At 57.4% G+C, this 67,941-nt stretch overlaps 3 protein-coding genes and 1 long non-coding RNA gene across 15 annotated transcripts; 2 read left to right on the forward strand and 2 right to left on the reverse strand.

Annotated features, from left to right (window-relative positions):
• The first annotated feature begins 4,724 nt into the window (after positions 1-4,724).
• Positions 4,725-8,194, forward strand: LOC138847380 (galactosylceramide sulfotransferase). The gene is made up of 3 exons (XM_089323381.1): positions 4,725-5,142; positions 5,390-5,529; positions 6,690-8,194. Exons 1-3 carry the CDS (start codon positions 5,131-5,133, stop codon positions 7,846-7,848), a joined length of 1,311 nt encoding a protein of 436 aa, XP_089179507.1. The 5' UTR covers positions 4,725-5,130; the 3' UTR covers positions 7,849-8,194.
• Positions 8,195-17,387: 9,193 nt separating this feature from the next.
• On the reverse strand, positions 17,388-32,258 carry LOC103351708 (galactosylceramide sulfotransferase). 11 transcript variants are annotated; one of them, XM_089323382.1, is made up of 4 exons: positions 32,068-32,258; positions 24,594-24,752; positions 20,049-20,191; positions 17,388-18,895 (listed from the first exon to the last, which is right to left on the reverse strand). In XM_089323382.1, exons 3-4 carry the CDS (start codon positions 20,180-20,182, stop codon positions 17,734-17,736), a joined length of 1,296 nt encoding a protein of 431 aa, XP_089179508.1. In that variant the 5' UTR covers positions 20,183-20,191; positions 24,594-24,752; positions 32,068-32,258; the 3' UTR covers positions 17,388-17,733. The 11 variants fall into 11 exon arrangements, with proteins under 11 accessions (XP_089179508.1, XP_089179511.1, XP_051682471.3 ...); XM_089323385.1 differs by having other exon boundaries at positions 17,388-18,854; positions 32,068-32,257; XM_051826511.3 differs by lacking the exon at positions 32,068-32,258 and adding an exon at positions 30,438-30,552 and having other exon boundaries at positions 17,388-18,854.
• LOC149119874 (uncharacterized) lies at positions 22,989-30,431 on the forward strand. Of its 2 annotated transcripts, none has more exons than XR_016227333.1 (3): positions 22,989-23,351; positions 25,058-25,302; positions 26,822-27,739. It is a non-coding gene; the product is annotated as an uncharacterized LOC149119874 (long non-coding RNA). The 2 variants fall into 2 exon arrangements; XR_016227334.1 differs by lacking the exon at positions 22,989-23,351 and adding an exon at positions 24,840-24,942 and having other exon boundaries at positions 26,822-30,431.
• Positions 32,259-33,839: 1,581 nt separating the features above from the next.
• PES1 (pescadillo ribosomal biogenesis factor 1) lies at positions 33,840-47,006 on the reverse strand. Its single transcript, XM_008272136.5, has 15 exons — positions 46,702-47,006; positions 43,976-44,055; positions 43,177-43,330; positions 42,252-42,361; positions 39,274-39,445; positions 39,093-39,182; positions 37,256-37,372; positions 37,105-37,179; positions 36,927-37,016; positions 36,671-36,801; positions 36,353-36,478; positions 36,064-36,248; positions 35,579-35,766; positions 35,317-35,478; positions 33,840-34,261 (listed from the first exon to the last, which is right to left on the reverse strand). Exons 1-15 carry the CDS (start codon positions 46,723-46,725, stop codon positions 34,178-34,180), a joined length of 1,788 nt encoding a protein of 595 aa, XP_008270358.3. The 5' UTR covers positions 46,726-47,006; the 3' UTR covers positions 33,840-34,177.
• Positions 47,007-67,941: the final 20,935 nt, after the last annotated feature.

Here is a 67,941-nt window from a genome sequence, read left to right on the forward strand (position 1 = left end):
AGTCCTTGGGCCCCTGTACTCGCATGGGAGACCCGGAAGAAACTCCCAACTCCTGGCTTCGGATCAGCACAGCTCCAGCTGTTGCAGCCATTTGGGGAGAGAACCAGTGGATGGAAGACCTCTCTCTGTCTCTCCCCCTCTCTGTAACTCTCTCTCAAATAAATAAATAAAATCTTTTTTAAAAAGATTTATTTTATTCACTTGAAAGGCAGAGTTACAGAAAGAGAGGGAGATGGAGAGAGACAGAGATCTTCTACCTGCTGGTTCCCCAAATGGCCTCAACAGCCAGGGCTGAGCCAGACTGAAGCCAGTACCCAGGAGCTTCCTCCGGGTCTCCCATGTGCACGCAGGGGCCCGAGCACTTAAGTCAGCTTCCACTGCTTTCCCAGGTGCGTTAGCAAGGAGTTCTATCTACCGCCCAAGTGTCCGGAGCAACTGCCCACGATTTGTCACAGCTGTTAGGAGAGTGGTTTCAGGTTGAGAAAGAGACGTCCCAGGTCCAGACCCAAGCAATAGCCCCAAGATGAATACGCGACCCTCAGCTGGACCACAGAAAGCCAGAGCGCATGACGGGGGCGTCCAAGGTCACTCTGTGAGCGTGGGGATGGGTACACCGTGGGTGCTTGGCAGGTGTTCAGACAAGTGGGCCAGGGCAAGGAGTTTGTTTTGGGAGGTGACTCTAGGAAATGCTAGCGGGAGAGTAGGGAGTGAGAGAGGATGGCGGGCATTGTATAAAGGAAGTACAGAGCCGCGTGTGCCCAGGGGACTTCTGGGAGCCAGTGCAGCTGCTCCCAGCTGAAGGGGAGGGAGCTGGGGGATTTATGCATCCGAGCCTTGAGGGCTGCCCCGACACTGACAGTCTGCCTGTGCTGCGGGCCTGCTGTGCACGTGACCGTGGAGGCGGGACAGAGAAACGGTGCGGGAGATCCAAGGAGGGCAGCTTTGGCACCAGTCGGTGACCATTGGTTGGCCTCCATGTCAGGTTCAAGGCCAAAGCCTTCACGGGCTCTGTTGGGCCCCACACTGTTCTTCCTCATCAGAAAGAGCCTGTGAGAAGGAAGAAGCGTGCCCGAGGCCAGGGAGCAGCCGAGGGCCAATCAGGACGGGTCCGGACCTGGTGCTTACTCACGACACCGGATCACATGCCCCTGGCACCAGCAGGGCCGGCGTGTGGGTGACCTTGCTAAGCCCTGGACGGTCTCCCCTTAGCCTTGTGCAAGAGGAACTAGAACACATCGGCTCCTCCTCCGGGGAGGGGGCGCTCCGCAGCACCCCACAGAGCCACAGGCCGCAGGGGCCAGGCCAGGGGCTCCAGCTCTTGGGCCAGTGCCCTCCCCGCCCTCCTCCTCCTCCCCCTCTCCCTTCCTCCTCTTCCTTAGTTTCCTTCTTTCTTTTTTCAATTTGCACTTATTTTATGCCAAAGTTATTCGCACGCCGTAAGTTGTTTCTCCTCTCTGCAGCCTCCTCTTCTGGATCAGGAACAGTTTGCTCCTTGCTAGTGAGAAGCCTCTCCCTCTCTCCCCGAGCCAGGGCACTCCCCTGTGGGATAATCTGCCCGCAGGCTCCGCAGCTCAGCAAGGCATCGCCACCAACTCCGTGCCGACCCCACCGAAGGGCCCGGGGTGCACCTGCCACCTCCACCGTGGGAGTGACCGAGTGGTGGCCCTCCCTTTCCTTCTCCAGACCCTGCCGGGGCTCCCTGCTCCTCTCAAGAGAAACCGCTTCAAAAAGATGGGGTGGGGACAGTGTTGCGGCATAGAGGGTAAACTGCTGCCTGCTGTGCTGGCAACCCATAGAGGCACCCGTCAAGTCCTGGCTGCTCCACTTCCAATCCAGCTCTCTGCCATGGCCTGGGAAAGCAGCAGCAGATGGCCCAAGCACTGGGCCCCTGCACCCATGTGGGAGACCCGGAAGAAGCTCCTGGCTCTTGGCTTTGGATGGCACAGCTCCAGCCGTTGTGGTCATTTGGGGAGTGAACCAGCAGATGGAAGACCCCTCTCTCTCTCTCTCTCTCTCTCTCTCGGCAAAAAGAAAGAATAAGAAAGGATCTTGCAGAAAAGGAGGCATTTTTAAAACTGCTTACCTGGTTTTTTTTTTAATAATTTATTTATTTACTTGAAAGTCAGAGTTACAGTGAGAGAGGGTGACAGATCCTGCAACCACTCAGTCACTTCCCAGATGGCCACAATGGCCAGGACTGGGACAGGCTGAAACCAAAACCCAGGAGCTTCTTCCAGGTCTCCTACGTGGGTACAGGGGCCCAAGCCCTTGGGCCATCCTCCAGTGCAGGTTCATTAGCAGGGAGCTGGCTTGGAGCAGAGAGGTGAGGCCTTGACCAGCCTTCCAATACAGGATACAGCATCCCGAACAGCAGGCTGACCTGCTGTGCCAAGTGCCCGAGGATGTCTTTTTTTCTTTTATTTGTTTATTTGAGGGGCAGAGTTACAGAGAGGCAGACAGAGAGCGAGAGCAAGAGAGAGAGGGAGAGAGAGAGGTCTTCCATCTGTGCTTCACTCCCCAAATTACCACAACAGCTGGAGTTGTGCCGATCCAAAGCCAGGAACCAGGAGCTTCTTCCAGGTCTCCCATGCGGGTGCAAGGGCCCAGGCACTTGGGCCATCTTCTACTGCTTTCCCAGGCCACAGCAGAGAGCTGGATCAGCGAGGACTAGAACTGGCGCCCATATGGGATGCCAGCACTGCAGGCAGTGGCTTCACCCACTACGCCACAGCGCTGGCCCCCAGTAGTTTCCTTTTTTTAACACTGAATTGTCAACTTTATTTTTATTTGAAAGGCAGAGAGAGCCAAAGGCAAGGATCTCCTGTCCTGAGGCTCACTCCTCCAATGCCTTTGATAGCCAGGGCTGGACCAGGCCAAAACCAGAAGCCTGGAAGTCAATGTGGATCTCCCGCTTAGGTGGCAGGAGCCCCAGCACTCAGGCCACCACCTGCTGCCTCCCCTCACGGGAAGCTGGCGCTGGGAGTAGAGCTAGGACTGGCACCCAGGAGCTCCAAGAGGGGCTGCCGAATAAGCATGTCTTCATTGCTGCCCCCAACGCCCGCCCTAAGAGGAGACATTTGAAACAGGCCATGGAGAGGCAGGGATGGGACACAGAAGGGCCTTCCAGGAACCAGAACAGAAATGAGGACGAGACAGGAGGCCTGGGCTGTGAAGGGAGAGGGGCAGGAGACGTCAGCTCAGGGAGAACCCAGGCTAAGGGGGAGCTGCGGTTTCTCTCTCTCTCTCTCTTTCCTTTTTAAAGATTTATTTATTTATTTGAAAGTCAGAGTTACACAGAGAGAGGAGAGGCAGAGAGAGAGAGAAAGAGAGAGAGAGAGAGAGAGAGAGAGGTCTTCCATCCAATGGTTCACTCCCCATTTGGCCACAACAGCGGAGCTGCGCTGAACCCAAGCCAGGAGCCAGGAGCTTCTTACAGGTCTCCCATGTGGGTGCAGGGGCCCAAAGACTTGGGCCATCTTCTACTGCTTTCCCAGGCCATAGCAGAGAGCTGGATCGGAAGTGGAGCAGCCGGGTCTCGAACGGGCACCCATAAGGGATGCCGGTGCTTCAGGCCAGGGCGTTAACACACTGAGCCACTTTGCCAGCCCCTGCAGTTTGTCTCTTAAAAAAAAAAAAAGATTTATTTATTTATTTGAAAGTCAGAGTTACACACACAGAGAGATGGAGAGGCAGAGAGAGAGAGAGAAAGAGAGAGTCTTCCATCTATTGGTTCACTCCCCAATTTGCCACAAGGCTGCAGCTACGCTGATCTGAAGCCAGGAGCCAGGATCTTCTTCCAGGTCTCCCACACGGGTGCAGGGGCCCAAGGACTTGGGCCATCTTCCACTGCTTTTCCAGCCATAGCAGAGATCTGGATCTCAAGTGGAGCAGCCAGGACTTGAACTGGCACCCATATGGGATGCCGGCACTGGAGGCAGCGGCTTTACCTGCTACACCAGAGTGCCCCCCCCCCTTTTAAAGCGGTTTCTCTTGAGAGGAGCAGGGAGCCCCGGCAGGGTCTGGAGAAGGGAAGGGAGGGCCACCACTCGGTCACTCCCACGGTGGAGGTAGAAGATGCACTGGGGGGCCCATCAGTGGGGAAAAAGAAGGAAACTAAGGAAGAGGAGGAAGGGAGAGGGGGAGGAGGAGGAGGGCGGGGAGGGCACTGGCCGAAGAGCTGGAGCCCCTGGCCTGGCCCCCTGTGGCCTGTGGCTCTGTGGGGTGCTGCGGAGCGCCCCCTCCCCGGAGGAGGAGCCGATGTGTTCTAGTTCCTCTTGCACAAGGCTAAGGGGAGACCGTCCAGGGCTTAGCAAGGTCACCCACACGCCGGCCCTGCTGGTGCCAGGGGCATGTGATCCGGTGTCGTGAGTAAGCACCAGGTCCGGACCCGTCCTGATTGGCCCTCGGCTGCTCCCTGGCCTCGGGCACGCTTCTTCCTTCTCGCAGGCTCTTTCTGATGAGGAAGAACAGTGTGGGGCCCAACAGAGCCCGTGAAGGCTTTGGCCTTGAACCTGACATGGAGGCCAACCAATGGTCACCGACTGGTGCCAAAGCCGCCCTCCTTGGATCTCCCGCACCATTTCTCTGTCCCGCCTCTACGGTCACGTGCACAGCAGGCCTGCAGCACAGGCAGACTGTCAGTGTCTGGGCAGCTCTCAAGGCTCGGATGCATAAATCCCCCAGCTCCCTCCCCTTCAGCTGGGAGCAGCCGCACTGGCTCCCAGAAGTCCCCTGGGATTGACTTTTCTTTAGTATAAGTATATCCATTATTATATTATATGGGATATACTTATATTATATGGGATAAACTTATACTCCAAAAAAGTTTTTTTTTTTTTTTAAATCTATTGCCTATCAGAAATTCAAATTGAACTAGGCAGCCTAAGCTGCCGGCAATGTGTGTGCGTGGGCAGAGGCCTGGCCTGCTCTGTGGCCGGAACCCACACTGCTTATTATACTGAGCCTCAGTTTCCCCAACTGCTGCTGCTAGAGCCCCCAACGGCTCAGGGGCCCCTGCAGAGAGAGGAGACGCCCCGGCCTCTCCCTTGGACAGGAGACAAAGGAGGAGGCTGGGCGTTCCGGAGAAGAGGATCTGGCTTTAACCTGTTTCATTAGGGAACCCTAAAGGGCATGAACAATAAGGTAAGGTCTCCCGGCTGCTCCCACCCGGCTCAGAAATGAAAACTGCGCTTGGTCCGCGCCCCTTCCCCAGCCTCTGCCTGCAGCCCCGTGGCCGTCTCTCCCGCACGTGGTTCTCTGCCTGGCTGGCCAGGGCATCTCTGGCCCTGATGGAGCAGACACAGGCAGAGCCCTGCTGCGCCCCCTGCCGGCGGGAGCTCCCAAAGCCCCGGATCCTGACGCTTGTGCCGCCCCGTGCCGCCCCCTACAGGTGCCTGAGATGCCGCCGCCGCCAAAGAAGCGCTGGGAATCCATGGCCAAGGGGCTGGTGCTGGGCGCGCTGTTCACCAGCTTCCTGCTGCTGCTCTACTCCTACGCCGTACCCCCGCTGCACGCCGGCCTAGCCTCCGCGTGAGTGGCCCGGCGGGGGACCGAGGGTGGGCGGATGGGCGTGGGCGGGGCCCCGAGTCCACTCACCCCCTCAGTTCCCCTCTTCCCGCGCCCTGTACCACGCTGTGCCCGACAGGAGTACCAGCAAGGGCACGACCCAGACGTATACTCATTGTACCCATCTGTGAAATGGGCACAGTGACAGCGCCTTGTCTTGTGCAGCAGAAGCATGCCCACTGCCCGCAGACAGGGGCACGGGACTCTGAGGCTGCACTGGGACCACCGCGGGGGTGACTTGGGCCCAAGAGCACTCAGCTGGCACAGGGCCCTGGATTCGGTGACCCGGGACCCAGGTCCTAGCCACCAGGCTGTGCCCCCTCCTCACAGGGCTGCCCAGTGTAGACCAGTAAGAGCCGGGGCCCTTGGGTTGCTGATGTTAAATTGAACGAGGGGAAGGGGCTGGTGTCTGAGTACCGTCAGCCTACAAGAGGGCATTTCCCATGGTGCAACCTGATATAGGACAGTGCTGTGGCTTTGAATGAGACAAGAGCCCCCGTGCCTCGCCTTACGTGGCTCTCACAGCCACAGTCCAGACAGGGCCCGCGTCTGCCCCCATTTCTCAGATGATGAAACTGAGACCAGCGAGGAGAAACCACTGGCTTGGGCACCCAGGCTGGGTCCAGGCTCATGCCGTGCGCCCATCCCAGCTCTTTTTAAGATTTTTTTTTGTTTGAAAGAGTACAGAGAGAGAGAGAGAGAGACACACACCGCTCTTCCATCTGCTGGTTCAGTCTCCAAATGTCCACAGCGCCTCGGGCTGGGCCAGGCGGCTGCCAGGAGCCAGGACTTCCACCCTGGTCTCCCATGTGGGTGGAGGGGCCCAAGGATTGGGTCATCTTCCACTGCTTTCCCAGGCACATTAGCAGGGAGCTGCTGGATCGGAAGTGGAGCAGCCGGGACTCGAACCGGCGCTCCTGTGGGATGCTGGTGTCCCGGGTGGTGCCTTAACCCTCTGCACCACAACGTCCCCCCACCCCCGCCCTCTTGCCAGCTCCCTCGCCACCACTGTCCCTCCCCAGCAGCCTCACTGGCAGAGCCCAGCCCCCCACCCCAACCTACCCCCCCCCGCACCCCGCAGCCTCTGAGGCGCTCTCCCTCCCCCACCGCCCTGTCCCCAGCAGGACCCCGGAGGCCTCAGCACCCTGCTCCCCGCCCCCAGGTGAGCCAGAGCCGCCCACCGCGCCGCCGCCCGCGGGGAGCGCCTCCAACGGCTCGGGCGGCTGCCGGCCGCGCCGGGACATCGTGTTCATGAAGACGCACAAGACAGCCAGCAGCACGCTGCTCAACATCTTGTTCCGCTTCGGCCAGAAACACGGGCTGCGCTTCGCCTTCCCCAACGGCCGCAACGACTTCGACTACCCGGCCTTCTTCGCGCGCAGCCTGGTGCAGGACTACCGGCCCGGCGCCTGCTTCAACATCATCTGCAACCACATGCGCTTCCACTACGACGAGGTGCGCGGCCTGGTGCCGCCCAACGCCACCTTCATCACGGTGCTGCGCGACCCCGCGCGCCTCTTCGAGTCCTCCTTCCACTACTTCGGGCCCGTGGTGCCGCTCACCTGGAAGCTGTCGGGCGGCGACAAGCTGGCCGAGTTCCTGCGGGACCCCGAGCGCTACTACGACCCCGGCGGCTACAACGCGCACTACCTGCGCAACCTGCTCTTCTTCGACCTGGGCTACGACAGCAGCCTGGACCCGCGCAGCCCGCAGGTGCAGGAGCACATCCTGGAGGTGGAGCGCCGCTTCCACCTGGTGCTGCTGCAGGAGTACTTCGACGAGTCGCTCGTGCTGCTCAAGGAGCTGCTGTGCTGGGAGCTGGAGGACGTGCTGTACTTCAAGCTCAACGCGCGCCGCGACTCGCCCGTGCCGCGCCTCTCGGGCGAGCTCTACCGCCGCGCCACCGCCTGGAACATGCTGGACGCGCGCCTCTACCGCCACTTCAACGCCAGCTTCTGGCGCAAGGTGGAGGCCTTCGGACGCGAGCGCATGGCGCGCGAGGTGGCCGCGCTGCGCTGCGCCAACGAGCGCATGCGGCGCATCTGCATCGACGGCGGCCAGCCCGTGGACGCCGCCGCCATCCAGGACGAGGCCATGCAGCCCTGGCAGCCCCTGGGCGCCAAGTCCATCCTGGGCTACAACCTCAAGAAGAGCATCGGGCCGCGGCACGCGCAGCTCTGCCGGCGCATGCTCACGCCCGAGATCCAGTACCTGATGGACCTCGGGGTCAACCTGTGGGTCACCAAGCTCTGGAAGCTCATCCGGGACTTCCTGCGGTGGTGACCGTCACCACCACTGCCTGCGCGCTGGGTCGCCCGCCCCCAGCGCGCATGCGCACTGCCAGAGCGCTGGGCAGCCACCTGCTGGTGCCGGCCTCCCCCTGCCCCTCCTGGTGCCACCCCGGATCCCCCGGGGCTGAGAGGGGGCTCTCGTGGGGGACACAGCCGGCCAGGACTGGGCCCACCGCACACCGAGAGGGCCTAACCGACATCAGTATTTGACTAATTATGTCATTTTTTATTATTATTAAAGCCTCCAAAAAAAAAACCCACAAAAAAGAATGTTCTATTTCCTGCCTCCCCTTAAAGGGGAGCCCTCAGAAGTAAAGAATTTGATGTGTTTTTGGTAAGCGGCCTCAGCGGTGGTGACTGGAGGGGCCCTGGGCTGGGGGAACCCCGGGAGCAGGCAGTGGTGCCGGTGCGTGCCCACGCGGAAGACCTGGGTGTGGCAGGGGCGGCCGCGAGCTGCCAACCCCGGGAGATGGCGCGTGGGTGTGGGGGGTTGTGTGCGTGCTTGTGATGTGTGGTTGCGTGCAGTGTGTGTGGTTGTAGGCTTGAGTGTGGTTGTGGGCATTCCTGTGCGGCTGTGTTTGATGGCAGTGTGTAGTGTGTGCGGTTGTGTGCAGTGTGTATGTGGTTGTGGGCTTTCGTGTGTGTGGCTGTGTTTGGTTGTGTGCTTGTGTGTGGTGTATAGTCGTGTGTGTGGCTCTGTGTGTGTGTGTGTGTCAGTGTGTGAGGTCATGTGATCATCCCAGCGTTAGGCTGGGGCCCTGGCGGGTGGCATCTCAACCCATCTTCCCAGAGCTCAGTGCGGTGGGGACGGTTACTGCGGCCCCTGAGGTACGGAAGTGGTGGGGCTGGAGCAGAGACGGGGGAAGGGGACACTGGCCTGATCAGGCCCACGTCTGTGCCTGTGTGTGTGAGAGAGCGAGCGAGCGAGCCGCAGGCGGTCACTGGGCAGCAGCCCTGGGCCCAGGCTGCCTTTGCGCAGGCACAACCACAACCCTGTTTCACAGACGCGGGAATCGACCTTCCCGGAGGCCGGGCACTCCCCAAGGTCACGAGGCAGGGCGCAGCGGGCCCAGGGCTCGCACGGCTGCCTGGGGGCCTGAATCCTTTCACGTGCTAGTGCCCCTCTGGCCCCTGCAGGCCCCTCCCCCAGCCCTGCCCACTTCTGCCCTCCATCCCCACCCACGCTCTTCTACCCTGAAATCCAGTACAATTGAGCCAAAAGTATGTGGTGGCCGCCTTATGCCTGCGGTGCCCCCGCTCCTGCGCTGTCCCCATGCATTTGGCCACCAGCGAGATGGCCAGGCACCCTAGAGCTCACGGCCAGGCACCCAGGGCACACGGGGAGTGAGGGGGCAGCAAGGGGAAGCCCCTGGCTCGGTTCCTACAGCACCCTGGGGGCGGCAGGGGCCTGTCCAGAGGGGTACGGGATTGTCAGGTTGTGAATCAGGCCAGATTGGCAGAAACTACAGCCCAGTTCCTCCTGTTTTGAGACCTACTTGTGCCAAGTTCAAGGCCAAGTGCATGTACGCCTTCTCTGACGATCTACACCCTCTCCGCTTCGTGGATGAAATCTCAGAGAGGTTAAGTGACCCCCACAAAGTAACACAGCAAACCGTGCCAAAGCCAGAATTGAAACTGGCATTACTTAGCCATCAACCCCTCACCCAGCTTGTGGGTGAGCTTCTGGCCCCAGCAGGGTAGGGGAGACCGCCCCAGGTTTTCAACAATGCGCTGGTTTTAGCACTGGAAGTCCCACAGTCCTGGGCACCCAGGACCAGCTGGTCACCCTTGGGGCACAATTTGACCCCTCTGGTCCCTGGGGGCCACAGCCTTCACCTCTGTGACTAGAACACCCTTGCAGGCAGCTGGCCCTGTGGTGTAGCGGGTAAAGCCGCTACCAGCAGAGCCGGCAACCCAAGTGGGCGCCGGTCGATTCGAGGCCTGGCTGCTCCACTTCTGATCCAGCTCTCTCTGCTGGGGCCTGGGAAAGCAGTGGGGGATGGCCTAGGTTCTTGGGCCACCGTGCCCATGTGGGAGGACTGGAGGAGGCTCCTGGCTTCAATCGGCTCAGCTCTGGCTGTTAGGGCATCCGGGGAGTGAACCAGCAGACGGAGGACCTCTCTCTGGCTCTCTCTCTGTAATCTGTCTTTCAAATAAGTAAAATAAATCTTTTTTAAAAGAAGATTAGCTGTAACTTACTGTGCAATATAATAATATCCTGGGTTTGAGGACTCTCATATCATGCCAATGCTAATCCCCTTAAATTATTCATTGCTGTTTTTGGCCCTTAGGGAACCAAGAAAAACAAATCTGGCAGACAGCAGGTGCCAAGAATACAAACGACTTCATTGCCCTTACAATCAGCCTGCTCTGCTCTAAGAGTGTAGCAGCCATTAACTCGCTTATCAACAGAATTAACATCTTAATAAGGAGCCCCAGCTCCAAGCTATGCAGGAACACGCGTGATTGCCTCCCCGACCCCCGTGTCCCCAAGAGGCTGACCAAGACCACCTGAGCTGCCAGCTAGCCTCAGAAAGCCAGGCGGGAGACACACTCAGACCAACCTGACACCCAGCAAGGGCTCAAAGCTTGCAGAAGCCTCAGGACTGGAAAAGGATGCGCCTGGGCTGGGGGTGGGGCTTCCTGCTGGCAGCCTGAGGCAGCCAGACTGCTCTTACTACACCTGGGCAGCAGAGGGCCTTGTGCCATCTCCAGCCCCTGAGACTGGCGACACCCACAGCGGCCAGGCTTCTGAGCTGGATGTGAGAAAAGCAAACAGGCAGCATGGCTGTGTCCTCCCGCAGTAGCATCACCTGTTCCTGTCTGCAGACGGAGTCATGTCCCCCCAGACGTGAAGTTCCTCTGACCGTGACCTTGGTTTCTTTTTTTTTTTTTTTTGACAGGCAGAGTGGACAGTGAGAGAGAGACAGAGAGAAAGGTCTTCCTTCTGCTGCTGGTTTGCGCTGTGGCCACACACCGCGCTGATCCGATGGCAGGAGCCAGGTACTTATCCTGGTCTCCCATGGGGTGCAGGGCCCAAGCACTTGGGCCATCCTCCACTGCACTCCCGGGCCACAGCAGAGAGCTGGCCTGGAAGAGGGTCAACCGGGACAGAATCCAGCGCCCCGACCGGGACAAGAACCTGGTGTGCCGGTGCCGCAAGGTGGAGGATTAGCCTAGTGAGCCGCGGCACCGGCCGTGACCGTGACCTTGTTTGGAGATGGAGTCTTTGGCAATGCAATCAAATCACAATGGGGTCATTTGTGGGCTGTAATCCACTACTCTTGGTGTCCTAAGAGGTAGAGGTGGGGGCGGTATTTGGCGTGGTGGTTGATTTGTCACTTGGGATATGGACATCGCAAAGCAATGCCTTTTTTTTTTTTTTAAGATTTATTTATTTGAAAGTTGAGTTACACAGAGATAGAAGGAGAGGTAGAGAGAGAGAGAGAGGGGTCTTCCATCCGATGATTCACTCCCCAATTGGCCGAAATGGCCGGAGCTGCACTGATCTGAAGCCAGGAGCCAGGAGCTTCTTCTGGGTCTCCCAAGTGGGTACAGGAACCCAAGCACTTGGGCCAACATCTACTGCTTACCCAAGCCATAGCAGAGAGCTGGATCAAAAGTGGAGCAGCTGGGACTCGAACTGGTGCCCATATGTTATGCCAGCACTGCAGGTGACATTGGCTTTACCTGCTGTGCCAAATGGCCAACTCTCAGGCAGACAGTGAAACTCCACAGTTTCATGTGAATGGCTAATGGACTTACGTCAGTAGATTCAGAATGGAGATAAAATCTAATTATGGTGTTGGGAGGTCGTCAGGTCACTGGGGACGTGGCCCGGGAAGAGAGTTCTCACAAGAGGGTGGGTTATGGAAGACAGGTGCACCCCTGTCAGTCTCTCTCTGCTTCTTGCTGGCCATGGGAACGACCTTCTGTCATCTGCCGGCCTCCGGCCTCATCAGATGCCTGAACCAATGTAGCCGCTTGTTCTCGGACTGTGCACCTGTCAACTATAAACCCAAACAAACCTCTCCCTTCCTGAAAAGTTCCCAACAGGTCTTTAGCTAAAGGAGCTGAGAGCTGACTTGGGCAGCCCAGAGCTGCTCTGGCTTTGCGGCACAAGCTCTGGTGCCTCCTCCCCGTCTCTCCCCCGACACTGCGGTCTCCAGGTTGCTTTAGGGACCGCTGGGCTCCTCCAGGAACCTGGGCTTCTCTGTTCTAGCTCTGCTTTCCCTGGATGCACCTGTTGGTTTGCTCATATTCAAGCCCCTGGAGGTGGCCCCCTGTGGGACATGGACCTGGTCTTACAGGCACAGTTGGCCTCAAGGGCCTAGGCTAGTGTCTGGCAAACACCAGGTTCTTAACAAATTTTAGCAGGCTGGTATTGTGGTGCAGTGCGTTAAGCTGCACCTGTGACCCCAGGATCCCATATGAGCACCAGTTCGAGTCCCGGCTGCTCCACTTTCAATACAGCTCCCTGCTAATGTGCCTGGGAAAACAGCGGAAGATTGTTGCTGTGGATTCGTTCTGAGAGGAGGAGCGTGGTGGGGGCAAGAGGTGCAGAGTCACCACACAGACCCCGCGAGTCGGGTGAAAACAGGCCAGAGGTGAACAGCCTGCATACTCGTTTATTTCAGTTGCTACAGCAGCTTATATAGCCAAGGCAGCCAATCCGGTCAAGGGGTGGTCTATGCCCTAACCAATCACACCCTGTTGTCAGGCAGTTTCTGAAGCCATCCAATCACAGCCTGTTGCCAGGAAGTTTCTGTTGCCAGTGGCCATCTTGGCATGACCTTCTCATTCCACCACAGAAGATGGCCCAAGTGCTTGGGCCCCTGCACCCACATGGAGCTCCAGGCTCCTGGCTTCATCATAGCCCAGCCTCTACAGTTGCAGTCATTTGGAGAATGAACCAGCAAACAGAAGATTTCTTTCCCTCTCTCTCTTGCTCTCTCTCTCTGCATCTCTCCTCCTCTCTGTAATTCTGCCTTTCAAACAAATAAAAATAAATCTTTAAAAACAAGTAACTCAGGCCGGCGCTGTGGCTCACTTGGCTAATCCTCCGCCTGTGGCGCCGGCACCCTGGGTTCTAGTCCCGGTTGAGGCCCTGGGTACTAGTCCCGGTGCTCCTCTTCCAGTCCAGCTCTCTGCTGTGGCCGGGAGGGCAGTGGAGGATGGCCCAAGTGGTCCCTGCACCTGCATGGGAGACTGGGAGGAGGCACCTGGCTCCTGGCTTTGGATCGGCGCAGCTCTAGCCGTGGCAGCCATTAGGGGAGTGAACCAACGGAAGGAAGACCTTTCTCTCTGTCTCTCTCTCTCTCACTGTCTATAACTCTCTCTCTTTGTCTCTATCTCTGTCTAACTCTGCAGCTTGGGCTGCTTGGGAGTCTGCTTCATTATGGTCGACTCCTTCCCCCAGGCCCACCAAGGGGCGTTTCATACAGCAAGTGCTCAAGAAGAGTCCATCCAAGGTCAGGAAGGGCCCTGTCTGCTGCTTTTGGTGTCCCTACCTCTCCCTGGTGTCCCCAGCCTGCCTGGTGGCCACTGCCCACTGGCCAGAGAAAACAGCATCCGGGCCCCCGCCTCCACCCACTCCTGCCGAAACGGCCTGCCCTGTGTCCTACCAGAAGCTCCTTCCGGCGTGTGTGGGCCTTGGCTGCTGGGTAACTCCCGGGGTCCCGGGGGCCCAGTCCGTGAGACCTCAGGATGGACTTCCCTCTGTCTCCCCCTCTCCTTCCTTCCTCTTCCTTCTCTATCTCTCCCTTCCTGTTTTTTTTTCTTTTCTGTCTTTCCACACTGAGTTATTTGGTTTTAAAGATTTATTTTTATTTCTTTGAAAGGCAGAATGTGGACACACAAACCAACAGGTGCATCCAGGGAGAACAGAGCAAGGACAGAGAAGCCCAGGTTCCTGGAGGAGCCCAGAGGTCCCTAAAGCAACCTGGAGACCGCGGTGTCGGGGAAGAGACGGGGAGGAGGCACCAGAGCTTGTGTCACAAAGCCAGAGCAGCTCTGGGCTGCCCAAGTCAGCTCTCAGCTCCTTTAGCTAAAGACCTGTTGGGAACTTTTCAGGAAGGGAGAGGTTTGTTTGGGTTTATAGTTGACAGGTGCACAGACAAGAACAAGCAGCTACATTGGTTCAGGCATCTGATGAGGCCGCAGATGACAGAAGGTCATTCCCATGGCCAGCAGGAAGCAGAGAGAGACTGACAGGGGTGCACCTGTCTTCCATAACCCACCCTCTTGTGAGAACTCTCTTCCCGGGCCACGTCCCCAGTGACCTGACGACCTCCCAACGCCATAATTAGATTTTATCTCCATTCTGAATCTACTGACGTAAGTCCATTAGCCATTCACATGAAACTGTGGAGTTTCACTGTCTGCCTGAGAGTTGGCCATTTGGCACAGCAGGTAAAGCCAATGTCACCTGCAGTGCAGGCGTAACATGTGGACACCGGTTCGAGTCCCAGCTGCTCCACTTTTGATCCAGCTCTCTGCTATGGCTTGGGTAAGCAGTAGATGATGGCCCAAGTGCTTGGGCTCCTGTACCCACTTGGGAGACCCAGAAGAAGCTCCTGGCTCCTGGCTTCAGATCAGTGCAGCTCCAGCTGTTATGCCAACTGAGGAGTAAACCAGTGGATGGAAAACCTCTCTCTCTCTCTGCCTCTTCTTCTCTCTCTGTGTAAGTGACTTTGAAATAAATAAATCTTAAAAAATAATTGCTTTGTGATGTCCACATCCCAAGTGACAAATCAACCACCACACCAAATGCCGCCCCCACCTCTACCTCTTAGGACACCAAGCGTAGTGGAAGTGGATTACGGCCCACGAATGACCCCATTGTGATTTGATTGCATTGCCAAGACACCATCTCCAAACAAGGTCACGGTCAGAGGAACTTCACGTCTGGGGGGACATGATTCCGTCTGCAACAGACAGGAACAGGTGATGCTACTGCGGGAGGACACAGCCATGCTGCCTGTTTGCTTTTCTCACATCCAGCTCAGAAGCCTGGCCGCTGTGGGTGTCGCCAGTCTCAGGGGCTGGAGATGGCACAAGGCCCTCTGCTGCCCAGGTGCAGTAAGAGCAGTCTGGCTGCCTCAGGCTGCCAGCAGGAAGCCCCAACCCAGCCCAGGCACATCCTTTTCCAGTCCTGAGGCTTCTGCAAGCTTTGAGCCCTTGCTGGGTGTCAGGTTGGTTTGAGTGTGCCTCCCGCCTGGCTCTCTGAGGCTAGCTGGCAGCTCAGGTGGTCTTGGTCAGCCTCTTGGGGACACGGGGGAGGGGGGGGGGAGGCAATCACGCGTGTTCCTGCATAGCTTGGAGCTGGGGCTCCTTATTAAGATGTTAATTCTGTTGATAAGCGAGTTAATGGCTGCTACACTCTTAGAGCAGAGCAGGCTGATTGTAAGGGCAATGAAGTCGTTTGTATTCTTGGCACCTGCTGTCTGCCAGATTTGTTTTTCTTGGTTCCCTAAGGGCCAAAAACAGCAATGAATAATTTAAGGGGATTAGCATTGGCATGATATGAGAGTCCTCAAACCCAGGATATTATTATATTGCACAGTAAGTTACAGCTAATCTTCTTTTAAAAAAGATTTATTTTACTTATTTGAAAGACAGAGTTACAGAGAGAGAGCCAGAGAGAGGTCCTCCGTCTGCTGGTTCACTCCCCGCATGCCCTAACAGCCAGAGCTGAGCCAATTGAAGCCAGGAGCCTCCTCCAGTCCTCCCACATGGGCACAGGGGCCCAAGAACCTAGGCCATCCCCCACTGCTTTCCCAGGCCACAGCAGAGAGAGCTGGATCAGAAGTGGAGCAGCCAGGACTCGAATCGACCGGCGCCCATATGGGATGCCGGCTCTGCTGCTGGCGGCTTTACCCGCTACACCACAGGGCCAGCTGCCTGCAAGGGTGTTCTAGTCACAGAGGTGAAGGCTGTGGCCCCCAGGGACCAGAGGGGTCAAATTGTGCCCCAAGGGTGACCAGCTGGTCCCGGGTGCCCAGGACTGTGGGACTTCTAGTGCTAAAACCAGCGCATTGTTGAAATCCTAGTGGTCTCCCCTACCCTGCTGGGGCCAGAAGCTCACCTACAAGCCGGGTGAGGGGTTGATGGCTAAGTAATGCCAGTTTCAATTCTGGCTTTGGCACGGTTTGCTGTGTTACTTTGTGGGGGTCACTTAACCTCTCTGAGATTTCATCCACGAAGCAGAGAGGGTGTAGATCATCAGAGAAGGCGTGCACTCACTTGGCCTTGAACTTGGCACAAGTAGGTCTCAAAACAGGAGGAGCTCGGCTGTAGTTTCTGCCAATCTGGCCTGATTCACAACCTGACAATCCCGTACCCCTCTGGACAGGCCCCTGCCGCCCCCAGGGTGCTGTAGGAACCGAGCCAGGGGCTTCCCCTCGCTGCCCCCTCACTCCCCGTGTGCCCTGGGTGCCTGGCCGTGAGCTCTAGGGTGCCTGGCCATCTCGCTGGTGGCCAAATGCATGGGGACAGCGCAGGAGCGGGGGCACCGCAGGCATAAGGCGGCCACCACATACTTTTGGCTCAATTGTACTGGATTTCAGGGTAGAAGAGCGTGGGTGGGGATGGAGGGCAGAAGTGGGCAGGGCTGGGGGAGGGGCCTGCAGGGGCCAGAGGGGCACTAGCACGTGAAAGGATTCAGGCCCCCAGGCAGCCGTGCGAGCCCTGGGCCCGCTGCGCCCTGCCTCGTGACCTTGGGGAGTGCCCGGCCTCCGGGAAGGTCGATTCCCGCGTCTGTGAAACAGGGTTGTGGTTGTGCCTGCGCAAAGGCAGCCTGGGCCCAGGGCTGCTGCCCAGTGACCGCCTGCGGCTCGCTCGCTCGCTCTCTCACACACACAGGCACAGACGTGGGCCTGATCAGGCCAGTGTCCCCTTCCCCCGTCTCTGCTCCAGTCCCACCACCTCCGTACCTCAGGGGCCGCAGTAACCGTCCCCACCGCACTGAGCTCTGGGAAGATGGGTTGAGATGCCACCCGCCAGGGCCCCAGCCTAACGCTGGGATGATCACATGACCTCACACACTGACACACACACACACACACAGAGCCACACACACGACTATACACCACACACAAGCACACAACCAAACACAGCCACACACACGAAAGCCCACAACCACATACACACTGCACACAACCGCACACACTACACACTGCCATCAAACACAGCCGCACAGGAATGCCCACAACCACACTCAAGCCTACAACCACACACACACTGCACGCAACTGCACATACAGCCACAAACAAAACTATATACCACACGCAAGCACACAGCCACACAAATGCCCACAACCACACTCAAGCCTACAACCACACACACTGCACGCAACCACACATCACAAGCACGCACACAACCCCCCACACCCACGCGCCATCTCCCGGGGTTGGCAGCTCACGGCTGCCCCTGCCGCACCCAGGTCTTCCGCGAGGGTGCGCACCGGCACCACTGCCTGCTCCCGGGGTTCCCCCAGCCCAGGGTCCCTCCAGTCACCACCGCTGAGGCCGCTTACCAAAAACACATCAAATTCTTTACTTCTGAGGGCTCCCCTTTAAGGGGAGGCAGGAAATAGAACATTCTTTTTTGTGGGTTTTTTTTTTGGAGGCTTTAATAATAATAAAAAATGACATAATTAGTCAAATACTGATGTCGGTTAGGCCCTCTCGGTGTGCGGTGGGCCCAGTCCTGGCCGGCTGTGTCCCCCACGAGAGCCCCCTCTCAGCCCCGGGGGATCCGGGGTGGCACCAGGAGGGGCAGGGGGAGGCCGGCACCAGCAGGTGGCTGCCCAGCGCTCTGGCAGTGCGCATGCGCGCTGGGGGCGGGCGACCCAGCGCGCAGGCAGTGGTGGTGACGGTCACCACCGCAGAAAGTCCCGGATGAGCTTCCAGAGCTTGGTGACCCACAGGTTGACCCCGAGGTCCATCAGGTACTGGATCTCGGGCGTGAGCATGCGCCGGCAGAGCTGCGCGTGCCGCGGCCCGATGCTCTTCTTGAGGTTGTAGCCCAGGATGGACTTGGCGCCCAGGGGCTGCCAGGGCTGCATGGCCTCGTCCTGGATGGCGGCGGCGTCCACGGGCTGGCCGCCGTCGATGCAGATGCGCCGCATGCGCTCGTTGGCGCAGCGCAGCGCGGCCACCTCGCGCGCCATGCGCTCGCGTCCGAAGGCCTCCACCTTGCGCCAGAAGCTGGCGTTGAAGTGGCGGTAGAGGCGCGCGTCCAGCATGTTCCAGGCGGTGGCGCGGCGGTAGAGCTCGCCCGAGAGGCGCGGCACGGGCGAGTCGCGGCGCGCGTTGAGCTTGAAGTACAGCACGTCCTCCAGCTCCCAGCACAGCAGCTCCTTGAGCAGCACGAGCGACTCGTCGAAGTACTCCTGCAGCAGCACCAGGTGGAAGCGGCGCTCCACCTCCAGGATGTGCTCCTGCACCTGCGGGCTGCGCGGGTCCAGGCTGCTGTCGTAGCCCAGGTCGAAGAAGAGCAGGTTGCGCAGGTAGTGCGCGTTGTAGCCGCCGGGGTCGTAGTAGCGCTCGGGGTCCCGCAGGAACTCGGCCAGCTTGTCGCCGCCCGACAGCTTCCAGGTGAGCGGCACCACGGGCCCGAAGTAGTGGAAGGAGGACTCGAAGAGGCGCGCGGGGTCGCGCAGCACCGTGATGAAGGTGGCGTTGGGCGGCACCAGGCCGCGCACCTCGTCGTAGTGGAAGCGCATGTGGTTGCAGATGATGTTGAAGCAGGCGCCGGGCCGGTAGTCCTGCACCAGGCTGCGCGCGAAGAAGGCCGGGTAGTCGAAGTCGTTGCGGCCGTTGGGGAAGGCGAAGCGCAGCCCGTGTTTCTGGCCGAAGCGGAACAAGATGTTGAGCAGCGTGCTGCTGGCTGTCTTGTGCGTCTTCATGAACACGATGTCCCGGCGCGGCCGGCAGCCGCCCGAGCCGTTGGAGGCGCTCCCCGCGGGCGGCGGCGCGGTGGGCGGCTCTGGCTCACCTGGGGGCGGGGAGCAGGGTGCTGAGGCCTCCGGGGTCCTGCTGGGGACAGGGCGGTGGGGGAGGGAGAGCGCCTCAGAGGCTGCGGGGTGCGGGGGGGGGTAGGTTGGGGTGGGGGGCTGGGCTCTGCCAGTGAGGCTGCTGGGGAGGGACAGTGGTGGCGAGGGAGCTGGCAAGAGGGCGGGGGTGGGGGGACGTTGTGGTGCAGAGGGTTAAGGCACCACCCGGGACACCAGCATCCCACAGGAGCGCCGGTTCGAGTCCCGGCTGCTCCACTTCCGATCCAGCAGCTCCCTGCTAATGCGCCTGGGAAAGCAGTGGAAGATGACCCAATCCTTGGGCCCCTGCACCCACGTGGGAGACCAGGATGGAAGTCCTGGCTCCTGGCAGCCGCCTGGCCCAGCCCGAGACGCTGTGGACATTTGGAGACTGAACCAGCAGATGGAAGAGCTGTGTGTGTGTCTCTCTCTCTCTGTACTCTTTCAAACAAATAAAAATCTTAAAAAGAGCTGGGATGGGCGCACGGCATGGGCCTGGACCCAGCCTGGGTGCCCAAGCCAGTGGTTTCTCCTCGCTGGTCTCAGTTTCATCATCTGAGAAATGGGGGCAGACGCGGGCCCTGTCTGGACTGTGGCTGTGAGAGCCACGTAAGGCGAGGCACGGGGGCTCTTGTCTCATTCAAAGCCACAGCACTGTCCTATATCAGGTTGCACCATGGGAAATGCCCTCTTGTAGGCTGACGGTACTCAGACACCAGCCCCTTCCCCTCGTTCAATTTAACATCAGCAACCCAAGGGCCCCGGCTCTGCCTGGTCTACACTGGGCAGCCCTGCGAGGAGGGGGCACAGCCTGGTGGCTAGGACCTGGGTCCCGGGTCACCGAATCCAGGGCCCTGTGCCAGCTGAGTGCTCTTGGGCCCAAGTCACCCCCGCGGTGGCCCCAGTGCAGCCTCGGAGCCCCGTGCCCCTGTCTGCGGGCAGTGGGCATGCTTCTGCTGCACAAGACAAGGCGCTGTCACTGTGCCCATTTCACAGATGGGTACAATGAGTACTCATCTGGGTCGTGCCCTGGCTGGTACTCCTGTCGGGCACAGCGTGGTACAGGGCGCGGGAAGAGGGGCACTGAGGGGGTGAGCGGTCTCGGGGCCCCGCCCACGCCCATCCGCCCACCCTCGGTCCCCCGCCGGGCCACTCACGCGGAGGCCAGGCCGGCGTGCAGCGGGGGGACGGCGTAGGAGTAGAGCAGCAGCAGGAAGCTGGTGAACAGCGCGCCCAGCACCAGCCCCTTGGCCATGGATTCCCAGCGCTTCTTCGGCGGCGGCGGCGGCATCTCAGGCACCTGTAGGGGGCGGCACGGGGCGGCACAAGCGTCAGGATCCGGGGCCTTGGGAGCTCCCGCCGGCAGGGGGCGCAGCAGGGCTCTGCCTGTGTCTGCTCCATCAGGGCCAGAGATGCCCTGGCCAGCCAGGCAGAGAACCACGTGCGGGAGAGACGGCCACGGGGCTGCAGGCAGAGGCGCTGGGGAAGGGGCGCGGACCAAGCGCAGTTTTCATTTCTGAGCCGGGTGGGAGCAGCCGGGAGACCTTACCTTATTGTTCATGCCCTTTAGGGTTCCCTAATGAAACAGGTTAAAGCCAGATCCTCTTCCCCAGAACGCCCAGCCTCCTCCTTTGTCTCCTGTCCAAGGGAGGGGCTGGGGCATCTCCTCTCTCTGCAGGGGCCCCTGAGCCGTTGGGGGCTTTAGCAGCAGCAGTTGGGGAAACTGAGGCTCAGTATAATAAGCAGTGTGGGTTCTGGCCACAGAGCAGGCCAGGCCTCTGCCCACGAACACACATTGCCGGCAGCTCAGTCTGCATAGTTAAATTTGAATTTCTGATAGGCAATTGTTTAAAAAAAAAAAAACTTTTTTGGAGTATAAGTATATCCCACATATTATATGGGATATACTTATACTTAAAAAAATCAATTTTCCATTTTCATCAGATATCCTAAGTGTTGTGATTGCTGTTTGTTTGTTTGGGGGAAGGAGTTCATGGCAGCTCGTTCAGCCCGTGTCCAGGAGACACCCAAATCTTCCACTGTCACTCAGGCAGAGACAAAGCCAGCGCCTGAAACTTTCCACTCCCCTGCTGGCTCACGGGGCACAGGGCCCTGAGCCCCTGCGGCCACAAGAGGTCACGCGTACAGCCCTGTCGCCACACACACACAGCGTGGTCCATCACCACTGTCCCCAGGGGCAGAAGGCAAACAGCCTTGCTGGGGGGAGGGTCCCACACTCCCTGGGAAAGTCACTCACAGCTCCCACAAATTCTTCCCTGGAAAGGGGGCCCTCCAGGCACCGCCCCCTCCCGAGCAGCTGGCACCCATGGCTGAGTCCTAGAAATGTCTCCTCCTAGGAGAGAGCTATGTAATCAGGAACGTGGCCTCCTGTGCGGCAACGGGATGCCCCTGCTCACTGCGCAAGGAGGGGCCGGGGTCCGGACTGGGGAGGGTGCGGGACATTTCCAGAAAGCAGTGGTGTGAGAGAAGGCAGGGACAAGGTTCTCTGCCTCCCCACTGGCGCGTGGAAACAGTCACCTGTGCAAAGTCACCTGTGTGTGCAAGGGCGGTCACAGCAGCTCAGAAACAAAAAAAAAAAAAAAAATCAAGGCTCATCCCATAAATCAAGGCCCATCCCCAGAAGAAAGTCATCTGTAGATACTAAAAAAAAAAAAACAAGGTTGGGCCAGTATATGAGCTGTCTCTGAGCACTGGTTCGAGTCCCGGCTGCTCCGCTTCCAATCCAGAGCCCTGCTAATGCGCCTGGGGAAGCACCAATGTCGGACCTGGATGAAGCTCCTGGCTCCTGGCTTTGGCCTGGCCCAGCCCCGGCCATTGCAACCATTTGTGGGAGTGAACCAGCAGGCGGAAGACCTCTCTCTGTCTCTCCCTCTCTATAACTCTGCCTTTCAAATAAATACATCTTAAACACAAACAAATTTTAAAAAAAAGCTAAAAACGCACCATGATCTCTTTGTCTGGAAAAAAAGAAAGTTCTAGAACATACGCACCCCACCCCCATACATATATGCATGTAGGTAAACATTCAGATATTTAAGGAAACAGGAACAGGTCGAGTATCCCTTTTCCAATTAGGCTCAGCGGTGTTGCTGAAATATTTGAATTGGGGGCGGGGGTCAGAGATATTTGCATATTCATAATGAGCTAACTTGGGGAAAGGACCCAAGCGTACACAGAAAATCGATGCACACCATGCACCTCGCACAGTATTTGTAGTGTGCCTGTGTTCGGACTGGGACGTGTCGCACCGAGGTCAGGGCTGGGATTTTCCGTTTTTAGAATTCTTCAGCAAGTCTCGGATTTTGGAACGTTTTAGAGTGGGGAATCTTGGCTTAGGAATGCCCAACCCATAAGAGGTCTATCGGGAATATTTCTGTACACGATGCATTTCTGTCACATGACATTTTTTAAAGGCGCATATCTCTTTTAATCAGGAACAAAAAAGGCCATATGTGATACTGAACACATTCACATAATGAAATTATAAAGTTCGCGAGGGGAGGGCAGCCAGCCTGCCATGCTCTGGCCTTGGAGGGGCCTGATGTGGGGGAGGGGCACTTCAGGCCCTGTGCCTTTAGACAAGCTGAGGACCCCGGGGCATTTGCTTCTCATCTGAAAAGCGGAGCAGCTGGGAGCCCCCTGAGCTCTGGGGACCTTCTTGGGAAAGGGCCACACGGCCAGGCACAGAGAGAGTTGCTTGCAGCCCTCCTGGACCCCTGCGGGCCGGCTCCCAGCCCTGGACAAGGAGCACAAACCCACCACGCACCAACCCGCCCTCCTCCAGCCCTCCTGCCAGCCAGCCTCCCGCCCCCTAGAGGCCCAGCAGAAAACACAGCTAAAGCCAGCCCAGAGCCTAAAACCCAGACTGAGGCCCAGGGCCCCAGTTTCTCTGCTATTAAAATGGGGGAGGGGCTAGGAATCCCTGGGGCTCCCCCTCTGCACGGCCCAGGGCGCACTCCTGCCCCAGCAGCCCCACTCACCCGGGTGCTTTCCAGAACTCCTGGAGGCTGCTCTGTGGAGACCCTGGGCAGAGGCTGGGCAGCAGGGGGCAGAGCAGCCTCCCGACCACCAATCAGACTTCACCTGGCCCAGCCCAGGTCCGCCCCCTCCCCCGACCCCACACCTGATTACTGGTTCACTCACTTATTTGTTCTACTTGGGCTTCTCCAACCTGGGCACGCCCCTGCTGTGTTCTGGCAGGATACGGGGCATGTGCCAGCCCAGGGGTTCACTTTGCAGCTACTGCTATGAGCCGGGCTTGGGGAGGGGGCTTTTCTAAAGCGTGTGACTGACTGCCAGCCCCTACCCCCACCCCACTGTCGCTCTCACATTGCAAGCTCCAGGAGCTGCATGATTTGCCCGGGGTCAGGAGTTCGAGCCCAGATCTGTGGACCCTGCAGTCCCCTATTTCCTGCCTGGTCCATGGCCATCCCTGCCAGGTATGTCGCAAGCCCAGAGCAGGGACGGAGGCTGGGTGTGTGCACTGCGAAAGCCCCCATCACAGAAGGCAGAGGCACACAGGGCCAGGGGCGGGCGCAGCAGGGTTTGGCCTTGGTGGGCTGAGCCGGCAGCCGGGAGGAGGGAGAGGAGTCAGAGAGGGGGGCCTTGGTGACTGGTGTCTCCTGTGCTGGCTGGTGGCTTCCTTCCTACCTGGCCTCTGTGACCTTGGCCGTGGAGCTCACCTGCTCTGAGCCTGGGTCTGCTTGTGTGGGCAGAGCCCCTGGGAGTCTGGCCTGAGGGAGAACGGTGCCTTCCGGGGGGTGTACGGCACAGGGAAATTCTATGTGCTCTGTGCTCTGGGAAGATCAATACGATTTAATTATTAATAGTGACAGCAGGGTAATATTATTATCAGCACGCGGGCATGGGAGTACAGAGACTAGTTCCCTCCTAGCTTGCCGGTGACTCATCCTCGGGCTTCCCGGGGCCTGGCACCGCGTGAATGTTTGATGAATGACCCCTGTGACTCCTCATTCAGGATCGACGGTGGCCGGGCTGCCCAGGGCGGGTAGCGTGACTGAGAGGACACAGCCCCAGGCACCAGCTCTCCCTCCGACACAGGGAGCCGGGCATTGCTGTGCGTTCCACACCCAGCAGTCCACACGGACGGCACCCAGTCCCGGGGGTCCCGCAGTCACTCAGTGAACCTGCTCTGCCACCATCGCTGGGACTGTCCTATCCGTCCCCGCTGGGGTCCCAGCTGACAGCCCGCAGTCCAAGGCCAACCCAGTGCAGCCCGAGCCTCACGGCCTCCAGGTTGAAGAGAGGCAGGGAGGCTGAGCCTCAGAGACAGCAGGGGCACCCTTGACGTCACACAGCACAGCCGAAGCAGAGACAGAGTAGAAGCTGAGTCTCCCGTCTATTTTAACCTTAGTGGTGGCAAGCACGGTGTAGACTGTCCCCTCTGCCAGCCCACTCCATCCATACCCCAGCCACAGCGGCCTCCATCAGTGCACAGATGGCTGGCGGCAGGCCAGGCCCAGCCATCCTCCTGTTCAGGTGCACGAAGTCTCTTTGGGGGAAAGATGAAGAACCAAGATTCGGTTCCTCCATGCTACACACAGGGACACCGAGACCAGGATGGAAAACCTGGGTGGATCACCTCCACCAGGCAGGCCTCCGCCCCCAGGTGTCCTGCTCACCCCCTGAGCCCCGTGCAGGGGAAGAGGGGACACACTCACCTCAGCTGTGGCTGTCCCTTTCCTCTGTCTGCCTGAGCCACGACTCCCAGGCTGCCTCTGGGCACTGGGAGACGGGAGCACTCCAATGACACCCAGCAGCAGGCAGGCTGGCTGGCTCCCTCTCGCTCCAGCGGGTGTGAATATTCATGAGTCCTCTCCCTGGGGAGAGCAGGTGCACCTCAGTACCCTGTAGGTGGTGCCCTGGCCCTCGTCCCCTCCTCCTCCCCTTGCCCCCCGCCACTTCCACGGGACAGTAAGGCAGCTTCATTCATCCAAGGGTTCAGCAAACCCAGTGTCCTTGAGCCAAGGACGTGGCAACCGCAGAAGCCCTGCAGAGAGCCCAGGACAGGTTCCAAGGGGAAGGTGGAGGGAGGGACAGCGAGGCGGGGGCTGTGGGGGCGGGGAGGGGGTGGCGGTGCTGCGAGGACACTCATGGAAGTCTCACGGCTGCCCTGTGTGCCAAGCGCCCCCGGTAGCCCACTCCCCAGGTGAAGAAGCCAAGGCTGCAGGAGGAGAAGTCACCTGTCCAAGGTCACACCAGGCTAATAAAGAACAGACCTGCCAGACACAGAGGCTGAAAGATGCAGAGGTACCACAACCAAGAACCGAGGCTGATGCCAAACCTGCAGGGGCCCAGAGCCACGGAGTCAGCCTGGAAGGCTTCCAGGAGGCAGAGTCTCTGACCACGGCTCGAGGGTGGATGAAGCTGGTGAGATTTTACCCCGCGAGCTCAAAACCCCTATCCAAGAGAGCGCAAGATCCCCACCTGCCGGGCCTGCACCCTGGGGTGAGACAAAGACCCTGGGCCCCCCTGTGCGGGACCAGGGCTGCCTGCCAGTGCTGGGGTCTAGGCAGGAAGGGGCAGGTTCAGGTTCAGGTTCAGGTGTTTTCTCTTGGTTTTGTCCTCTTGTGCCCAGAACACAACACCCCCCACCCCCCACCCCTCCCCGTCTTCCCTTAAGCTTGGTCCCTTGGAAGGTCCTTGGGTCACCGAGGGTGGCGCCCTTGGACAAGAGGAAAGCAGTGCTTGGTGGGACCCTGAATCAGCTCTCGTGAGATGGAGTTGTTACAAAAACCTGAGCCTGGCGCGGGTGTCTGCTGCAGTGGGTAAGACACTGCTTGGGATGCCCGCCTCCCATACTGGAGTGCCTGGGTTTGAGTCCCGGCTCCGCTTCAGGTCCCAGCTTCCCGCTGAAGGGCACCCTGGGAAGGCAGACGATATGACTCAAGTAGAGGTAGAGCTCCCAGCTCCTGGCTTCAGCCTGGCCCAGCCCCGGCTGTTGTAGGCATTTGGGGCAGGGGATGGGCAGATGGAAGATCTCTCTCTCCCCTTTGGGGGGCCAATATCGTCATCCATGAATCATATCCCTGTGGGCTGGACATTTTTCCCCCAACTGGGCACACTCGCCCGGGTTCCAGCCTGCAGCATCCGATACTTGCTCCCTCCCGCGGCCCTTCCCAGCCTGGGAGCAGCCCCTCGCCCCCAGCCCCCATGAAAATACCGGAGCTTGGCCCACGGGGATCCGGTGCGGGTCATGCTATGGAGTTGTTTCTTTATCTTGTTTTACCTGCTATCAGGCCTCCTGGGCTGAACCGCATGAAGAGAGCTTTATAGGGGTAAATCATGGGCAGAGCTGGCACCCAGCGGCACGGGCTGGTGCTTTACGAGTGTGGACTCTGAACCAAAAAGGGTTCAGTCCTGAGCGCAGGGCCTGCCTCAGGTGTGTGCCCTGTCATCCTCGCCGCGGAGCGCCCTTTCCCACCCAGTCACCAGGGGAGAGGTGAGACGCTCACCCAAGCAGGGACAGACAGAGCTCTGGCCCTCCCGCCCGTGGCTCGGGTTCGAGCCCTCCTGAGAGCAGTTTCTTGCTAATGAGCACCCTGGGAGGCAGCGGGTGACGGCTCCGGTATTTGGATCCCTGCCAGCTACATGGGAGACTTGGATTAAGATCCTGGCTCCTGGCTTTGGCCTGGCCCAGCCCTGGCTGTTGCATGCATTTAGGGAGTGAACAAGCAGATGGCATCTCTGTCTGTCTCTCTCAAATAAAAAACAAAATTTAAAAAAATTCCAGGCTCACTAAAAAAAAAAAAATTCAGACAATACAGGAAAGCATAAACAAATTGATTCAGGGCCGGTGCTGTGGCATAGCAGACTATGCCTCCGCCTGAGGCGCTGGCATCCCATATGGGCGCCAGTTCAAGTCCCGGCTGCTCCTCTTCCAATCCAGCGTCCTGCTAATGGCCTGGGAAAGCAGCAGAAGATGGCCCAAGTGCCTTGGGACCCTGCACCCACTTGGGAGACCTGGAAGCAGCTCCTGGCTTCAGATCAACCCAGCTCCGGCTGTTGTGGCCACTTGGGGAGTGAACCAGCAGGTGGAAGTCCTCTCTTTCTGTCTCTCTCTCTCTCTGTCTGTAACTCTGCCTCTCAAATAAATAAGTAAATCTTCAAAAAAAAAAAAAAAAAGTGATGATTCAAATAGCCCTATTCCCAGAGGTTGCTGCCATTAAAGTTTTGGTCCGAGCCTTTTTACATTTTCTCTGTCTGTAGCTCCCTATAGATAGATGATGGGAGGGATTTGTTTAGGCGGCTTTCTCATTCATTGGCTCATGTCCTCCCAACACCTGTCGTGGCCACGGCTGGGCCAGGCTGAAGCTTGGAGCCAGCCAGGAACTCAGCTGGGGCTCCCACATGGGAGGCAGGGACCCAACTACTTGAGCCATCACTGTGGCCTCCCAGCAGGCAGCTGGAACGGAGGCCAGACATGCCCAGGTGGGACAAGGTGTCTTCATGACGACCAGAGCTGGGAGCTCAGGGCTCACGGCACTAGGGGAAGACAGGGGAAACCAAGGGAGTAACTGGGGCTTCCTGGAACACAGAGGAAAACCTGATCAAGCCCGGGTAGGGGATGGCATCAGGGAGACTTCTTGGAGTAGGGGGCTCCCCTGGATGGTGGAAGCTGGCTGCTGTCTTTCCAAATGAGTCCCCTTTATTCCCCGGTCACACGACTAAACTACATTTCCCATCCTCCCTAGCAGTTCAGTGTCCTCATGTGATTGGATTCCGGCCAATGGGGTGTGAGCAGAATGACAGCTGATGAGTTAGGAGGGCGGACCTTCTCTGTGGCTTCCTCTGCCCTGGGGGGAATGAATGGGGTGGTCTCCAAGGGTCTGGAAGTGGAGGTGGTGGGGTGGGTGGGTGGGACATGAGATGGGAGGAGCCTGGATCTCTGTATCACTGCCTAAGAAACACCCATGGAATTTCAAGAAAATGAGAACTAAATTGCTATTGTGTTAAGCCCTTTGGGACTCCGGGCTTGTCTGTTACAGCACCAGCACTAGCTAATGAGCCTGTTCTGGAATCAACCAGGCAGAGAGAAAAGATGTGCAAAGGCCCCGGGCAATCGACAAACTCACTCATGTGGCCAGGATGCAGTGTCCACATGCGTGCCAGTAAGAGCTTAGGTGGGCAGGGGAGACCACAGGGGCCAGCGGGGTGTGCAGGGGCCTTGGGAAGTATGCCTACGGGGAGCCTGGGAGGGCTTCAGCCAAGCATTCCTAGCAGGTGACAGATGAGCTGCGGGGCTGGGGAAGGAGTGGAGAAGCGGGCGGACCTGGTGGCTGTCACCCCACCTGTGCAAGCGTGAGAGCACCCGGAGCACGGGGAAGGCAGGGGCGCACAGGAGCCACCTGTAGGCACGGCACGGCACGGCCAGCATCTGGTGGGTCACCAGGTGTCCCGGAGGGGAGGCAGGGGCCGAAGGTGACCCCTTGAGCAGGGGAAGCTGAGAAAGCCTGGGCTTAGTGGTGGGCAGGGGAGGAACGGGCAAGGTCAAGTTCTGTTTTAGAACCTGTTGAGTCTGCGGGATGCATGAGATGCTCCCAGAATGCCCAGAGGCTGGGGGCCACGGGCACAGAGGTGGGATCTGAGGCCACAGGAGTATTTGGAGGCACCAGGAAAAGGGTGCAGTGGGGAGGATGCCTGCACTCAGGGGAGCAGGTAGGGAATAGCCTCCCCCCACCCTGCCCCGAGATACTCAGCGGCACCACCACGGCTCCCCCCATGACCCATCCTCGGCTGATGTGTATAGGCTGAGTGGGCACACACAGGGACAGGGCTCTGGCACAGGAAGTGGGGTGAGGGTGTCCCCCAGCTGTTTCCGGTAGCTGGAGGGAAATCCCATGGGAACATGGAAGGCGCTTTAATAGCGAGACAAAAAGTCTTTCCCTATGGTGACCGTAACTCTTAACAGTTCTCATGGTGCCCATCCCTCGGGCCAGCAGGTGCCCCTGTGTTTGGAGAATAGAAGCCAACAAGAGATCAGAGATGTGTTTGGATTCTCTGATGACATATATGAGGTGCTTCAAAAAGTCGTGGGAAATGGAGTTTAAAAAATTAGGTTTATTTTTCGGTTCCAAAGAAACGGAAATCCGTGCATAGTTTTTTTTTCCATCATGTATATTTTCCACAAACTTTTTGGAGACTCCTCATACACACACACACTTTTACAAAAAGAGGCTGGATTATTTTGGAGAGCAAATAAGAATAAAGAGTAAAGGCCTTTCCATGATGAACAGCCGCACCTGGCTGGCTGGCAGAGGGACACACGCCAATGTGTGGGTCCGAGCCAACCCCCACCCTCCTGTGTGACCTTGGCGACCCAGCTGCCGTCTCTGAACCTCAGTGGGGAAGGGGTAGCAGGGGCCTGGCAGAGATCTGGAAGCTTCCGCACTCTGAACCCCTCTCCAGTGCCATGCTGGGGCCGAGATGGGGAGGACCGTCCGGGGGCGGGGCTATGCATCGGGACCCCAACTTGCTGACTCCCAGGCCCACCTCCGAATGGCCCCTTGACGGGACACAGGAGTGCCAGGTGGTACGAGGCCTGGCAGCCGAAGGAGGGCAATGTTCTTCGATGAGTCACAGAGTTTTTTGATCTCGCAGGGTCACCCTCTGTCTGCTCTTACAAAGGGCAGTCGCACACACACACACACACACACACACACACACACCCATGAGCTCAATGGACCCTCTCGGTGGCCTCTGCTGGACCCACGGGACGGGGACGGAGCAGGGAGCAGGGTGAGAGGATGGAGGGCTTGTAGAGGGGCTCAATGCCCAGGCTAGAAGGAGGGGGAGTCTATGCTTTGCCCACCAGCAAAATCATTGCCTCTCCCGGTGGCAGATTCGAGCAAGCGACCCCTAGCTGCGGAGTGGTGAGTCACAGGCTCACTCCCCTAAAGCCAGCGGCTTCTTCCCAGGCACCCAAACCCTGGATTTCATTCTCTCTCCTTTATAACATGCCTGAAATAGTTTCCAAAGAACGGCGATGGTACTTCTCTGCATATACCAGGGGGTAGCACTAGGCAGGTTTTTATGCACTACTGGATGGGCACACCCTCTGCTGGGCACCTTGTTAGGAGCTGGTCACGAATCTGTTCTACCGCTCCCCAGTGGGGCGACTTTGGGCAAGTGACTTCTCTAGGCTCAGCCTGATGCCTAAAATGAAAGGACAGAGACGCTGGTTCAGGCTTGCCACAAGGACCAGATGGCGCTGGCATACGCTCGGTGCCGTGCCTGCTGATGGCTACGGTCCCCCCAGGTCCGCACCCGGCCCAGGGAAGCAGGATCCGCCAGTGCAGACTCCTGGAGGGCCACGCACCCGTGCGTCCCACATCCGACTCCAGGAGCCCCAACCCTCGTATCTCACATCCCACAAAACTGAGACCCGGCTGGGGCTTAGGGGGTCAGGACACTGCGCCAGCCAGGTCTGGGGGAGCCCAAGCCATACCTGACCTCTGCTCTGTACCCTCCGGGCCCCCACATCCTCCTGCTGTGTCACCTCTCACCTGGCGATTGCAGCGGGTCCCCAGCCCTGTGAGTTCCGTGGGTACCTCTGCTCCATTCTGCCCTGCCCTGCCCGGAGCCCTGTAGGGCTCCCCAAAGGGGCTGTCCTCACTCCTCACCCAGTCAGAGCAAAGCAGCAGCCCCAGAGAAGCCTGCCTCCATGCCCAGAATTCCTCTATCCGTGCCGCCTTCTCCTGGGTTAATCATTGCCTTCCTCCTTGGGTGGCACACTCAATCCCTGGGAGCCCGGCGGGAGGGGACATGCTCCCCTCTCTGGCTGGGGCAGCTGGAGAGCCCTGGGCTGGCAGGGGCAGGGGATGCAGGGTAAGCAGGTGTGCTTTGTCCACGGGGCGCTTCCTCCAGGCAGCACTCTGCCCGAGCGAGAAGCGGGGATTGAAGCAGCTGGGAACAGGGCTCCTGTTGTCTCTGCTCCCGGGGTAGCAACCGGCCCAGCCCCCGAGTGTCAGGCGGAGCTGGGAGCCAGGGTGGCAAGGGGGGAGGGGTCCCAAGCTGGGTGTTTGGGGGTAGCCCAGGCACACACAAGAGGCCAGGACCTCAGAGGGGCAGAGAGGTCCTGAGAGAGGGCCCCAGCGCAAGACCCCTGTGATTCGGAGCCCATCTAACCACCTCTGCCCTGTCACAAGTCCCCAAATGTCCCCGTGCCTCAGTGTCCCTCTCTGGATAATGGGAATAAGTAGCAAAAATGCCTCCTCCCTGCAGTACAGGGACCCTGCTGGCACAGGCTTGTCCTCCTCTGTTTCCTACGTGATCCTGAACAACCTCACCTCCTCTGGGCCTCCCGCCCCCCACGCCAGGAAAGCAAGGGGTGGATTTTTCTGGGCTGGACCGTCCTCCACACCTCTTTCCTCTCCAGGATTTCCATGGCACCTGTCACCACGGCAACCAGGGGGATCGGGTGTCAGGCCGGCTGCCCTCCCTCCCTCCCCGGTGTGGGTTACAGCAGCCAGATGTGCACTGGGGCAGCCGGGGAAGGGAGGCCACAGCTATGTTCTACTGTGCCCAAGGATCTGGCCTGGGACCCAGGGGCAGACGGACCAGGCCCCGCCTCCCCGGCACTAGCCCAGGAAGCAGGCACCTGAGGGGTTTCCCAGGGCACCCCTCCTGGATACCAGGGTTTGTCCCCTAAGCCTCTCCTTGGTGGCCTTGCTCCCTCTGGGGGTTCAGGGCGGGGCCTTTCCCAAGCAAAGGGGTCCATCCCTTCTCCGGGACCCCCTTCCACCATGGGATGGTGGGGAGAGGGAGATCCCTGCCCCTCCTCCCCAGGTTCAGGCCACAAGGGCCAAGATTAATCATTAATGGGTGCTGCTCTCCAGCTGGGCCCAGCAGCCGGCTTTCTCCAGCACCACCCACCACACCTTCAGGGACTGGGGAAACCCCGGAAAGTGGAAAGCCAGGGAGGAAAAACCAAGGGTAGCCGGCACCAGCCCGCGGGGGGCCTCCCTGGCCCCTTGGGACCACCCCCTGGCCTTGGCAGGGGCGCCTGGCTCCGAGAGCAGTGGCGGGCCCTTCTGCCATGCAAGCTGCCCCAATCTGCAGGATAGGCAGGGTTGCTGAGCGGGTAGACTGAGGCAGGGCGCAAGCGGGTGGTGGGGGCTGGATCCCAGGACGTACCTTGTCTCTGTCCTCCTCCGGCTCAGCGTGGCTGACTCGGCCCCGGGCCGCGCGGCCCGGGCGCTCACTGGGCGGCGGGGCTCACCCGCCCGGGGTTCCCACTCAGCCAGGCCTGGTCCATGCCCCCGCCCCGCCGCCGCCGCGCCAGCTCCGGGGCAGGTGCGGCCGCCAGCTCAGCCCGCCTGCGGCGCTCCGGCCAATAGGCGCCCCGGGCCCTGGCCCCCTCCCGGACCGGTCCCAGCCCCTGCGCGCTCGCCCAGGACGCACAGAAGCCGCATTCAGCGCGCCAGGGCGCACAGCCGCGCCCCCGCCGCCTGCCCAACAAGGCCCGTTTGTCCCCAACGCGCCAACGGGGCCATTGTCCTGCCGTCTCTCTGGCTCTGCCGAGCCCCCAGCCTCGTTCGGGGACTCGAGGGTGCCTGGGCCGTGGTGGTGGTGGGGTGGGGAGCCGCTCACAGCTCTGGGGATGAGGCCGCAGGACAAGAGGCTTAACTTTTGGTGGGGAGACTTGAGGATCCAATGGAAGGTATGGCGTCCTGCTCCGGGCCAGTGCAAGCTGGGGACACTGTTGGCACCCATAGGATGGGGATGTGCCAGGAACCCTGAAGGGAGCTGAGCTGGCCGGCCACTAAGGGGTCTCAGCAGAGCCCGCCTCTCCAGGGCACACACCAAGGCGGAGAGCAAGGCTGTAGGATGTGGGTGCCCCATCCGCACCCTTCTCCAGGTCCGGGCTGGGCCTTTTCTCTCTCACCCAAGAGCCAGGATTCCTGGGCTCCGGCTGTGGGCAGTAAGCACTCAGCTGGCCACCCGTGGAGCCTGGGCCACATCAGGGCCGCGCTGCCCCCGCCATCCCGGGGCAAATTCCACATCAGCATGGCTGCCAGGCGTCCCTATCTGATGGGCCTGCTCTCCGGCCCTGCCCCCGGGCAGCCTGGGCCATCCCCCAGGTCCCTGCCTCAGTGGGCACGCCCGAGAGGGCATGAGGCACAGCCCTCTGTTCCCAGATGTGCGAGGCTCGGCCGGGATGGGAACCTGGGCACCCTGCTTCCCACAGAGCCTGCCAGCCCTCCCAGCTCTCCCTTGCACAGGCTGGACCTGCAGCCACTGTCCCAAACCATTCTCCGCCTATAGGGAGACAGGCAAGGCAGCGCCCAACGGTGCCAGGATGCAGGGAAGGGGGGACCCAGTTTCCCAGCCAGGTCCCCCCTGCTCTTGGCAACACTCAGCTACCCAGGGGACCCCTGGGGAGGCTGCCCTGGGAGGGGTCGGAGCTCCGGCCTTGGCTCTGTTGTGATGCATTGACAGTCGCCGCAAGAGTAAGAGGCTTGAGTCGGGCTATGGGCAAGCTTGCCCCCCCACCCCTGGCCCCGAAGCTCTGCTCAAGTCCACCAGGGAGAGCCAGGGAAGCCCCTCCTTTCGGGCCCCACAGACCCCTGAGGTGTGGCTTTTCTGGCTTTAGCAGGACACAATGGAAACTCTTTGCTGGGTGTTCCCTGGGCACCCGCCACACCGGACGACCCACACTCCCGAATGATCTTGTGAACCTGACACACCCCTTTGAAGGAGCCTTGGAATTCACCTGTGACTCACCCGGGACCAGCTGCGCAGGGGCAAGGGCGCACTGGCCTAGGATGTGAACCAAGGCCAGGCCCCCTGCCCAGCCCACACCTGCAGCCCTGCGCCCACCTCAGTCAACAGCCAGGGCCCGCCCAGCTGCAGCACAGGGCGCGAACGGTCCCTCCCCCGGCCCAGCAAGGCTCATGAACACAGGCTCCAGGTGGCTGCAACAGTCAGCCATTTAATAACAGATGCTCCCCCGCCCTCTGCCCCATCACAGCACCCTGAGAATCAGGGGTCCAAACGAGGAAGAGGGGAGGGAAGCCAGCGAGGAGCGGAGCAGGTGATGGGCCGGCCGGGGCCCTGGCCCTGCGTCCTCTTCTGGGCCCGGCCACAGGCAGGAACTCCAGGGGAGGCCGGCGCTGCCTGTGGGCCCGGCCAGGCAGCGAGACGGTGCCAGGGCCGGCCGGGGGAGGGAGGGCGTGAGAACAAGCGCCTCTGCTCCGTCACCAAGCTCAGGTCCTGGGCCCGCCTCCGCCCTGTGTCGCGGCACTCACACCGGCCTTGCCTTCTTGGCCTTCCTCTCTGACCGCAGTGCCTCGTCGTGGGCTCTCCGCTTCTGCGCCAGCTTGTTGGCCTGTGAGGAGGAGGGAGAGCTGGGATCAGCTGTGGTGGCTGCGGCTGGCAGAGCAGAGCTGCTACCAGGTGAAGCTCCCAGGTAAACACCACGGGGCTCGGACCCGCCGCTGCCTCTCGCCATAAGGGGAGGAGCTGGCCCTGGTCTTCACCGCTCTTTATTATTTTATGGTCCTGAGGATCTCGAGCTGAGAATCCCAGGTTCCTGGAGCTGGCGGGAGCCCTGGCAACCCGTCCACTCGGGAAGGTTGGGCGCCGTCCTAACCTGCCCCAGACGCCGAAGACCCCTTGGACAATGTCAAGCTCAAAACTGCAGCAGTGCCTGCGCCTCAGTGCAGCCCGCAACTCCCCCGTGTGTGTGTGGGGGGGGGCCGCAGGGACAGGCCCCAAGGGAGTCTTCTAGGCACGGTGACAGTGGCCCTGTGGGCCGGGGCCAGCCAGTTCTGGCTGACGTGGTAGGACTCCCAGATTCTAGCCAGTGAAGTGGTCCGCACCAGGCTGTTTATCTGCGGTGCCCCTAGACACGCGCTAGCATTCCAGAGGGAGACTGGGCGGCGCTTTCACACCACCTGTTTTGTTTTTCATCTAAATGAGCGCTTGCAGGGGGCGGGCATTTGGCCGAGTGGGAAAGAGTGCCTGGGGTCGAGCCTTGGCCCTGCTGCTTGCTGCTAAAGCACACCCTGGCAGACAGCAGGCAGCGGTTCCAGCAGCTGGATCCTGGCCACCCGGTGGAGGCCCAGAAGCTGGGCTCCCCGCATAAGCCTGGCCTAGCAAATCTGTCTCTCCCTCCTGCCTTTCAAATAAAATAAAAACAAATGAAATTTATCAATGAACCTACGTGGCTTTGTACAAAACAACAAAAAGACAATCTCGATGGAAGCCTGTCACAGCCCCGGAGGCTGCTGGGACGGCAGTCGGGGCAGGAAGCAGACAGCCGAGAGCTCGGCCCCGAGGCTGGGCCGGGATGGGGGTGACCTCAGGGAAAGGCTGGCAGAGCCCGGGCCTGCCCCCCACGGCCGGGGGCCTCCAGGTTCCCGTGGGCGGCGGCGCACTCACCTCGCGGATCTTGCGCCTCTTGCCAAACATGATCTTGTTGTACAGGTACTTCTCCCGCTTCCTCATCATCATGATGGCCAGGCGCTTGGCCTCGCTCTCCTCCTCCTGGGCCAGCCGCTGCTTGTCCTCCAGCTTCAGGGTGCCCGCCGTCACCCTGGGCTTCTGGGGACACAGCACGGTGGCCTGGCTCAGGGCCCTGGCTCCTGCCCTCGGGGCCGGTGGGGCTGTTCCCAGGCTGCCCCCCAGGCCAGCTGCTCCGTACCTTCCCCTCCATCCTCTGCTCCTCCAGGGCTGCCAGGCGGGCCTCTCCCTCCTCCTCCGAACCAGCCGCCCCATCTTCCTCCTCGCCTCCATCTTCTCCCCCTTCTTCACCCCCACCTTCGGCGTCTGCCTCCTCCTCTTCCTCTTCCTCCTCCTCTTCCTCCTCCTCCTCCGACTCTTTCACATCTCCTACAGACAGCCAGTGACTGGTGGCGCCGCAGACGCTGCTCTTTCCTAGCGGGGCGAGCACGGGCCCCAGGACCAGCCATCCGCCCCGCCACTGTCAGCCCCAGGCCCGAGCTGCCACTGACACTGAGACAAACACTGGGACACTCGGGACCACTCCGCCGTCACTCCACGCGGCATGGAACACGCGACTGCATGGCACACATGTTCCCCTCCCCCGAGCCGTGCTCCCCGGTGGGTTCACAGGCCTCTGCAGCCGGCCACCTCTGAGGCCCACCCCGCCCCGCCCCTCCTGCGCACCTGGCTCCTCCCCCCGCTGCAGGGCCAGCAGCTTCAGCTTCTCGGGGGGGACGTAGTCGCCTTCCTTCTCGGACACGAAGGGCGAGAGGTGCGGGGGCAGCTGCACCCCGGGGAGGTACTCTGCCACGGGCAGCAGGAGCCGGGCGTTCACGCAGTCAAACACCCACTGGGGCTGCACGTAGCTCCTGGCGCAGAGCGGCGGGGACAGAGGTCACGGGTGTGGGGGCAGCCCAGGGGCTTCCGAGGAACATCTCCACACCCAGAATCCAACAGGGCCGTGGGAGCCTACCTGCCAATGACGGGCGTCTGCTGCCCAGGCCGGTCGACAATCTGGTGGGTGATGTGTGGGTCTGTGACGTCATAGGTGGCTCCGATGCACAAAGACTTGTCCCAGGACACATCCCCCCCAAAACTCCTACAGGCAGAGATCCCAGGAGGGCACCCAGGCATGAGGTGCCTGTCCTGGCCCCCGCCCACACACTCACACTCTCGGGATGCGGCCCCCCCCTCCGTCCCCAGAACCTGCCCACCCTCTGCCCTGAGCTGGAAACAGGGCCCCGGCCAGAGGACGGCTGAGGCAGCGCTGCTGGGCGGCTCGGGCCCCCACCTGATGACGAAGGCCAAGGCCTCGCGGGGCACCTCGCGGTTCAGGAAGAACTTGAGGCCCTCAAACAGCTTCCTGTGCTTCTCCTGCGCCTCCAGCTCCTTCCTGCGTTCCTGCTCCTGGGCCGCCACCTCCTGCAGGGCGAGGGGCCAGGCCTCGCACCACCCCCAGAGGGGACCGTGACCCCTGCCCGGCTCCCTTCTAGGTCCCAGCCCCCAGCCCCCTCAGCCCCGCTTCCAGAAGCCAGCACAGTGCTCACCCCATCGGCCGGAAACTCGTCCACCTCGGCCTCCTCTTCCGCGGCAGGCACCACCACGCGGGCCAGGCTGGCGCTGAGGGCCGCCAGCTTCTGCGAGAGCGCAGGTGGGGGTCGTGAGCGGGGACGGCCGGCTGGGAAGGGTAGCAGCCGTGCCCCGAGACCGCCCACCACCTCTCACCTCCATCGAGCTCTCCGAGTCCAGCGCATAGGTGTCCTCGCTGACCTTCCTGTCTGTGTGGGCCTGACCCTCGAGCTGGGAGGCAGGGGGAGGGTCAGTGGGAAGAGTGTGACCCCTGCCCCTTAGGAAGAAGGGGCCAGGCAGGTGCTACCTTGGGCGGGTACTGGAGGTTGAGCGACTGGTAGAGACGGAAGTTGACAAAGCCCAGCAGGGTGGTGTAGAACTCGGTGAAGGTGGCCATGACCCTGTAGTCCACGTCTGTCGGGTGCTGGGGGGCACAAGAGGAGCGTCAGCAGTGGGCCCGGGAGCAGGGGCTGTGTGGCACAACCCTGCCTGGGGCACTCTGAGCACAGCCAGGCTCTAGGTCAGAGGCCCACGGAGACACTGCCTGACCCCGCGCCGTGCAGGGGGAGCCGGCAGTGAGAAAAGGCCTGTGGGTGGCCAACCCCGCCCTCTCCCGCCCCAGAGCTCCCCGCAACCCTCCAAGCCCCGGTCTGACTTCTGTCCTGAGGGCGATCACTCTCCCTGACCTGGAGCTGGTTGGGGCTCACGCCTTCTCCATCACCCACCCCACAACGCAAGTTTCACGTGTGCTCTGTGAGTGGCCCGTGCAAACCAGGAGCACAGCCCTCCCAGACCTCCGCTGGCCTGGCTCCGCCCCAGGGGAGCTCATGGGAAAGAGTAGGCAGGGAAGTGACTTGCTGGGACCAAGCCCCAGAGCCACCCTCATGGGCTGCCAACCCGCAAGCAGGGCACAGGGAAGAGGGGACAGCAAGACAGGGCACAGATCTGAGACAGGAGCCAAGCACCTCCATTCGGCAAGGCACCCTAGTGCCCTCCGAGTCCAGGGAGGCCAACCCCGCGCCTGTGCCCACAGCTGGGAGGAGTCCCTGGGAAGTGTCACCACGCGTGGCCGCGCCCTCGACCTAGTGCTTCCCCTCCTTGCTGTCCAGCCCCTTGTGCTGTGGGCTTGGCGGGCACACCTGAGCATGGAGCAGCCTGGGTCCCACGGCCGGGGGCCCAACACTGTTCACGGGAGAGGGCGCGCCAAGGCCTCTGCTGAAAGGAAGCAGTGCCCATGTGTAGCCCGGCCGGCTCCCTGCCCCCAGGGCAGCTGTGTGGAGGCTGGCCTGCCCGAGGCCCTATTCACCCACAGGATAACACAAAGAGACACAGAGAGAGCAGTGCGAGTGGCCCAGGGGTGGGACATCAGAGCGGAAGGCAGGGGGAAGAGAGGAAGAGGCGACAGCCACAGGCTCTGATGACCCACGCGTGCACCAGGGAAGGGGAGTGGCAGCTGCTGAGGGCCAGGCCCACCTGGGACCCCCGTGGTCAGGGCGGGCCCAGGCCTGGCATCCAGGACAGCAGCCAGGGGCGCGGACCCCTGCTGGACCTGGAGCACCCAGCAACCTGGCAGCAAACCCACTGCTCGGCCAAGACGGGAGCACCTGCTCACCACAGGAGACGCCAGGTCCCGCTCCAGGGACAAGCAGCAAGGTGGGCCAAACGCAGGCCCCCGGGGACCAGCAGCTAGGAATGGTCCACACGAGCAGCCCTGCCCACCTCGCCAGGAGGAAGCAGTGCTGCACGCTGGGTGTTCCCTGCTCCTCAACCCCGCCCTGCCATCCCCCCCGGACAGGGGAAGGGAAGCAGAGCAGTGAGAGGCAGCACAGTGTGCACGCGCTGGGCTCTGCCCCCGGCCAGGCGGTGGCTGTCCCTGCTGTCCAGCCAGCAGCCCAGCGGCCAAGCACTGGCCTTTGGAGACTTTCCCCCAAGTCCTCTCGATGAGGTCTACAAGGCAGAAGCACCTGGCTAACTGCAGCACAGAGGCCAAGGAACATGGCCAGGGTCACCAGCTGAGGGGGCTGGAGCTGGGCCAGTCTGGGGCCCCCAAAAGTCCCCTCTGCTCAGAAGCTAGCACACAGCAAGCCCGTGTCACTTATTCCGCTGGGACCAACACAAGCTCCTCCCACCCAGGGCAAACTCACGTCGTGGGAGAAGGTGTAGGGCGTGATCCACACGATGGGCTGGCCCAGCACCTCAGCCTGGTAGTAAATGCCTTTGATGGATAGGAAGACCTGGAGCCGGGGAGATAAGACGGAGCAGAGTGAGGACCCTGGGTGGCAGGGCAGGGCCGGGGCGGGCCGTGGCCGGGTGCTTCCGGCTCACCTTGCGCAGGGCGCGAGCGGCGATGACGTAGTGCAGGAACTCCACGGTGAGCCGGCGGCAGAGCTGAATGGTCTGCACGTGGCACTTGCCTGTCCGCGGGAACGTGGAGAAGAGGAAGCACATGGACAGGGCGTCGTCCAGGTCCCGCAGAGCGTCGATGAACGTGGGGTACCTGCGGGCCACAGGGCAGCCCCCGCGGGCTCACTCAGCCTGTGCTCCAAGGGGCCCCCACCACCCCGGAGGCGCCATGCCCCGAGCCAGGTCTCGCCACTGCCACCTCCTGACCTGGAGGTCCCAGAGCCACCCAGCCAGGACGTGCACGCCGAGCCCTGAGGACAGAGTCCTTATGAGACCCCTGCTGGCCACAGACCCGGCCCTGCCCACGTGCACATGCGCGGGGAAAGCAGGCAGACTGAGGCAGGGGCGGCCACAGACCCGGCCCTGCCCATGTGCACATGCGCGGGGAAGGCAGGCGGGCTGAGGCAGGGGCTCAGGAAATGGACCAGCAGGTCCCAGGTGGGGCACACGGAACAAAGGCACCGAACAAGCTGAGGCGGCGGCGGGATCTCGGCCTGGCCACAGGCCGCCTTCCTTCCCCCATCACCCAGACCTGTCCAGCTGGCAGGGCCCATTAGAGTTAAAGTGCTGCACCTGCGGCTGGGCCACGAGGAGTACAGCAAGACCACGTAGCAAAAGAGGAAGCTGGGGCAGCGCTGCAGCGTGGTGGGTGAAGCTCCTGCCTGCAGCGCCCGCGTCCCACATGGTGCTAGTTCCAGACCCAGCTGCTCTACCTCTGCCCCAGCTCCCTGCTGTGGCCTGGGAAAGCGGAAGATGGCCCCAGTCCTTGGGCCCCTGCACCCATGTGGGAGACCCGGAAGAAGCTCCAGGCTCCTGGCTTCGGATCGGCTCAGCTCTGGCTGTTGCAGCCATTTGGGGAGTGAACCAGATGGACAATCTCTCTCTCTCTATGCCTCTGCCTCTCTGTCACTCTGCCTTTTAAATAAGTAAAATAAATCTTTAAAAAAAAAAAAAAAAAAAGAGGAAGCTAGTGAGAGTAGGGAATCTGATACTGCACAGCTGCCCTGTTCAGGGACAAAGGCATCGGTCCTGGGGAAGACACTGAACCACGGGTACGACACCTGGATCCCACTGCATTCTCAACCGTGACCCTAACCCCCTGCGGGGTTACAGGGTGTCAGCTGGCCCCAGCTCCATCCAAAAAAATGACATCACTGGACCAGACTGCTGGTTTAATTCTGGGGCTCTGGGGGCAGAATTAGGGCACAGGTTAAGCCACTGGGTGTGACGCCAGCATCCCAAATGAGCAGTGGTTCAATTCCCAGCTGCTCCACTCCTGACCCAGCTCCCTGTTAATGCGCCTGGGAGAGCAGCAGAAGATGGCCCAAGTGTCTGAGCCCCTGCCACACATGTGGGAGACCTGGATGGAATTCTAGGCTCCTGGTTTTGGCCTGGTCCCGCCCTAGCCATTGCAGCCACTTGGGGAACCAGCAGATGGAGGATCCCTCTCTGTCTCTCCCTTTCACTCTCTGTAACTCTGCCTTTCCAATAAATACAAACAACAACAACAACAATCACAAAAAAGACAACTCTAGAAGCCACAGGACCAGGTGTTGTCAAAGTTCTTTTAGCCCCGACGGCAAGGAGCCAGCAATGGCTTGCCAGGTCTCACACGCTGGCCAAGAGAGGACGTGCCAGTCCCTCTTGTGAGGGTTCTGGGTGTGGGGGCAGGAACCTCACCTGGCTACCCTGTGCCTCGCAGATTCCGTATGGTCCATCTGGCCGATAAACCCGACACTTTCTAGAAACAGCACTGGCCATTGCTGGGGCACCTGAGTTTCTTTAAGCTCTGGTTGAGGTGACAGGGGTAGCAGTGGTGTGTGCCCGAGTCCAGACCCTGGCTTTTCCCATTGGTCTCACATGACAGCTTTGTGCTGGGCAGGACAGGAACTCTCGTGGTTTCCTGATCAGAGCTGGGGCGAGCAGACGCACTAACATCAGGGTCAGGGCTCCTCCCGTGACAGCCCATGGTCAGCCTCACACAGCAGAGCCCTCTCATTCTGGTGCTGCGTGTCCAGCCCCCAGGAGAGGACTAACGTTCACTGGGGCCCACGTTTCTGAACCATCAGACGCCTGGGTCGTCCTGTGTATTGTGTAGTGTTTGCTACTTTCCTGGCCTCTGCCCACTCCACCCAAGACGTGAGAACAAAAGTGTCTCCAGGCATTACCAAATGCCCCCCCAAGGGGCAAAAATCACCCTCGGTTAAGAATTATTGATGTGGGGCCGATGCTGCGGCATAATAGGCTAAGCCTCTGCCTGTGGCACCAGCATCCCTTATGGGCGCCAGTTCGAGTCCCAGATGCTCCTCTTGTGATCCAGCTCTCTGCTACGGCCTGAGGAAGCAGTAGAAGATGGGCCATGTGCTTGGGTCCCTGCACCTGCATAGGAGACCTGGAAGAAGCTCCTGGCTCCCGGCTTCAGATTGGCTCAGCTCCGGCCATTGCAGCCATTTGAGGAGTGAACCAGCAGATGGAAGACCTCTCCCTCTCTCTCTGTAACTCTACCTCTCATATAGATAAGTAAAATCTTAAAACAAAACCCAAGTCACTGATGTGGCCAGTGAGTGTCGGCTGAGAAGGCCAGGGTCGGCCAGGTCCGCCAGCCCACGTGCAGCTCCAGAGCTCCACCTTCGCACAGGGCCTTCGCACGTGCTGCCGGGAACGCGCTCCCCACAGCTGGCCCACAGCCGCCCTCTGCCAGGCCTGTAGGTAGCACCCCCCCACACCAGTTCTCAGGCCGTCTACGTCCCTCACGGTGCTTGCAGCAACTTGCAACCACTCTAGTGAGTGTCGGGTCGCTCTGGTGTGCCCCTCCCAAAGCACGCAGGCTCGCCCAGCCAGGCCTTGGCCGGGCCGCCCGCCGTGCCCCGGCGCTGGCAGCCTGGTGGCGAGGGGCTCACCGCTCCTTGACGATGTGGTCAAGCTTGTAGCTGGGCTTGTTGTCTTTCAGGCGCTCCACTGTGTTCCACTCGCTCTTCCCGTAGGCCTTCCGCAGCTTCCGGACAAACACCTGGATGCAGGAAGGGACCTCGGATGCTGGTCTCCCATGGTGACAGCCATGGCAGGCGGGGGCTTCTCAGTGCCTCCCGAGGTGGGCGCTGCCATCTGCCTGTGTGGCCAGCTCCTGGTCCCAGGGTCCACAGACCAGCGCCCTCCATGGAGCATCACGCCCGGCCTATGCAGATGAGCAGAGCCAGGCCAGGGAACCACTCACGGACAGGCTGACGCTGCAGGCTGATGGGGAGGAAGCCAGGGCATGCCAGCCCCTCTGCCAGGCCACCTGCCCCTGAGGCAGATCAGGGTTGGGAGGGCTGGCCTTGGCTCCCAGCTCTAGTCTGTCAGTGCGATGTGTGCGGCAGTCACCCAGAAAAACGCAGCTGGGGCCAGGCCCTCCAACCCACCCGACTTCTTCCCTCCAAGCACTTCTCGGGCTTGGTGCTCCTCTGCGGGGACTAGCCACAGCAGCTCTGGACAGCCGCCTCCCCGCGGGCCCTCGGAAGAGCAGAGGCAGCCTGCTCTCCTGTGCACCACCAGGTGGCGCTGCCCCCCAATCCTGACTCTAGCAGGGGCCTCACTGCCCATCAGGGCTCCGCAGCCAGCAGCTCCTTCCCATTAGTCTGCCTTGAATGGCCGCTGCTAGCAATATCCAGGTTTCGGCTTTCCCCGTGGTATGGGACCAATCTCAATGGCAAACAACAATGCAGAGGCCCCTGAGCGTTTCCCGGGTTCCACGGCCACCAAACCCAAACACGAAACGGCCCGGAATCCCTGCGGCTCGTGCCCCGCCCCCGCTCTGCGCAGCTCCGCGCCCCGGGCCGGCCTCACCTTGTACTCCCGGAACTTGCTGACAATGGGCTCGTGGAGGAGGAACTTGATGTCTTTGAGGAGGTAGAAGGTGCGCGCGGCCGTGGAGCCCTTGTTCACCTTCTTCTTGTGCTTGGGCTCGTGCGGATAGATGCCCTTCAGGATGCAGAGCCGCCTGCAAGCAGAAGCCGCTCGTCCCACGGCACAGGGGCAGAGCCCTGGGCGGCGACAGGGCCCGGGGCAGTGCCCCCTCTCCCCCCAAGCAGGGCTCTGACGGCTCCAAGCGTGCCAGGACCAGGAGGGAGATGAGCAGGGCGGTGATGGGGTGACAGGCAGGCAGCCCTCGCGGCTGGGGCAGGTCTCACGCAGAAGTCAAGATTCCCACCGTGCAGACAGTGGGAGAAGACGACCCCAAGAATGGGGAGAAAGGCCGCGTACGTGGAGAGGGCTGGGCACGTCTGAAGGAAAAGCAAGGGGCCTGGCGGGGCCGCAGAGGCCGAGGACGCCAAGGGCAGAGCCCGCGGGCTGCAGACAAGTGCGGATTCAACTCAATGACGCTGCAGCGTCGGGGGTCTCATGCAGCAAAGACCCAGTCCAACCTCGCTGGCCCCTCCCGAGGCCCCGGCTCCCTCCCCGCTTCCCCCCAGGCCACGCCGGGCAAAGTGGGCTCCCCGGAGCCAGGCCAGGGAGACAGAGAAGGAACACCCGCCTCCTGGACAGCCCGGCAGCTCCAGCTCGGGGAACACAGGCTGCGGCTGAGCCTCCGCGGTGCGGCCCCCGTCCGGGCTGCCCAGGGTCCTTGCTCCCCTCCCCCCCTCACCTGAAGTCAGCCAGGCTCAGCTGCAGCTTCTTCCGGGCTTTGTTCCGGGTGATGTAGTTGGTGGCGGAGCCTCGCTCATACTTGGGGAGGGAAAACCGGCTCCATTAGTGACGGCGGCAGGGCAGGGCAGGGCAGGGCAGGGCAGGGCGAGCATCCAACTGGGCCAAGCAGGCCGGAGGCTTCTGGGCCTGGAAGCGCTCTGGGGAGGGCGCTGGCCTGCCTGGCTGAGCTGCGCGGTCCCTGCAGCTGGCAGCGTGGAGCACACAGACGTGCAGGCTGCTGGGGGCGGGGCGCGGGGCCCCAGCTCCACGTGTTGGCTGGGACAGTCAGGGGAGGCGGCTACCGCTAGAACCCCCATCTGCTACGGGGGAAACAGGCTCAGTGAAATGACTGGCTCCAGTCACACAGCTTTCGTCAGAGCTGGGGCTGGGGTTTGAACTCAGGTCTGAGTCCAGAGCTTGAGTGTAACCGCGAAGCCGCGTTCCCCTCTCTCTCTTAATTTGAACTTCTGTACCACCACCGGGAGGCGGGGCTTCGGGCTCTCCCCGCAGCCCCGGGAAGCGCTACCGCCAGGGACACACTGTCGACCTGCGTGGCGACACGGCCGCTCCGCTCGCGGCACATCACAGTGCAGTGTGAACGCCTAAGGGGCCTCTCGGGCAACCGCTGCTCCCTGGCGGGTGACCGACCCTGGCTGACAATGTCCGCCTCAAGCCCAAGCCTCCCCCCACCCCATGGACGGTAAGAGGTCATCTACCACGCTCGATGCGGTGAGCCAGAAGCCGCAAGGATGAGAAAGCCGGCACAGAGGCCTGGCCTCTACTGCTCCCGACGAGCGCGTGGACGCCGCCTCGCTCTCACCATTCCGCATCCCACGGCCCCGCACCCGGGCCCACACACCCTGCCATGCTAAGCTCTGTTCTTCCCCAGTGTTCAGGGGGCTCGGCCAGGTGCAGATGGGCAGGGTCCAATCGGAACCTCCTGGAGGGTGCTCCCACTCATGGATAAACAGGCAGGACGCATAGCCGTCATCCACTCTGTGTTTATTTACTTTCGAGGCAGAGAGGGAGAAAAGCAAACAGGGAGCCCCCACCTGCTGATGCACCTGGGAAACGCCAGGCCAAAGCCAGAGCCAGGAGCTCCACTCAGGGCTCCCATGTGGGTGGCAGGGACCTGATTATTTAAGCCACCACTCCTGCCTCCCAGGCTCTGCAGAAGCAAGCGGGCTGGAATCAGGAGCGGATCCAGTAACTGAACCCAGGGACCCCGACGGGGGTCGGGGGTGGGTGCAGGCTCTTTACGCCTGCCCCTCCCTCACATACTAACAGTGCATCCGGGATACTAAGACCACCTCAGACGGTTTCAGCAAGTTGGGTGTTCGGGCCGGTGCTGTGGCACAGCAGGTGAAGTCGCTGCCTGCAGTGCTGACACCCCATTTGGGTGCCGGCTTGAGTCCCGGCTGCTCCACTTCCGATCCGGCTCCCTGCTAATGCGCCTGGGAAAGCAGTGGAAGACGGCCCAAGTCCTTGGGCCCCTGCACCCACAGGGGAGACCTGGAGGAAGCTCCTGGCTTGGGCCTGGCCCAGACCTGGCTGTGGCAGCCATTTGGGGAGTGAACCCGTGGATATGAGATCTACCTCTCTGTTCCTCTGCCTTTCAAGTAAACAGATATATATGTTTGTATATTTTAAGTGAACACACACATACACATACATTCATATAAAATATATTTTAAAAAGGAGTCAGAATGGTGGGGTGGGCGTTCAGCCTGGCGGCTATGATGCTGCAGCCCATACTGGAGCACCTGGCGTCAATACTTGGTTCTGGCCCCTGAATCCAGGAAGCAGCGGCCATGGCCCCAGTAACTGGGCTCCTGCCCCCCATGCGCCTTCATCCTCACCCCACCACCCCAGCCATCAAAATGACTCCCCACACAGCCGGGGCAGCTCCCGGGAAGCTCCATCCTACAGCATTTAGAATGAGATCCAAGCTCCTCACCGCGGCGCACAGCCTGGCACGATCAACAGCCTCTGTCCAGCCCCAGCCTCGCTGCGTACCCCCATCCCCCTTCCCTAGGTCCACCGGACCCCAGCCATCCCGCGACCTCTCCCCCCTGCTGCTCTCCCACCCCCACCCCCACCCCAGAACTGATCTGAGATGTTCTGATCTCAACGGAACAATTCCGCATCGAAGACGCCACCCCCACCGAGGCAACACGAACTAAAACGGGGATCCGTGGAGAGTCTCCATGGGGGCTCCCGGAGTGCTTTCTCCACACCCCGTTTAGCAACCAGGGATCGTTCCGTCTGGTTGCTGACTTTCGTGTCCGTCAACCCCTCTAGAACGTGAGCCCAGGGACGGCGCGGACCACATCTTGGTCGCTTTAGTCGCCATCGCCAATGCCCAGGGCGGGGCTTGGCTCAACAGAAAAAGGGAGCACGAATTCCAGGTAGACTTTTTCAGGGAGCAGTTGTCCCACGCCACGGGCCAGCCTGCTTTTGGATTCAGTCCCTTCCACAGAAGAAATTCATAGACCCTCACTGGACTTCAACAGACGACTACTACTGTCCCCGCCCACCGTCGGACCCCTTCTCTCGGCTGTCTCCCGTCGCTTCCAGCCGGCAATTTCCGGCCTCACAATGTCCCGAGGCCGGAAAAGGTGCCGACCCCAGACTCCGCTGCTCCCACGTCCCACCCTCTGGAACCCGAGCATCTTCCCCACTGACCTTCTTTTTCTCCAGGCCTCCCATGGCTCCACGTTGAGGGACCTAGCAGCGCCGCGCGGATAGACAGCGCCACTTCCTTCCGCACGTGCGTTTCCCAGGACCCCTAGGACCCCTCGCGCCGCGGGTCTGCGTGTGCTGCCCCACAAGGTGCCTGTTCAAATCCAGGGGGAAATTAGGGATTTTCCCCTCGTAATTTACAGATAAACTCATAAAAAACCACCACGGCCGTCACTTCTAGGTCTTTCCCTGTCATCAGCGTGCTACGGAGATTTTAAACGTGTTCACGAATGCGAATATTCAGGCACTTCTATAACTACCCTACTGACGAATGCCTGACTGAGAGCCCCATTGCACGTTGGGAAGGAGGGGCGGAAGACGTCCGAGTCTGCGCAGTGCGTTCTGGGATGCAGCGTGGAAACACTGCGCAGGGCATGGCGGGAGTTGCGTTGTCGTGGTAACGGTTGCTAGGCGACGTCAGAACCCGGCCCGCGTAGAGACGCGGCGGTGGTGGGCGCCGCTTGAGGTGTCTATGGTGGGTTGGCTGAGCCTTCGGCTTCTGTTTGGCTTATTTGCTCTAATGGGGGTAGAATAGAGGAAAAAGTAGATATTTTTAAATTTTTTTTTATGTTTTCCTCCCTCAGACCGCCAAACGTATTTTGGAGATGGCCTCAGAAGCCTGGATTTGAGGCCCCCCTGAACGCGGCCTGGCCTGGGGTTCCGGGCATAGAACGCACCCCTTAGAGGTGTGGACACGGCGGTGAAGCCCTGGCGAGTGCTTGTTTTAAATTAAATTTTTAAAAAAAATTAGGTTATATTTCAATTCCATTTTCCCGTGAGGTTTTTGGAAAAACCCCCTATAGGAAACGCATTTACAAGGCAGGACGTGGGTTGTGGGCCGAGGTCACCCATTTGCTTAGTGCAGAAGGGCTTGTCACCAGGCAGGCGGGCTCCAGGCTGCTGCTGGACTCTGGCCACGACGCCCTGAGTGGTGGCCAGGCCCCGGCACGCAGCCCGCAGCTGCCGCCGCCACCTGCTGAAACGTGGGTGCCTCCAGTCCAGTGCCAGGCCGATGTGAGTTCCCGGGAAGGGACGGGGCTTTTTTTTTTTTTTTTTTTTTTTTTTTTTTTTTTTTTGACAGGCAGAGTTAGAGAGAGAGACAGAAAGGTCTTCCTTCCATTGGTTCACCCCCCCTCCCAAATGGCCGCTATGGCCGGCGCACCGTGCTGATCTGATGGCAGGAGCCAGGTACTTATCCTGGTCTCCCATGGGGTGCAGGGCCCAAGCACCTGGGCCATCCTCCACTGCACTCCCGGGCCACAGCAGAGAGCTGGCCTGGAAGAGGGGCAACCGGGACAGAGTCCGGCGCCCCTACTGGGACTAGAACCCGGAGTACCGGCGCCGCAGGCGGAGGATTAGCCAAGTGAGCCGCGGCGCCGGCCGAGGGACGAGGCTTTTAACCATCAGCAGTGTCCACGCTGTCACGGCATCCCGGTCTCCGCAGACAACACCCCTGGTTTACCCCAGGCCCTGGACGAGCCGCCCCCCCCCCCACCTGACCCAACTGTCTCCCTCGTTTGTACAATGAGGGCGCCACTAACTGCAGAGAGTATTGTTGCTTTCCGTATTTTAAAGTTTTCATTTTTAAAGATCAATAGCGGTGGGGCCAATGCTGCAGCTCACTAGGCTAATCCTCCACCTGCGACGCCGGCACACCGGGTTCTAGTCCTGGTCGGGGCGCCGGATTCTGTCCCGGTTGCTCCTCTTCCAGGCCAGCTCTCTGCTGTGGCCAGGGAGTGCAGTGGAGGATGGCCCAGGAGCTTCTTCCGGGTCTCCCACACGGGTGCAGGGGCCCAAGGACTTGGGCCATCTTCTACTGCTTTCCCATGCCATAGCAGAGAGCTGGATTGGAAGTGAAGTAGCCAGGTTTCGAACCAGCGCCCATATAGGATGTGGGTGCTTCAGGCCAGGGCGTTAACCCACTGCACCACAGTGCCGGCCCCATCATGTGTGGATTTCAAAAATATTTTGCAGCAAAATAAACTTTCGGATCCATTTCCCACCAGCGTTTTTAAGTGCCCTGGTATTTACCAATGGGCAGTATATACACAATATACTTCTTGATACCGAAGGTTTCTGGCAGCTTTATTCGCAATCACCAGCAATTAGAAGCCACCAAGGTGTGCGTCAGTGGAATCCATGGGTTAACACGCGGTGGCACATCCCACACTAACTCAGGAACTACCCTGATAAACAAGGACTCTACCTGGAGTCGTAGGAATTGCAGCTCAGGAGAGACAGATTCGCAGAGCTCAGGCCGGGCTCTGAAGAATGCGGGGGAGGTGGAAGCTCCCGTGTGACTTACAACAAAGTGGTGGGGGTCTCTGGTGGGGTTGGGAACAGTGGCCAAGCAACAGGAGCTGTGTGGCCAACAGGAGACAAGAAAAGGCTATGTACCCTTGGTAAAAATATCCGTAAGACGAGAGTCTGATAACCTTTTTTTTTTTTTTTTTTTTTTTTGAAAGAGAGAGAGAGAGACTATTCCATCCTGTTGTCCGCTCCCCAGGTGGTTGCAGTGGCCAGGGCGGGGTCAGGCAGGAGCCAGGAGCTTCATCTGAGTCTCCCATGTGGGTGCAGGGGCCCAACCACTTGGGCCATCTTCTGCTGCTTTTCCCAGGCCATTAGGAGGGAACTGGATAGGAAGTGGAGCAGCTGGGACTTGAACCAGCGCCCATATGGGATGCCAGTGTCACAGGGGGTGGCTTTACCAGCTGTGCCACTCTGCGGGGTGGCTGATAACCTCTTGGTGTGCATCCTGTGTGTCTGGGCACAATGTCATTATCTGTTCTAGTGGCTGCAGTTGCAGGGTGAGCATAACCAAAGCTCAGGCTCACAGACAGCAGCTGGAATTCTGTGTTAAGTCCTGTTTCCCGCTAGCCCGCTGGGTCCAGCTTAGGCTCTCTTTTTCTTTTTTAATTATTTACTTATTTGAAAGTCAGAGTTACACACAGAGAAAAAGAGGCAGAGAGAGAGAGAGAGAGAGAGAGAGAGGTCTTCCATCCGATGGTTCAATGGTTCACTCCCCAATTGGCCGAAATGGCTGGAGCTGCACCAAACTGAAGCCAGGAGCCAGGAGCTTCTTCTGGGTCTCCCAAGTGGGTGCAGGGGCCCAAGGACTTGGGCCATCTTCTACTGCTTTACCAGGCCATAGCAGAGAGCTGGATTGGAGTTGGAGCAGCCGGGACTCGGACCGGTACCCATATGGGATGCCGGTGCTGCAGGCTGGGGCTTTAATCACTACACCACAGCACCGGCCCTGGTGTATAATTCCTTTAATATGCTGTTGGATTTGGTTTGGTATAATTCTGTTGAGGATTTCTGCCTCTATCCGGGAGGATATTGACTTGTATTTTTTTCTTCTTGTGACACTTTGGCTTTTGGATCAGGATGATACTGGCCTCACAGAATGAGTTAGGAAGTGGCCCTTCCTCTTCTGTTGTTTGACAGTTTGAGAATGATGAATGTTCATTTTCCTTTAAATGCTGGTAGAATTTACCAGTGAGATCATCTGGTCTTGGATTTTTCTTTGTTGACAGGTTTTTGATTACTGATTCAATTTCTTATTTTGTCATAGGTATGTTCATACTTTCTTTTTTTAAAAAAGAGATTAATTAATTAATTGAATAATTCAAAAGGCAGAGTGACTAGAGAGAGAAGGGTCTTCCATCCACTGGTTCAATCCCCAAATGGCCACAATAGCCAGGGCTGGACCAGGCCAAAGCCAGGAGCCCAGAACTCCATCTGTGTCTCCCACAAGGGTGGCAGGGACTCAAGTACTTGAGCCGTTCTCCGCTGCCTCCCAGGGTGTGCAGTAGCTGGAACTTGAACCCAGGCACTCTGATTCGGGGTGCAGGTGTCCCATGTGCTGTCTTAGCTGCTGCACCAAACTCCTGCCCCAGCCTGTGTTGTTGACTTTCCACACACGTGTTTCTGTAGACTTGATGATTCGGCCTCTTAGGATGGCTTTAATTTCTCTCTGAGTTCACAGCTATTTCCTGCTTGTAATTGATTTGCATGTCTGTGCTTGCCCCCTGTTTTCCCGATAGGTTATCTGCTGGCTTATCTATTTCGTTCCTTCTGTTTATTTGTTCTGGGTTTTACAGGATTATGGTCTGGATGACATGCCTAGAACTTAGCACGCTCCCTGCCTGTGACCGTGTTCGGCCTGCAGCCACGACTCTTCTTGTCCTTCTTCTCCATCCTCTGATCACTCTGGCGGCAGCAGACGTTTATCAGAGTCTGGTGGGCCAGCTCACCGTGCAGGGAATTGGAAGCAGCGTGAACTTTGGCGTGAAGTGGTGCCTGGTGTGTGTCCGTGAGCAGTTGCCACGCTCCCTACACCTGAGCTCCGCATCTGTGAAAGATGGCCGCGTGGGAACCGGTTACTCTGTGTGTGTCAGTCAGCTTCTCATTCCTTTAACTGACAAACCTCACGGGAGCCACTTAGGAGGGAAGAAAGTTTTCTCGGCTTCTGGTTTGGAGATTCACAGTCCAGGATGGACGGCCTCACTTGTCTAGCGTCTGGTGGAGGCTAGCCATAGCAGCGTGGGTGTGGAGGGACAATCGCAGGGTGAACCGGGAAGCAGAGCCAGGTGCAGGAAGCACGCTCGGCTTGCGTAACCGGCCCTTTCACGAGAACTGGCTTCCAAGGGCTCCGGCAGGCCCCTTTCTCAGATGCCATAGTTGGATCAGGTGTTCACCCTTACTCCACAGCAGTTTTTTTTTTTTTTTTTTTTTTTTTTTTTTTTTTTTTTTTTTTTTTAAGATTTATTTGTTTGTTTGAAAGAGTGACAGAGAGAGGGAAAGACAGATCTACTGTCTGCTGGTTCACTCCCCAAATGCCCACAACAGCCAGGGATAGGCCAGCTGAAGCCAAGAACTCCATCCATGTCTCCCACCTGGGGGACAGGGACCCCAGCACTAGGGCCGTCTTCTGCTGCCTTCCCTGGCAGATCGGAGTGGAAGTGGAAGAGCCAGGATTCAAACTGGCCACCAGCAGGGGATACAGACATCCCCAAGTAGCACTTAGCCTGCTGTGCCATGAGCCTTGCTTCCATGTTTGGGTTAAATATCTGCATGAGTCTGGGAACCCAAGTCCTGTCCAATCCATAACACTCCTTCTCAACCTTGAACTTCTTTGACTTTTATGCACGTTGGCTTTGTGAAAAGTCTGATCCTGTTTGTGTGTGTCAAATGGACACAATTACAATCCAGGTCTTGTCTGAAAAATACTATAATTTTTTTAAAGCATCTAGCATGGTGCCAGGTACATAGTAGGAACCCAAGACACTGTATTGAAATTGAATAGGAGGTTTTTTAAAGAGGGAATACGTATGTGTAGAACCCTTGTGTGGGGAGCAACCCGGACTGGACTGAGTTACTGGAATTAAGACTTATTCTATGCATCTGCTCTCCCACAATATGGCGCTGGGAGAGAAGAAAACAGCTTCTACACAGCTGCCTCCAGTTCAGCCAATAAACTGTAGGACTTGCTCCTGATTGGAGGAGAGCAGCGTACTCGGCGTGTGGGCAGCTGAGTTGGGATTGGCAGAGGAGGACTATAAAGGAGGAGAGAGACGGCATGCACGAGGAACATCTAAGGGGAACACCTGTGCAGCCCCCGAGAGAGCCGGCCGGCGGTGTGCCGCTCCCCTGCGGAAGTGGGGAATGTGGCCAGGGGGAACTGCCCTTCCACGGAGGTGGAAGGGATGGTAGCCAACCCGGGAAGGACCAGTAGCCAATCTGGGAAGGACCAGCAGCAAACCCGGGGAGGGCCGAGCAGACGAAAGAACAGCGCAGGGTCCTGTGTCGTTCCTCCACGAAGAGGGGGAGCGACATAATGGTGCCGTGACTCGGATATGAAGCCTAGGCAGGACTTAGTGTCGTTCCTCCACGAAGAGGGGGAGCGACACCCTTGTTTCTTAATGAATTGCAAATCAGAAAACACTGCTTTTGCTAAACAATGAGACTGCACTGTGGCATCGAGTAAAGGGCTGGGCACAGCCAGGCAGGGGTGGGATCTGAGTGCTCAAAGCTTGCAGCGTCCAAGAAAGCCAAATTCCTGCCAGGGGTGAGGGAAGCAGAAGCAGAGGGGATCGTGTGAGCATTTACCTGGGCGAGTTTAAAAAGCTGCAGCATGGCCGGCGCTGCGGCTCACTAGGCTAATCCTCCGCCTTGCGGCGCCGGCACACCGGGTTCTAGTCCCGGTCAGGGCGCCGGATTCTGTCCCGGTTGTCCCTCTTCCAGGCCAGCTCTCTGCTGTGGCCAGGGAGAGCAGTGGAGGATGGCCCAAGTGCTTGGGCCCTGCACCCCATGGGAGACCAGGAGAAGCACCTGGCTCCTGGCTTCGGATCAGCGCAGCGCGCCAGCCGTAACGGCCACTTGAGGGGTGAACCAATGGAAGGAAGACCTTTCTCTCTGTCTCTCTCTCTCACTGTCCACTCTGCCTGTCAATAAATAAATAAATAAAGCAAGCTGCAGTATGATCTGCCTAGCCAGGCAGGAAGGGTGGAGGCCCTCCAGCTGCGAAGTCCCTTCCTTCCCTTCTCTGCCTTTCCATCTCCCCGCATTTGTTATGAGAATCATGGAACAGACAGAAGCGGAGTAGGTTTTGCTCATGAAGAACGCCGCTCTTAGAGCTGCATCATGCAACAGGGTCGCCACTTGTGAGTATTTATATCTAAAATAATTAAGTTTGAGTAGGAAAGTTGATCAGTTATGGTAGCCATGTTTCAAAGGAAGCGTAAGAGAGATCAATCAAATCTTATAAAGCACCTGGGAGAAGTCAGGATTCCTGGGGTGCAGGGTTCTACTGCGTCTGGAATCCAAACTTGCTTATTTTTTTTTTTCCGATTCTTTCTGAAGTCCTTACTGATCCAATACTGGCTCACTCTCGGTTTGGCAAGGAAAGAGGGTGCCAGGCTTGCTAGTAGATGGGGCACCAAGAGTCCATCCACAAGGTGGCAGCTGCACTGTTGGTGAGCTGGGAAGAGGCAGGAAGCCCTGTGGCAAGTGCCCTCATTGGAAGCTACGGGCCAGGGATGTGAACGATGCCTACCGGAACAAGAGAGGGAGCGGGCGATGGCTGAGTTGCACGGATGCCCTGCGGAGGGATCTTGAGAGACCAGGGTCGTCAACAAGCAATGAATGGCTAGTTGGGAAAGCCGGAGGGCCTCTGTGTATCCTCCAAGGTAGATGTCGTCTCCCGCAGTGGAAGTGAAGGCGCACTGAGCTGCAGGCTGCAGAGCTAAGGGTCCCAGGAGCAGAGAGCCAGTGAGGTGTGAGTGCTCACCCGGGCAGGCCTGTTCTGCTAAGGGCCCCGTGGGAGAAGACTTGGGATCCTGGAGCATGCGGCACGGGCATCTGCATGGGTGCCTCTGAGGATGCGGGCACTGCAGAGTCTCCGGAAGTCTCTGGGCTTGCAGAGGGGAGACTGTTCCTTAGCAGGAGCTTGTGCTGTGTGGGGCTGGTGCTGTGGCACAGTGGGCTACGCTGCTGCCTGCCACACCAGTGTCCTGTGTCAGAGCCCTGGGCTGAGTCCCGGCTACTCTGCTTCTGATCCAGCTGCCTGCTGATGCGCCTGGGGAAGCGGCGAACGGTGTCGGAGACCCAGGTGAAGTTCCTGGCTCTTGGCTTGTTACAGCCATTTGAGGAGTGCACCAACACTCTCTCACTCTGCCTTTCAAATCAGTCTTTTCTCAGAGCTTACACTGTACTGGAAGAAGTTGTAGAGATTCGCGAATGTTCTTCAGAAAGTTCCCGGAAAGTGGAAATAAAAGATAAATTTGTTTAGGTGCAGAAAAAATTGAAATCCATGCATACAAGGGTCTTGAAAAAGTTCGTGGAAAATGTGTTATGAAAAAGCCGTGCTGTGCCCGTGAAGGCCAGTCCAGTGTTCTGTGATGCCGGATGCCTCTGGAGAACCAACTTCCCCGCACGGCCCTTGGGTTCGAGAGCTGCTTTCCCCCAGCCCGTCCTTTGTGTGTCTGATCCTGCTTCTCCGGAGGACCTGAACCAGTGCAGCCGAATGATTTTCCACAACCTGAACACAACTGTGCGACCAGCACTGAGACTAGGAAACAGAGCATGCGCAGCACCCCCCAAAAAATGCCTCAGCTACTGCACTCCCTTTCAGTTTCCACCCCCAAGGAGGGTCCTAACCTCCCTCCCCACAGCATTCGCTACGTTTGCGTGTTTCTGAAGGGTTGAATCTGAGAGTCTTCTTGTCAAGATCTGTGAAGGGTTGTTACCCCATTCCTACAAAAAGGCGATTTGTATATAGGAATTTACATAAAGGCGATTTGTATATAGGAATTTACATATATGTAAATAGTGCAGAAGCATGAGACTTCCGGATTAGGAAAAAGAGTTCTTGATAGTCACAACCCGGTTACCAGCAGACCAACCAGCTGTGTTGGTTCCCCGTTTCTAGACCCACAAGCAATGTGATGACAGCCAGTGGGAGTGAGAAGTGCCACACGAGCGCCAGGTTGTATCCGATAAGTGAGGGATGGAGAACCAAGGGTTTCGTCCACGTAGGTATACGGGAGAGAAGCAGCTGCCTCCTCCTCTCTCAGAAAGGGAGCGGGTCAGGCATTTGGCCTAGCAGTTAATATGCTGCTTGGGATGCCTGCATCCCATAATATCGAAGTGTCGGGGTTCGAGTCCCAGTTGTGCTGCTGGTTCCAGATTTCTGCTAACGTGGGCCCTGGGAGGCAGCAGTGATGCAGAACTTGGGTCCTTGCCACCCACATAGGAGACCTGGATTGAGTTCTTGCCTCCTGGCTTTGGTATTTGGGAAGTGACCAGTGGGTGGGAGCTTGCTCGCTCACTCACTCGCTCGCTCTTTCAAATAAAGTAAAATCAGGGAGACAAACCTTCCGTGCCTTGGCGAGAGACCAGAAGGGTTTCTGGTTAGAAGGTAGATACAGTCATTCATGGGGATGGTTCCTGGGCAGGCCTCCCTCTGTCTTCTCCCACCCCCAACCGGGATATCAGCATCCGCAGGACGCTCAAGCCCTGTATGTAAAATTGGGTAGTATTTGCCTGTAACCTGCCCATGATATGGGATAAGGCAGCTCGATCACCTGGAGGCTGCAATCCACAAGGCCCAGCCCCGTGCCATTCTAGCCATCCCACAGGACGCTTTATTTTCATCCGGGACCTGGGGAAGGGTCGCCATGTCAACCTGTGTATTACGCGCCACTGGAGCTTTATGGAGGTGGCATCACCTCATAAAAGGAGGTGCTTGCTCTCTTCCGTCAGAGACAAGGACGAGAGAAGGTGCTGAGGGTGTCCCCCCTCTCCACATCCCTTCCCCCACCCCTTCTCTCTCTGGCCCGTGTGTGTGTGTGTGTGTGTGTGTGCTTTCTTACCTTCTGAATCAACTTTATCCTCTTGTGCACTGTGTTGGTGCCTTGTGCACTGTGTTGGCGCCTGTACCTAAAATGCTTTTTAAGTAAAACGCAAGCACCTGGATTAGTAAAATTAGACCCCATGTCTCCCACATCACACGTGGCCTCCTGGAGACTTTACATCGCCTCTAGGTTACTTTGTCACACCTCACACAGTGTAATACAATCCACAGTTGGTTGAATTAAAACATGTGGAACCCCCGTATACGGAGCGCCACCTGCCCGTCACTCCCAGCGCAGGACAGCTGCAGGGTTTCTGGCTGTCATGGTGTAGGGGTGTTTCCAGAACCCCAGCTTCACCCCTTCGGGTAGGCAAATTAGGGAGATGGTGCTCAGGCCGTCTGGAACCTCTGAAGCTTAGCCCAGGGCCTAGTGTGGGCTGTATTTGGTCTTCTTAAGGGTACCATTTTTTTTCCATTTTTTCTCTTTTTGGATGCAGCCAATTAGCTAGACAGGTGGGGACAGATTCAAGTCTCACAATAGGAAGAGTCTTAATGTTTGTAGGGGAAATGAGAACAAATATTTTCTGCTTTTATATTATATATAGCCTCTCAGGAGGCTAGGCTTAAAAATTATTATTTTTTTTAATTTGGGGGAGGGAAATGAGAGAGCATTCCCATCTGATGATTCAGTCCTTCAATGCTGGGGCCAGGCCAGGCTGGAGCTGGGAGCCAGGTATCCCATGTGGGAGGCAGGAACCCAATTGCTGGAGCCATCGCCACTGCCTCCCAGGGTCTGCGTCAGCAGGAAGCTGGAGTCAGGACCCAGAGGTGGGAATTAAACCCATGCACTTTAACATGGGATGCAGGTGTCTTAATTGCTAGACTTTCTTGGCTAAGGTTTTGTGTGTGTGTGTGTATGTGTTTTGAGATTAATTTATTTATTTGAAAGGCAGAGTTAGAGAAAGAGAGAGAGAGAGAGAGAGAGAGAGAGAGAGAGAGAGAGAACGCTTCCATCTGCTGGTTTACTCCCCAAATGGCTACAACAGCCAGGCTGGGCCAGGCCAAAGCCAGGGAGCCAGGAGCTTCATCCAGGTCTCCCTCGTGGGTGCAGGGACCTAAGTACTTGGGCCATCTTCTGTTGCTTTCCCAGGTGCATTAGCAGGGAGCTGGATGGGAAGTGGAGCAGCTGGGACTTGAACCGGTGTCCATATGGAATGCTGCACTGCAGGCAGCAGCTTTACCCACTACACCACAGCACCAGTCCCTGGCTAGGGCTTTTACAAAAAGGAGCACTTCCAGGGAAGTTTAATGAGTATAGTATACAAATTTCATGAAAAAAAGTGCATATTATTAAGAAAACTATGCGTTGATTTCAATTTTTTGTACCAGTATAAACATCTCTTAATTCCATTTTCCATGAACTTTCTGAAGTTCCCTTGTTAAGCCAGCCCAGTAGGTGTTAGCCTGTGTGTGTAAGAGGGACCGAAGGAATTGGGAAGGACATAGATCTACAAGCCATGGAATGCGGAAACAGGCCCTCAACACAGAGGAGCAGTCGCACCTGAAGGCATTGCTCTCGTCCTGGAACACTGCCAGACAGGGTCCAGCCCCCAGGGAGGGGCAGCCCGGGGGAATCCCCCTGCCCTGCACTGAGGGGGTGATTAGGTCCTGGGAGGGAACTCCCCAGAAGAGGGAGGAGGAGAGAAGAAACGGGACACCCACACTCGTGTCCGCAAAACTCGCGTGTGAAAGCAGGCTTTGCTGCCAGGGCTTTCCTGTGACGCCTGCCTGCAGTGTCGCGCGCACTCCCTTCACTGAATGCAGCTGGCCCGCTCACAACCACTGGCTCGGGTCTGAATTGTTCTTGCACAGACAAGAACCTCCAAGCAGCTGATCTTCGCTCACACCTTGAGGGTCCCTGACAGTGTCTTTTTGTTGGTTTGTTTGTTTGTTTTGCAGCTTTCACTTGACATCATCTCCGTCAACCTCTCCTGTTCTCCTCACTGCTCTGCAGAACCCGTCGTAACTTGCCCCGTTCTCTTTCCGGTGGGGATCCATGATGGAAAGTTGACCCTAGGACTACTCTCATTTCTGACCCCAGCTGCGAGTTCAGGGATTCTAAAGGCCGTCCTCAGGGTTAGTAATGGTCTATAAGGTTTTTCTTTTCTTTCTTTTTTTTTTTTTTTTAAGATTTATTTATTTATTTGAAAGGCAGAGTTACAGAGAGGGAGGGGGAAAGAGAGAGAAAGAAAATCTTCCATCCACTGGTTCACTCCCCAAATGGCTGCAAAGGCCAGAGCTGGGCTGATCCAAAGCCAGGAGCCAGGAGCTTCTTCTGGGTCTCCCGCGTGGGTCCAGGGGCCCAAGGACCTGGGCCATCTTCTACTGCTTTCCCAGGCCATAGCAGAGAGCTGGATGGGAAGAGGAGCAGCCGGGTCTCGAACCAGCGCCCATACGGGATGCCAGCACTGCAGGCAGCAGCTTTCACCTGCTATGCCACAGCACCAGCCCCCAAAATTTTAAAAAAATAATTTTATTCTTAAAAATTCATTTACTTGTTTGAGAGACAAGAAGAGAGAGAGAAAGAGAGAGAGAGTGCCCCCGCCTGCTAGTTCACTCTCCAAATGCCCACAATGGACAATGCTGGAGTTTAAGTCTCTCACATGGGTAGCATGAATGCCATCACCACCACTGCTGCTCCCTGGAGTCTGCGTTAGTAGGAAGCTGGGGTCAGACGCTGGAACCAGAAGCTGAGTCCAAGAACTCCAATACAGGATGTGGGTGCTTAACCCTCAGGCCAAACACCCACTCACGGTTTCAGCGGGTTAAAAATGTGTGATGGGGCCAGGGCCGGTGCCGCGGCTCACTAGGCTAATCCTCCACCTTGCAGCGCCAGCACACTGGGTTCTAGTCCCGGTCAGGACACCGGATTCTGTCCCGGTTGCCCCTCTTCCAGGCCAGCTCTCTGCTGTGGCCAGGGAGTGCAGTGGAGGATGGCCCAAGCGCTTGGGCCCTGCACCCGCATGGGAGACCAGGAGAAGCACCTGGCTCCTGCCATCGGATCAGCGTGGTGCGCCGGCCGCAGCACGCCAGCCGTGGCGGCCATTGGAGGGTGAACCAACAGCAAAGGAAGACCTTTGTCTCTCTCTCTCACTGTCCACTCTGCCTGTCAAAAAAAAAAAAAAATGTGTGATGGGGCCAGTGTTAATGGCCAGGCTTAAGCTGCTATCTGCAACACCAGCATCCCATATGGACTCGGGTTTAACTCCAGCTCCCTGCTAATGCACCTGGGAAAGCAATGAAAGACGGCCCAAGTGCTTAGGCCCCGGCACCCACGTGGGAGATCTGGAAGAAGCTCCTGGCTCCTGGCTTTGGCCTGGCCCAGCTCCAGCTATTACAGCCATTTGGAAAGTAAACCAGTGAATGGAAGATCTCTCTGTTTCACTGTGTGTGCACGCGCACATGTGTATGTGTGCACACATGTGTGCATGTCTCCCTCCCTCCCTAAATCTGCCTTTCAAATAAATAAAATAAATCCTTAAAAAAATTGTGATGGGTAGTTCTTCCTCGGGGTCTTTTATATGAAAGCTGGAATAGTGGGGGACTGGAGAAGCTTGGAGCTGACTGGATCCCCTCCCCTCTCTTCAGGTGGTCTCGGGGCTTCTCCATGTGGCTTGCCATCATGGACCAGTTGGGGCTGCCTCTCCTTGTGGCAGCCTCAGGGACACTGGGCTGTTCTCTGCACAGCTCAAGGAGTCACCCCAAGTGTTCTGCGGAGCAAGGTGGAGTTGCATTTGTTTTCTGACCCAGAGTCACATGCCATCACTTCTGCATCTTGCTACTTAGAAATACGTCACCAGGCTGCCTGAATTCAAAGGGAGGAGAATTTGACTCACCTTTTCAGGGATGAGTGACAAGTTAGAGAAGGCTTTGTGGGACGGAGGGCACAGTTGCATCCATCTCTGACAATGGAGTCTGACTTCTGCTCCTTATCATAGTTAATGCTTTTTGTCTATGATTATTGGATATGATGTTAATATAGGGAAACTAGGTTTATTTTTATTGGTATTTATCCAGTATATGTTTTTCTTAACTTTACCTTTCAGGTTTTTTGTATCTTTATGTTATGGGCAGGTCTCTAGAAAACAGAACACACCTGGGTTTTGAAAAAATCAGTCTTAGGGCCAGCGCTGTGGCATAGCAGGTAAAGCCAACACCTGCAATGCCGCATCCCACGTGGGTGCTGGTTTGTGTCCCAGCGGCTCCACTTCCTATCCAGCTCCCTGCTAAAGCAAAGGAAGATGGCCCAAGTGTGGGGGCCCCTGCTGCCCATGTGGGAGGCCTGGAAGAAGCTCCTGGCTCCTGGCTTCAGCCTGGTCCAGCCCTGAGCTTTGTGGCAATCTAGGGAGTGAACCAGAGGATGGAAGATCTCTCTCTCTGCAGTTCTGACTTTCAAATAAATAATTAAATCTTTCTTTAAAGAAAAAAATCAGTCTTAATCTTTGCCACTTAGCAGGATGGTTTCATCCGCTTCCATGGGGTTTCATGGCTGGCATATTATGATTTATGTATACTTCTGATTTTCATTTTATCTATTCGCTTTTACTCTGTTCCCCTTCCTCCATTTTGTTTCCTTCTGGGTTAAATTCTCCACACACTGATTCCGTTTTCCCCTCTACTAGTTCACAGCTATGTACTCTGTTTCTGTTCTTTTAATAATTGCCAGAAAATTTTAACTTGCACATTGATATAGCAAATCCTGAATTTAATCATTGTCTTTGCCCTCCTCGGGAACCATGCAAGGATCTTAAAACATTCACGCTCACATCTGCTCCCTGTAGGCCTGACATACAAGGGTTGTGTTGTATTTTTATCATGTTACATGATCACTTAGATTGTACGTTAGTGATCTGGCTTAATGGAGTCAGGATGTGTTTGATTCATTCCTGGGCTTGTCGTGGTTTTGCCCCCTATTCTTTCTTGCCCGTTAGATGTTCCTGTTGAGATCATTGTCTTCTTCTGGAGGTGAGCTAGTACAATGCCCCCAGGTTTCACGTGGTGGAAGCTTGGTCTTCAGTGTGGGAGTCGTAAGAGGTGGTGGAACCTGGAAGAGGTGGAGCCTGGTGGGAGGTGGGTGGGTCGTTGTGAGTGCCGTCCTTGGAAGGAGTTAGGTCATTCTTGTGGGATCCCACAAGTTCCTGTGAGAGTGGGTTGTTGTAGAAGAGCCAGACTGCCTGAAAGACCTCTCTCTGCTTAAGGGCTTCCTTTGCCACCGCTGCCGCTCTGAGGCCTTCATCAGAACCAAACGGATGGCAGTGCCCAAACTGCGAGCTGATAAACCTTCACGTGTTTTATTACAGCAACAGAAAACAGACTAATGCAGTCAGTAAGGTTCCGTTGCAATGAAACTCTCCGTTTTTGGTTGTCTGAAAGCATTCATTTGATTCTTATTTTTTAGTTTTAAGAATTTTTTATTTTGGAGGATTATTTATTTATTTGAAAGGTAAAGTTACAGAGAGATGAGGGAGAGACAGACGGAGATCATCCATCCGTTGGTTCACTCCTCAAATGGCCACAATGACCACGGTTGGGCCAGGCCATAACCAGTAACCTGGAATTCCAGCTGGGTCTTGAACGGGGGTGGCAGGGACCCAAGTACTTGGGTGATCTGCTGCTACTGCTTCCCCAGGTGCATCAGCAGGGAGCTGGATCAGAAGTGGAGCAGCTGGGACTCAAACCAGTGCCCATATGGGACGCCACCATCACAGGCAGTGGCTTAACTGGCAGTACCACAATGCCAGCCCCTTAGTTTTTCTTTTTGAGTGACAGTTTCCCTGGGTGTGGAATACAGGTGGCTGGTACAGTGTGTAGACACAATGAAGACATCGTTCTGATGTGTTCTGGCTTCAGTGGTAATGCCAGTTGTTGGAGAGGTCTGTCAGTAGGATTATCTCTTTGTAGATACTACGTCTTTTTCTGACTTCTTTTAAGACTTTATTTTTGTTGTCTTTTGTGTTGTTATGATGTTTCTGGCTTTAGATTTCTTTTTATTTTTTCTGGCTTGAGATTCCTCTTTCTGAGAATTAATGTCTGTCCTCAATTCTGGAAGACTCTTACCCATAATCTTTTAAATGTTGCTTTTTCTTCATCCTCACCAGTGGACTAACTCCCATTGGGCGAATGTTGGACCACCTTATGCTGTCTCCTGTACTCTCTTAACTGTTCACATTTTTGAAATCAGATCTTTAATTTACAAAAAGGAGTACAAAATTAGCATAGACAAAAAATTAGCATAGATATACTGAGACAAAATTGAAATCAATTCATCATATTTGGTATGGTGTCACAAAAAGAGGATGTGAACATTTAGTTTCTCCTAAGACATTTAAAATAAAGCTGTGAGCTCTTGAGCAACTGGTCAGTGTGCTGCTCCTACCACATCTGGTTTACTTCACCCAGCCCTGACTAAGCCCCCACCCTCCATAGTTGCTTAAAATCAGTGCAATCTCCAACACGTAAGGTAGTTTATTTAGGAAATTCAGAATAAATACCTTCCATGCTCATGAAAATGATGAGGTAACCATTTTTAAAGAAATGTTCCTTTTTTAAAAAAAAATAAACTATTTTGAGGCTGGTGCTGTGGCATAGTGGGTAAAGCTGCCACCTGCAGTGCCGGCATCCCATATGCGCAGCGGATTGAGATCCAACTGCACTGGTTTGAGACCCGGCTGCTCCACTTCTGGTCCAGCTTCCTGCTGTGGCCTGGGATAGCAGTAGAAGATGGCCCAAGTCCTGGGCTCCTGCACCTGCGTGGGAGACCCGAAGAAGCTCCTGCCTCCTGGTGCAGCTCCAGCTGTTGCGGCCACCTGGAGGGTGAACCAGCGGATGGAAGTCCTCCCTCTCTCTCTCTGCCCCTGCCTCTCTGTAACTTTGCCTTTCAAATAAATAAATAAATCTTTTTTTAAAAAGAGACTATTTTAAGGAAAGCTTTAGAATTACATAAAAATCAGCTCTAGTACAGAGTCCCCGTGTGCCCACGGCCAGTTGTCATTGTTAGGAAACATCAATCAGTGTAGTGCATTTGTTACAACTGAGGAACCAATATTAGTACATCATGACTGGTTAAAGTCCTTGCAGTATTCGTACGTCTGAGTTTTTATCCATTATCCTTTCCCCGGCGACCCTATTGCACTCAGCCGTCTCACGGGCTTCTCCCGCCTGGCAGTCCCTCCGTCTCCCCGCCTTGACGGCTTGGAGAAGTCCAGCGCAGGCGTGTTCTAGAACGTGCCTCCCTTCTTTGGCGCGTGGCGTGCCTCTCCTCGTTGCACTGGGGTCTGGGAGAGGAAGACCACAGAGGTCAAGCGCCATGTGCATCCCACCCCCGCGAGGGCAGACGCCGCCCCGTGACTTAGCCGTGCTGATGTTGACTTTGACCCTGTGGCTGAGGCACTGTTTGTCAGCTTTCTCCCTCGCAAAGGCACTCTTCCCTCCCACCCGTTTTCCATCCGGTGCTCTTCGGAAGAAATTCACCATGCACACCCAGACGCAGGGAGCAGGGAGTTCTACGCCCCCCCTCAAGGGCTCAGAATCTATGTAAATAACTCAGAATTCTTCTGTCTGGGAGATGTGTCTCTTCTCCGTATCAATCACTTCTCCTCGTGGTCAGCCATCTATGTATAACAGTATAGACTCATGGATATTTGTTCTTTCCTTTGGGTTATGTTATAATGCTATTGGATTTGTTACTCAGTTTGATACAACCCCAGGTTCCTTGACTCCCTTGTAATAGAAATTGACCAGGGGCCAGCCCGCAATGTAGACAAGGCTTATTGGGGGTTGCATCAGGCACAAGGAGAGGGCCCGGCTGAAGGGGTTCCGCCCACTGGCTCACTGAGGGGAGCGGGGCAGGGGTTTTTATCAGCTGGGGAAGCGTGGGCACTGGGCTTGGTATTCTGTTCAGGTTCTGTTCTGTACACGACATGCTCCAAATGACTGTGTTACTCCCCAGTGCCTCCCCAGGAAGGTCACACATTGGTGGTACTGGGATATTCTGAACAGCTGTGAGAGTGGGGAGTCCCTAACAGGGCAGTGAGGGGGCGGGTTCTTTCACAGTTAGGGTGTGGGTGATCCTTGCTCCTGATTGGTTGAGAGCCTGGTGGAGTGACCTGCAGTTGGAGATGGATACAACCTGGGGTGGGAGATGGATACATGTCAGGTCGGGAGGGTCCTGCTTTTTGGTTTTGTGAATCCTACTTTTTTATTTGAAAGTGAGAGAGAGAGAGAAAGAAAGAAAGAGGTATCTTCCATCTGCTGGTTCACTCCCTTATGGCAACAACAGCCTAGGCTGGTCCAGGTCTGTGTCTCCCACATGGGTGGCGGGGGCCCAAGTACTTGGGCCATCATCCGCTGCCTTCCCAGGTGCATTAGCAGGGAGCTGCATGGGAAGTGGAGCAGCCAGGACTCTAACCAGTGTTCTACTATGGGATGCCGGCATCCCAGGTGGTGGCTTAACCCACTGTACCACAGTGTGGGCCCTGTGAGTCCTACTTCTGTCCTGCCTCAACATTGCTACGGCTTTGGCCATTGGGAGATTTTTCCAGCTGGCTCCTGTATCCCTTTGACACGCTCCGCCTGTGTGTGTTGGGGGTGGGGGACATGCGCACACACGCACACGCACACACACACACACACACACACTTTCATCCTTTGTGGAACCCAAGATGCTCCAGTTTGTATATTTCTTGTCCTGCATAAGAGGAACCAGGGCTCCTGGGAGAAGTGCATGAATGGTATTGTAAACCAAGGTCTGGGCGGTAGGCGTTCTCATCGCTGCTTGGGTACTGTTGCCTCTAGACCCTCTCAGCTGAAAGAGCAAGGAAATGTATGTGTGTGTTCTGCTGTATACACACATCTATAAACACCCCCACGTGTCCCTCTCTGCATCCGTATCAAGTAAGCATGAGTCTGTGCTGGAATCTCTAACTCGAATCTGTTACGACATGGGTCATGCTAGCTTCCTCCCCTTGCCTGTCTGTAAACTCACTCCATTTCAGTGCACATGTCTAGTAGTGTCAGACTTACTGACCCGTACCTCACAGTATGCAACCAGAGCATAGCGCTCACGTACAGATACTTTCCCCTTTATTCTTTTTGTAATTTTATTTGTTTTCATTTTATTTGAAAGGCAGAGAGACAGAGAGATCGTCCATGCTCGGATTCACTCCCCGAATACCCTCCACAACCGCCGAAGCCAGGACTCTGGAACTCCATCTGGTGTCCCACGTAGGTGTCAGGTACTCAAGTCCTTGAGCCGTCTCCTGCTGCCCCCCGACATGTACACCAGCAGGAAGCCGTACTGGGGACTTGAACCCAGGCACTCCAGTAGAGGATAAGGGCAACACAAGTGGCCACTCAGCTGCTGTGCCAAACGCCCACTCCTTCCTTTAGTCTTATAGACCTCGCTCATTTTCAAAGTCAACCCCTTCCCCCTCCCCATTTCCCCTACCCATTCCAGCAAGGTTGTTTCTTGCATTCGCAAGACACATTTGTCAGGTCCTGCATTCCTCCATAGGATCCTTTGATCTAAATGATTTTTTTAAAAAAAGGTTTACTCTGTGCTGCACATTTCCATAGACTGTGACAAACGCACGGCATCATGTGTCTGCCATTACACAAGGGTCCTTCAAGATGTTTCTGGGGAGATGGAATTATAATTTTGGTGCAGAAATTTTTGGAACTCATTCAGAGTGTTTTCGTAAGTTGCGTTTGCCATAAGCTTTTTAAGTACCCTTGTATGAGCTGACTACATTTGGACTCCGTTCTGTTTCATCAATACCACCACCATTTTGATGACTAACTTTATAGCAAGTCTTTTTTTTCTTTTCTAAAAAAATCTATTTATTTGTGTGTTTTTTTGACTTTTTAAATTTTTAATTAGTTTTTAGCAGATTCAATGTGATTTGTAGATACCATTCTAAGAACACAATATTCCCTTCCTCCCTCCCTCCCTCCTTTATAGCAAGTTTTGAAATCAGGTGTTGTAAGCTTTCTAATTTTGTTTTTCAGTATTACTTTTAAGATATATTTTGTTTGTTTTAAGGCCGGTGCCGCGGCTCACTAGGCTAATCCTCCGCCTAGCGGCGCCGGCACACCGGGTTCTAGTCCCGGTTGGGGCACTGGATTCTGTCCCGGTTGCCCCTCTTCCAGGCCAGCCCTCTGCTGTGGCCAGGGAGTGCAGTGGAGGATGGCCCAGGTGCTTGGGCCCTGCACCCCATGGGAGACCAGGAAAAGCACCTGGCTCCTGGCTCCTGCCATCGGATCAGCGCGGTGCGCCCGCCGCAGCGCGCCGGCCGTGGCGGCCATTGGAGGGTGAACCAACGGCAAAGGAAGACCTTTCTCTCTCTCTCTGTCCACTCTGTAAAAAAAAAAAAAAAAAAAAAAAAGAAAAAGAAAAAGAAAAAGAAAAAGAAAAAGAAAAAGAAAAGAAAAGAAAAGAAAACTATTGCCCATGAACACTGGGAGAACCAGTGGATGGAAATGTCTTTATCTCTGTCTCTCCCTCTCTCTCTCTGTCACTCTGCCTTTAAAACAAACAAAATATATCTTTTTTTTTTTTTTTTTGACAGGCAGAGTGGACAGTGAGAGAGAGAGACAGAGAGACAGAGATAAAGACATTTCCATCCACTGGTTCTCCCAGTGTTCATGGGCAATAGTTTTCTATGCTGGAGCAGAGCCTGGAGCAGCCAAGACTCAGAGCAGACACTGCAGTACGGGATGCGGTGTCCCACGAGGCCCACCCCTATTCTTCCCTTTTGGGTTATTTCTTAGGCTGTGTCCCAGCCTACGCAGCCTGAGACCACCAGCAACAAACCAAGCCGTGTTTGTTGACCCATTGCAACGAGAGGCACAGCCCAGTAGAACTGTGGGGTCTGAGCCAGGGAGGGGCTGATCCGATGGCAGGAGCCAGGTACTTCTCCTGGTCTCCCATGGGGTGCAGGGCCCAAGCACCTGGGCCATCCTCCACTGCACTCCCTGGCCACAGCAGAGAGCTGGCCTGGAAGAGGGACAACCGGGACAGAATCCGGCGCCCCGACTAGGACTAGAACCCAGTTCTAGGCGGAGGATTAGCCTGTTGAGCCGCGGCGCCGGCACGGGCAATAGTTTCGAGACCTCCTGGGATTCCTGAATCCGCGATGTTCTAGTTCCTCTGTATGAGAAGGTGTAGTCTGTGTGCGCACTATGCAATCTTCCCGTACACTTCAGATCCTCTCTAGAGTATTTATAATAGCAAATACAATGGAAATGCTAATGGAGGCAAAGACCCTACATTGTTACAGATACAATTTTTCCCCCAAATGTTTTCAATCCAAAATGTTGGTTAAATCCGTGGATGTGGAACCCATGGAGTTTGGGAGTTGTTGTAATTTTGAACTCATAAATCCCAAAAAGGATCCTAGAAGCTGCCAGGCTTCCAGGAAGAACATTTTGGAAAACCACAGCCCTAGCTGATGGGACCGTTGACGATTTTCTTTTTTTAAAGTTTATTTATTTTTATTTTTCAAAAGATTTATTCATTGATTTGAAAGGCAGAGTTTTACAGAGAAAAAGAGAGGCAAAGACAGAGGTCTTCCATCTGCTGGTTCACTCCCCAAAAGGCCACAACAGCCAGGGCTGAGCCAGGCTGAAGCCAGGAGCCGGGAGCTTCTTCTGGGTCTCCCACATGGGTGCAGGGGCCCACGCACATGGGCCACCCTCCACTATGTTTCCCAGGCACATTAGCAGGGTGCTGGGTCGGAAGTGGAGCATCCAGGACCCGAACTGGCCCCCGG

This window comes from Oryctolagus cuniculus, chromosome 21 (assembly GCF_051225735.1).
Source record: "Oryctolagus cuniculus isolate XC-2025 breed Fujian yellow rabbit chromosome 21, ASM5122573v1, whole genome shotgun sequence".
Classification (NCBI taxonomy): Eukaryota; Metazoa; Chordata; class Mammalia; order Lagomorpha; family Leporidae; genus Oryctolagus; species Oryctolagus cuniculus.

Bases quoted from the DNA above. Each gene is read 5' to 3' on its own strand.
- LOC103351708 (XM_051826511.3), bottom strand. From the start codon at position 30,493: ATGGAGCAGAGGTACCCACGGAACTCACAGGGCTGGGGACCCGCTGCA. The intron at 20,192-24,593 runs GTGAGTGTGTCC...CGCCCCCTACAG, and splicing joins AAGGGACAGCCACAGCTGAG to GTGCCTGAGATGCCGCCGCC. The intron at 18,855-20,048 runs GTGAGTGGCCCG...CCCCGCCCCCAG, and splicing joins CACGCCGGCCTGGCCTCCGC to GTGAGCCAGAGCCGCCCACC.
- LOC138847380 (XM_089323381.1), top strand. The intron at 5,530-6,689 runs GTGAGTGGCCCG...TGTCCCCAGCAG, and splicing joins CACGCCGGCCTAGCCTCCGC to GACCCCGGAGGCCTCAGCAC.
- PES1 (XM_008272136.5), bottom strand. From the start codon at position 46,725: ATGGGAGGCCTGGAGAAAAAGAAG. The intron at 39,446-42,251 runs GTGAGCCCCTCG...TGTGGCCCGCAG, and splicing joins GACCACATCGTCAAGGAGCG to GTACCCCACGTTCATCGACG. The intron at 34,262-35,316 runs GTGAGTGCGCCG...TCCTCCTCACAG, and splicing joins AGAGGCGCAAGATCCGCGAG to GCCAACAAGCTGGCGCAGAA.